We start from the raw sequence: 55,699 nt of genomic DNA on the forward strand, positions 1-55,699 counted from the left end.
ATAGAGTTTCTGAAAAGGGCAGGATAAATACTATCCACGAGAAATGCAGGGATTTGTGGTCCAAGCTAAACAGTGAAGTTTGTCTGCCTAATAGTCAATATTACATTTACAAATTATAGCAAACAAGTGACAACTAAACAATCAGACCCTAATCAAGCTAACCAAATTGGGCCTTACAAAATAAGCCGTAGATGGGATATGTGTGTGTATATATATATATACATTTGTTTTTTGATAAAATAAAGAAACCTGGCCGATCCATAAGAACCTGCTGGTTTTACGGTTTTTCGATTTTTACATGTTCTAATTGGTTTTTAGCGGTTAAACCAATTTTTGGGGTTTTAACATATGATCGGACCAGCCTGGTCACCAGTTCAATAACTATTTTAAATTTAAATTTTTTAAAAAAATTACGGTTAATGAATATAAATTAAGAAAAATGAAATTATCGAAAAACCTCAAAGATCACATCAATTTCAATTTCAAAAACAAAACGTACATAATCAACAAAGACTAATATAAATTTCAAAAACATAATTGTACACAACCGACAAAGAGTGACAAATTTTAAAAACATAAATGTGTACAACCAGCAAAGATCAACATAAATTTGAAAAACATAAGCGTACACATCCAACACACCTATTATAAGCCACGTCTCTTCGTGTTGCAACCATTTTCATATGCCAATGAAGCTTGGTCTTCATCATTCCATTGGTATCTGCTATAATTATATCATAACTTTTTTGCTCAAGTTTTATTTTCTTTGTAATCATCTCGATTGATTTTCGCTTTATCTCAGCTTCCTTCATCGTCAATTTTTCCCTTCGATATTCATGTATTTGTTTCCATTTCACTTGAAGTTCTCTAACATCTGTAACTTTGGGTTTGTTCTTTCTTTTGACCCTTTGTTGCCCTATTGGATGCGAGCTATAACGCTCTGGATTCGACGACTGTCCTCACTTTACCAAAGTTTTTCCAGTGTACTTATGTCTCCACTCACACGTACCCTAGAAAACTTTCTAGGGGGTCACCTATATCAGAATTTCCCCAAGTCAAGCACGTTTAACTTTGGAGTTCTTATGTGATTAGCTACCGAAAAGAAGATGCATCTTCTTGATATGAGTAGTACCTATAAAATCTTTGAAGCCCTTCTCAACTGCACAGTCTCATACCTGAATAGTTTTGGAATCCCTCTCCTTCTGGTGTAAAATCGATTCATTCATGTTTTCTTGGCCTAGAAGCATGCCAGGAGCCGCTTATTGTCTGTGTAACCTCATGGCACCGACGATCCCCCCGTCCTCTTCGTCCCGGGACCTCACATGAGCGGATTTCAAAATCATCATCAGTATCCAATTTTGTTGAATAAATATGTGCCCCTGACTCGAAAGTCTCGACTTGTTGACAACACGAGGACCAAGTACTAGGCTCGCTGTAACGCCCAGATTTGACGATTGTCCTTATTATACCAAGACTAGTCTTTCTAGCATGCTTATGTCTTCACTCTCACGCACCTTAGAAAACTTTCCAGGGGGTCACCCATCCCAAAATTGCCCAAAGTCAAGCATGCTTAGTTTTGGAATTCTTATGTTAGGAGCTACCGAAAAGAAAATGCACCTTCTTGATATGAGTAGTACCTATCAAATCTTTTAAGCCCTCCTCAACTGCACATTTCATACCTGAACAATTTTGGAATCCCTTTCATTTCGGTGTAAGATCAATCCAGTCATGTTCTTTTTGCCTAGAATCCTGTCAGGAGCCGCTTATTGTCCATGCAACCTCATGGCACTCGCGATCACTCGTCCCCCTCTTCGGCCTCGGGCCTTATATGCCCACCAGCTTCTACTTGGTTCGTCACCGAACCACACCGTACTAGGAGAAGTCGGCTCTGATACCAATTGTAACGCCCCATATTCGAAGAATGTCCTCACTGTACCAAGACGATTCTTTCCAGCGTGCTTATGTCTTCATTCACACGCACCTTATGAAATTTTTTAGGGGGTCACCCATTCCAAAATTGCCCTAAGTCAAGCACACTTAACTTTGAAATTTTTATGTTATGAACTACCGAAAAGAAAATGCACTTTCTTAATATGAGTAGTACCTATCAAATCTTTTAATGTCCTCCTGAATTATACAGTCCTATACATGAACATTTTTGGAATTTCTCTTATTCTAGTGTAAGATCATTTCATTCATGTTCCCTTCGCCTAGAAGCTTCTCAGGATTCGCTCATTGTTCGGGCAACCTCATGGAACTGGCGATCACTCCCTCCTTCTTCGGCCCCGGGACTCACACTCGCACTCCATTGCAATCTTCCTCACGTGCTCGTACTTAAACACCTTATTATTGTGTGATGTTTTCCCCATGTCACGTGGATCAACTAAAATATTGTCGTCATTTTTACCACTAGCCCGATTGTTGTACCATCCCAAATAAATTTCAACATCGTACATAACCCGATAGTAATGTGACTTTATCGCCATCCATTTTCTCTCCGCATGACTATTGTCATTATAGTAGGAAACAATATTTTGCCAAAAATGCTTATTATTTTGTGCATCGCCAATTTTTTTGGGTCGTTGTTAGTAGTACCTAAGCTCTTGCAAGAAATTATCCTCCTCGGTTGAACATATCACCTTAAATTTATGACGAGGGACATTCTCATCGTCCTCGAGATTAATGTATTCTATCTCAGGTTGCATCAAGTGTGGTGGAACTTGAGGGCCTAGCCTTGAAATTTGTACCGTCGGCTCTCAATTGGATCCAAATCCTCGAAAACACACATGTTGAAATTCGCTTGACAGAATGTTTCGTGGTGGTTGAACAGAAAATATATGAAAAAGAGACAAGGCCATAAAATGGTCACTCATTAAAGCACAACAATAAGCCAGAATCATGAAAAACGAATGGTTAGGAACAACATTCGAATCAGGGAGAATATTTTTTGGCAAATTGAGCTGCATAAGCAACTTCAGAGGGTTGGTGATCGGGACGAAAATGAGATTGTGAATTTGATAGCTTAAATTTTCTTATGCAGGTGAAGAACCAAAATTTTCTTGAATGAGCATTGAATTTAATAACCATTTAGTTTAAGAAAGTTAAAAATTTTACTTGGGAAATGGTTGAAAAGTTGGAGATATTGCTATTTATAGATAAAAAACTTTTAGTTTATCCGTCATACTATCCGTCACACAATATTATTATTTGTCAAATTTAATTTTTTTTATTTATAAAAAAATTGGGACACGCTACTTTACCGTCCACTATATATAATTTTTTTTGCAAAAAATGATTTTTTAATTAAATAAATGATTCTGAAATTGGCATCTAAAAGTATATGCCAACTTAAACTTCTATTTTCAACGTTGGATCCATCATCCATACCATATTTATAGAGAAAACTTCTATTTCCAACGTTGGATTCATACCATATTTAGAGAGAAAAAAACTTTCAAATTATATGTTAATATTTATATGTTGCACAATACAATTAATTTTGACCTTCCGTCGTCGATTTTTTTTGTGTTCAGTCCCTGGGTACTTTTTTAGTATCACATTTTCATACGAATTATACCATATTTTCACATGAAATGTACTACATTTTGTATGACATAGTACTATAGTTTTGTGGGTAGAGAGTGAAAAAAAAAATATTTTGTGGATTTTTCACTATCTTCCATATTAGATTCCATTTTTAATTTATTTTTAAAAATAATTTAAAAAACTGACGTTGGTGACAACCTGCACGTGGTGTCCTCTGCCCACGCGCATATGCCACACTCACCCGAGTATGGGGTGCGTGTGTCGCACACCCTGTCCGATACAATTTGTTTTTAAAAATATTTTTTAAAATTAAATAAATGAGGTTGGAGCTAGCATCGAATGTTAGCTTCAACCTCTATTTTCATTTCAACGTTGATATATGTTACACCCTTGTACCATTCAAGTCTTTTTCTATTTTATTATTGGACTTAAGTAATTGATAATAGATTAGGTCTGTTATGAGACGATCTGGCGATTTTTTATTTATGAGACGGATCAACCCTACCGATACCCACAATAAAAAATACTACTTTTTCATAGATGACCTAAATAAGAGATCCGTCTCACAAAATATGACACGTGAGACCGTCAAACACACATTTTTGCTTTGATTATTAACTACTGTTCAAATATGATCCATCATTGCCCCATAAAAAAAATTTCATACCAATAGGACTAAAAAGAAAAAAAAACGTTTAATCTCAATTAATATTAATAAATTCATGACTAAAATTACTTCACATTTTTCAATAAAATAGTAATTTTTTTGTTCCGATATCTGAGAAAATAAATCCACAACCGTTTCACATAATTTAAACATTATTGGACGGTCTATTTTTATAATTATCAAATTTATTGTCTAATGAATGCTTATTGACATTTTAATTTCAATAATCAATACTTAACATCAACATATCAATTTCCAAATTAAACACCAGACATCAGTTTCTTTGATATTAAATGTTTTTTTTAAAAATAAAGAGTAGGTCTCTTCTGAGACGGTCTCACGAAACTTTATCCATGAGACGAGTTAACCCTATCGATATTCACAATAAAAGTAATACTCTTAGCATAAAAAATAATAATTTTTCATGTATGACCAAAATAAGAGATCTGTCTTACAAAATACGACCATGATACCGTTTCACACACATTTTTATCTTAAATAAATAAGCATAAGAGCATTACACTCATCAAAATTACAATTGAATTTGAACTTGCGATATGGTCTCAAACTTTCGAAGTCCGATTCAGAAACATTTCATACACTTATATATTTAGAGGATTGAGTTGACATATTTAGATTTAGAATGATAATTATATTAATAATCAAGATTTAGTAGTAGAGTGGCACAAGGTATTCATGTGCAGGCCAGGCCGTCCAGCGCCTCTTTTATCAAGACAAGATTTGCTCAAAGTTGCTTCCTCCACTGGTAAACTGAAAGCCCGCGAGCATTCACGTTTCCCTGCTCCGAGACTTGGGATTTCATGTGTTAGCGTGAGCATTCAAGCATAACGATCAGAAGAAATAGCAGGTTATGCAACGCTTGATTTACAGGGGTTCTTCGCTAATTGAATTGTTGGGTTCTGATTTCAGGAGTCAGAAGTTGGAAGGTGATTGAGGCTTCTGCATGGGTGTTTCTTTGATTTCTCGAGTTTGAGAAGTAATAGGCAAGTGGGTTTTCCGGCTTCTCATTGTTGCCGGCCGGCTTTATCCAATCTAACTGGGACCCTTTCTTGTGTTATTGATTTGGCGCTGAATTGTGGGATATTCAAGCGGAAGATGCGGCGTCGGCCAGCCGACTATCGCCGCCCGATCCGTAGGAGGTTATCGTATTGGATCTGTGCACTTCTCTTGGTATTCTCTTTTGTTGGATTTGTTTTGTTCGTTGTTCAGCATAACCATAATGATGAGGATCATGCGGAACAGCCGGTGATGGTAAGATTGGTTTGACACAGTTATTTTTTGTTGACATTTATGTTTCTTTCTGCTTCTGCTTCTGCTTCTGTTAGTTGGATGGTACAAAATCCCCCTTCTCGTTGGATGCGAGTTTTTTTTTAATCTATATTGAGATGTAGAAATTATTTTCTTCTTCTTTCAAACGACGAATCTGATTCTCATAATTTGGTTTATGATATTTTCCAGTGATGTGGGAAGTTTTGTACCATGTTACTAGAGTTTTCGGTTTGTTGTGCTGCTTCTGATGATCCTTGAGATTGAACTATTAGAATTACCACGTCTTCATAGGATATGAGTATATTACAGTGTTAGATTTAACCTCATAATTTAGAGTTTGGTGTCACCATAATGATGGACAAAGGAAGGGAGCGTTGATCCCACTTGTACCAGATCATTTTAGTTATTGATAGTGAATGGAGCGCCAACTAAGGTTACATTATTTTATTGTAACTTTGCCATTCTAGATAATGGAAGATATATTTGGACGCCTTCTGTCTGATTTATTGGTTTTTAACATGTGTTCCAAAAGTTTAATGGTTGTATAATGTATCTAAATTTACAATTTACTACAAAATGAAGATAATTCTATATAGTTGAGAAAAGTTAGCAGTTTCTATTTATTTGTTTCTTTGACTTATTTCTTTCTTTTCCAGGAGAGAAATGAGTTCAATGACCGGGAATCTCACGAGAATCGAAATTTTACCGAAGATATGTCAAGTGCCAGATCATATGCCAGACAATTAGCAGAGCAGATGACCCTTGCCAAAGCTTATGTTGTTATAGCCAAGGAACATAATAATCTTCATCTTGCTTGGGAGCTTAGTTCAAAAATAAGAAGTTGCCAATTCTTACTCTCCAAGGCTGCAATGAGAGACGAGCCCATAGATCTAGAGGAGGCTGAACCGATAATTAAAAGTTTATCATCCCTGATTTTTAAGGCACAAGATGCCCATTATGATATCGCGACGACAATAATGACAATGAAGTCTCATATTCAAGCTCTGGAAGAACGTGCAAGTGCCGCAAATGTCCAGAGTACTGTATTTGCACAATTGGCTGCTGAATCACTACCCAAGAAGCTTAATTGCATTGACATGAAACTCACTGCCAATTGGCTTCGGAACAAGTCGATCCAGAAGCTTGCAGATGAGAGTCGGAACTCTCCTCGATTAACAGACATTAATCTTTACCACTTTTGTATATTTTCAGATAATATTCTGGCTATTTCAGTTGTTGTTAATTCTACAGTGTCTAATGCCGAACATCCAAAGCAACTTGTATTCCATGTTGTTACAAATGGAGTAAAATATGGGGCAATGCAGGCTTGGTTCCTCAGTAATGATTTCAAAGGTGCTGCTGTAGAAGTCCAAAATATCGAAGAATTTGCGTGGTTGAATGCGTCCTATTCTCCACTGGTAAAACAGCTCCATGATGTTGATTCACAGAAATACTACTTTGGAAGTTTGCCAGATACTACTCTTGAGCCGAAGTTTCGTAATCCCAAGTATCTGTCTATTCTAAATCACCTTCGGTTCTATATCCCCGAGATTTATCCCCAATTGGAAAAGGTAGTTTTTCTCGATGATGACATTGTGGTTCAGAAGGATTTGATTCCTCTCTTTTCCTTGGATTTGCATGGAAATGTAAATGGCGCGGTTGAAACTTGTCTTGAATCTTTCCACCGCTACTACAAGTACCTCAATTTTTCGAACCCACTGATCAGCACGAAATTTGATCCTCAAGCGTGTGGATGGGCATTTGGGATGAATGTTTTTGACTTGATTTCTTGGAGAAAAGCGAATGTGACTGCAAGATATCATCATTGGCAGGAACAAAATGCCGACAAGTCACTTTGGAAGCTGGGCACACTTCCTCCTGGACTTTTAGCTTTCTATGGATTGACGGAGCCACTTGATCGGAGATGGCATGTCTTAGGATTGGGTTATGACATGAATATTGACAGCCGCTTAATCGAGACTGCTGCCGTGATTCACTTCAATGGGAACATGAAACCCTGGCTAGATCTTAGTATAGGCAGGTATAGACCTCTGTGGGAACAGTATGTTCATCAGACTCACCCTTATCTTCAAGAATGCGCGACAAGCTTATAAATGATCTTTCTTAGACGAGGGTAATCAATCCTCGTCTTTCTTATTCTTTTTTAAAGGAATCTGATTGCATAACAGTAGTTTAGTAACAGAAAATTTTGACTTTTATGGAGAAGCCTTTTCTGCTCAAGTGTTTCAAGTAAAATATATGTTGAAAGAGAATTTTTTATCAGTGTAGCTTGGAACCATAAATCTGGTTAAGGTTTATGAGATTTCATTTTTTGGCTGATGGGATTCTTTTAGCTCCCACGTAAATGCCACCGAACTATGGTTTTCTCGAACAAGTTGCAAGATATATTTCCTTGTATCGTCCCTTTTTAGTGAGAAGGCACATTGGGACTCAGTGCCTTATGCAGTCAAGTTGATATGATCCCCATACCGACCTTCAAGAAAACCCGAAAGGTCGAATATGGGAATTGCAATTTAATTGAAAGGAATTAAAGAGAATTTATTGTTATAATTTGGGTATACTTTCTTTGCTTAGCATTTAGTTTCTCCATTGTGTTGGATGAATGTAAAATATTATTGGGTTTAGTATTTAATTTGTTTATTTAGTTCCTATAATTGCTTGGTGGGCTAAGAAGACGTGTTTTGAGAAGATTTTTGGACAGTGTACTACTATTTTTCCCGTGGGCATGACATTTGCCAACAGTTCGTATCTAGGGGAGAAGTGGTAGGTTCTGGTTTTCCGCTCAGAATCAAAGAGAAAGAAAAGGGGATCATTCTTGTTATGGCTTCCCTATCACCCATTCACCGGATTTTAGTCATGGAGGTTGAATGAATGTCATCGCTTTATTGTAATGAAATCTCTTTGTATCAACATGAAGGAATGTGTCTTTTTTGTTGAGCTTCTATAGTATTAAATAACAAATCCGATGCGTTGACATTTTTGTCAGTATTTATCTCGGTAAGTTCGATCCTGGGTGTGGGAGCAGTGTCCACACCCAGGATCAATGGCTGGGATTCAATCTCATAGGGAAATTTTTTTTTTTTTTTTAAAAAATTGAGACAGAAAAAATTCTGACCCTTGGATGTACCCCTGCAGACAGTGCCTACAGGAGTAGGAAGAATAATCCATTTATCTCTTTGTACCAAATTTCTCCCTCAATTCTAAAAAGAGAAATGATAATATTTTGGAATATTTTTTCTAGTGTAATTACTTAAAAACTGAAATTTCATTATGATTAATGCATTTTTAATTAATGACACATTCATATAGGAAACAAACTTAACAAAAAACAATAATAATGTATTATTACTTAGTGGTGTGCAATCGGTCTATTCGGTGACCGACCGAACCGAATAGACCGATAACCGATTTAACTTATTTTATTTCCGAATAAACGAACAGACCGAAATAACCATAGAAACCGAATTAACCGAACCGATTTTTGAATCGGTTATTTCGGTACCGATTTCGGTCGGACCGAAATAACCGATTTTTTTTTAAAAAAAATACGAATTATAACCAAAAAAAAAAAGGAAATAGAAAGCATGAGTGTATGACTATCTTGAATGATACAAACTCGAAGATATTACAATCAAACTTAAAGATATGACGACCAAACATAAACGATACAAACTTGAAGATATTACACTCACCATAACGTAAGCATGAGTCATGAATATCTTGAAGGAAATCAAGTCTCTCATCATAATATTATTGTGCAATAGTTGGAGAGATTTTCTTCTTCAATTTTGATTTTAAGAAAAGAAAACTACTGCTCCATCATGGTTTGAATGGGTGCTGGTCCATGAAAAATTCCTCCAAAAGCATATACTTTTGTGCTTGTCGTGGCGCGACGTTAATTGGATTTTGTTCTTCTCAGGATTTCCCACATAATCTGCACATCCTCGTATCCACAACTTTGAATATCATTATGCAGTTTCAGAAGCCCGGCACCTCAAGAAACCAAAAGTCCAAAACACACGAAAAAGAACATAAGATAAGAGGCGATAAACAAAATTTATCGTAGAAAATGTGTTAGCATCAGCCATGGATGGACATAGAATAATGTTCGAGAAGTAAGAATTCGGAAGATGAAACAAAGAGCATAAATTATGTTGTCAAACAAGCAGCATAAATGATATTCAAGAAAACAAAGTCAATCCCATGAACTTTAATAGATAATTATTTGACTTGCTAAACACATAATTATTTCATGTTAAGACAATACTGAATAAATCAAAGCAAACCTATGAAAAGAACACATACTTTAGTCTTATCAAAAGTCAAAACTTAAAATACTAGGACATATTTATGCAAAATATGTAAATCACCCAGAAAAGCGCAAAGTAAAATTTAAACTTGTTCTAGAATTTAAGCTTGATGTACAATCTTCTCATCATAATAAAATACATGACAAAACGTATCATTTATCATTCTCACTTACGTATTTCATTTATGATTTATCCACGGGTATTGTTGAGGAAGATGAGTCCGACTCAAGTTTTACTATCTCTGAAAAAGAAAGTATAACATGCAAGTAAAATAAATTAGAAGTTTATAGCAATAAAGAAATTATAACTATAATTTTTTATAAAAAAACATGCGATCTTCTAGGTTTTCCATATTCTCCGAAGTCTCTTCAACATTAATTGGTATTGGGCATGAACGAAGCCAATCTTGTGTGCAAATAAGGCTTTCTTCTATCTTAGGAGTCAGTGAAATCCTAAAACAATCAAATACTCGACCACCATTACGAAAAGCAGATTCTGAAGCAACAGTTGATATTTGAATAGCCAACAACTCATCACGAGCAACTTAAGAAAGTACGGGAAATCTATGACAATTTTTCTTCCACCATCCCAAAATATTAAAATATTCAGAATACTTCTCAACCATCTCATTTAGATATCTATCCAATTTTGAAATATTACCATCACCAAAACTATGTGCCTTTTGTTTTTCGTACTTCTCAAGAATTGATTGTCTTTTTAAATCTGTTTGATTTGCACTTTTTTGCTCAACATCACTTACTTGTTGAATATATAACACTTTTGATTTGCTTCCTTGAGGCTCCATCTTCTCCTTGTAATTTTTGTACAAAGAAAGCAAAGTTTCTTTTAATGTCTTTCCTGCTCTTGCACTCATTTCATCTCCATACAATTCTAACAACATGAATTCAACAAAATCCAATTTGTGTCTTGGATCGAGCACCACCGCAACATAGAGTAAATTATTCATTTTCTCGGGATCTCCCAAGTACTTGTCAATTTTTTTTTCATTTTAATTCCCATAGAATATACTCCAAAATCGTCACTTTCTTTCCACTCTTTCATATTGTGTGAATGAAACTAATCTCATGTGCAAAAGTATTGGATGTGACATACAATGAACCTGGAACTTTCAAAGTTAGTTCATAAAATATTTGCAATAAAGCAGCAAAAGTCCTAACATTTTCCCAATCGGCATTAGTAGGCCTCCCATCGAAAGTTCTCATTTCTTTTTTAGGTTTACCATCTGCACCGAATACCACCTCTCCATCATCATTCACAACATCAATCCATTTTCTGACTTGAAGATCCAATTTATAACATGGATCTTGTTCATCAAATCTTTCGAAAGCCCTTTCAAATTTTTGAGCTACATTCAACGTCAAGAAAGTTGAGTTTCATCTTGTTGATACATCAAGACATAAAGAATTCTTGCTTTCAATTTTTTCAATCTTCACACATTCTTTAAACTTGTTTAATCTAGAAAGAGATTGTTTAACATATTTCACGGCATCTCTGACCCTTGTCACTGACTCACTCATATCTTTCAAGCCATCAACAACAATCAAATTGATTATATGAGCTACACACCTCATATGAATGCACTCCTTCTTTAAGATAGTAGAATCCCAATTTGCCATCTTTCTTTTCAAATACTGATTGCGACATCATTTGAACTTGCATTGTCAACCGTAATCGTCGAAACCTTGTCATTCCCCAATCCCTTAAGCATGTCTCAATTGCTAAACTAATGGACTCACCCTTATGACTTGTAATAGGACAAAAATTGATAATATTTTTTTTTGTAAAGCCCAATTTTTATCAATAATGTGAGCTGTCAGACACATATAATTGATCTTTTGAATCGATGTTCATGCATCTGTTGTCAAACAAACTCTTTGTGATGATTTAACCTTTCTCTCTCAACTTCATATAAATCAACAATATCACGTGCAACTGTCTATCTTGAAGGGATTCGAAACTTTGGACATGTTATAGCCATAAACAGTTTAAATCCATCCCCTTCTACAAATTTGAAATGGAGTTCATCAACCACAATCATTATAGTCAAAGCTTTCCTACATATTTCTTGATCAAATTTCCAAGTAGTTGAACACGCCTCACTGTCTTTTGCACCTTGTTGTAGACTTAATTGTGCTTGATTTGTCTCAAGAACATGTGGGTTTTTTCTTCACTAATTCATATGTGCCCTCAAACTCGCTGTTCCATTTTTATATGGATCACAATAAAATTCTTTCTCACAATACTTGCATTTAGCTTTACTTTCATTTTCAGAATTGGCAAAATTTTGTAAAATGCTCCCATACCTCACTTCTTGGTTTCATTGATTTTCGTTTGGTTGCCTTCACTTTAAAATTCACACATGTTTCTATTCCAGTTGAAGGTTTTGGAATGGAACAACTATCATCAATATCCATAATTGCTATATCTTCTTGCCTTGACATCTACAACTAAATCATAAATTTTTTCATCAAAATTACAAATAACATTTGAATGAGCCATTCTTTGTCAATGTTACCGTATGAATATAATATTCTAGCCAAAAGTGAAATTTTTTATTAGCTCATAGGCTGTTATTGGAAAACATGGCAGGATAACTTTCGAAGCCTTAAGATTTAATCCTAAATCTTAAGTTTTGATTAATTTCCATCTCCTGATATAAATCAAAGTTTCGTTCTTCACAATTATTTTTCCCAGAAAAGCAAAATATTTGGTGGGTTAATCATAATTAGACTCTGTCATGGCGAAGCTTGATTCTTTCTTCAGCAAACGCTTGGTAATTCCTCATTTCTACTCATCTGAGCCATAATTTTGTGTATTTTATTGGTGAATTGCGTTTTCATTTCTTTAGGGTTCATAGGCTGAACACCATGTGCAGTGTTTGTACTATAAATGAAAAACTTAAGATTTAATCCTAAAAGAACTATAAAAACACCAACCCAACACAAGTACACAACAATGACAGAAGAATCAATAAAACAGACATTGTCACCTCTGGCTCACCAGCTTGTTTTCGTTGTTGAACAGCCCGCTCAGCACTCGCCTCCCGCACTCATCTGTCAACTTCGAAATATATCTTTGTGACAAGTAGTAGAATAAGGGGTATTGTTCGGTGTGAAATTTCCTTCGCTTAAGATGCCTTCCAAAATGAAAAATTGAAGGCTATCTGAATTCTCACGCAATAAGCAGAATGACAATGATGTTAGATATTAAGTCAAACGAAACTTATAATGAGTTGACAAGTTTGGCCCATATGTGAAAATTGGGCTTCTTTAAAATGAATTTCTAATTACCCATGTACAATTTAAATTAATATAAATGGTAAATCGGTTTTTTCTGTTTAACCAAAATTTTCAAATTAAAATCGAAACCTAACCGAATTAACTGATTTTTTAAATTTTCAAAACCGAACTTCCGAATTAACCAAACCGAGATTTCTAAATAATTTGATTCGGTCAATTAATTCGGTTTAACCGAAATTTTGCACACCCTTATTATTACTTACTCATAGAAATATAATTTTTTGCATAAACTAGTGTGTTATCTTTTTTTTTCGTTTATTTACAAGGTGTTTGCACAAAAAATTTGCAAGAAGTGCCAGACACGTAATCATGCCAAGTTTGTGATTAATCTGACTTAAACGTTGTGTGTCTCAATTCTAACGTTCGTTATAATTCCCTCGGTATGACTTCAAAACTAATAATTTGGTTGATGAATATGATGAAAATTACATAAGGTACTTATTAACAATATCAAATTTAATTATGTTGTTATTAACTTGAGCAACATTTTTAAAAAGAAAATTGGAGATAACACGAGAATGAAGAAATTATGCTAATGAAAATTGAAATAAGCGAACGAATAATCGAGAAAATTGAAATAAGTTTTTTGATGTTGTTTGTTGATGAATTTGTTGGGGAATTTTCCTTCATGACTCTTGTTTGTTTTTGTTCCATTCTTTCGAGTGATTAAGCCATCTTCCACGATCTTCTATCATGGATCGTGGGTCAACTTCCTATTTGTATGCCTTCTTGAACCAAATGCAACTCTAGTGGACTTTGACAACATTTGGGTTTTTACATCTGGTGGACTTTTGTTGTCGATGAAATTTTTTGACATGGGCTTTATTTGAAGGTATTTGTATTTTGACATGTTACATTTATAGAGGAAACTTTGTTCAAATTTTCTCAAAACAGCTAACAAGTACGTTTTCTTGAATATTGAACATAATTTTGACAACAACAAAATTTGCTACAAACCAAGCCATTTAATTTCTCACCAAAACAAGAGTCACCAAATCTTTTTAACAAGACTAATTGATGTTTCAAGGCATGCACAACCAAATCTCACTTTACCACTAATTTGGCCAAAATAACCAACAAATCCACAAATACACTCCCCAATAATACAACAACTACAAAAAAAAGTCCATGAACAACTATTTTTATTTATTCACAAGTGTTCAACTACTATTTACAAGCATGCTTTGTAGGGAATGCCTTATAAATATAACTCCATTCTGTGACATAATTTCTTAATAAACTATTGACTTTATAAACTAAAGATGACAAAATTAATTAAAGTGGTTGTACAACCTACTTCAAACAATATGGGTTAATCATAGAACATCTCATATTTTCTTAATAATTCAACTTCAAAAACTTTCTGGTTTTTGTACTCACACCAACTACTTGGATGGTAATGTTTCAAGTATTTTCCATTAATACACCTTGTGTGTGGCTCGTTACTCAAATTACTCACAACAACCACAATATCAAAACTGTTATCCGGACTATTTAAAGCTATAATTTGGCCAAATTAATCCCTATACAAGAAAAAAACTTAACAACCTATTTTCTAATAGAGTTTCAGTACTCAAGACCAATTTACCTACAAATTAATATAATGCAGTTTACCAAAAATTTCAATTTAATTGGACTAACATCTCTCCAGCATAAATAACACATCAAATCAAAACACGAATACATCATGAGGTAGGTAATAAACCATAGTTTTTGATGTGCTGTCGTTGTGTATCAAACTTAAATTCCTACTTCCAAATACAACTAGTGTATAGGTGAGTAGTCGAATCCATATGGAATGAGGTATTTATTTCTATTGAGGAAAAATAAATAAAAGGGGGGATTTTGGGATAGGAACTAAATAGATCTCTAAGATTAAAATTAGCACGTTGGGAGAAATAATAAATTTAAAACGAGAAATTAATCAATCAAATGAGTGGAATAAAATGAAGAATTCAATATTAATAGATTTTTTTTTTCAATGGGATTCCACTATTCAATTATATAACTGGTCATCGACTACATATTATTTATTCATGCAGTTCCAAACAATTAACTTTAAAATTATAGTGATAACTGCTAAAATCCTTGTGTTTTCCTAATTTAATTGACCAAACTTGACACATATGATGCAAAAGAATTTTTTTTAAACCTAATAGTTTTATCATTTTGTTTATGCACATAATCCATCACAAAGTGTTAACAAATATATGTATAACAATACAAGTTAAAGAAAAATCAACAATGCACGACCAACACATAATCAAAGAAAACAGAACATGAAATAATTATTGTTCATATGCTCAAAGCTCAACAAATAAAAATGACATATGTGCTAAATTCTATACACTTTTCCTTTCAACTCATTATCAAGAGTAACTATCGCTAATGCAATAGTGAGATTGCAAAATCTGTTACACACAAAGAAATTATCATTGTTTCATAGACTTGCAATCAGAAGTATTCACGATTCAAACCAGAGAGGTAAAAATTGAGCATTAGATATTTTTTTGGACCCCAAAAAAATTCACCTCTCTTCTTCTTCTTCTTCTTCTTTTTTCCAGTTTTTTTAAACAAAAATGCAACAAAATTGAAAACTAGAAATTGAAACTAGAAATAAAGCTATATAACCTTTTATATTTAAATAAGACATTGTCCTCAATGTAAGCTAAAATGTAAGAAGGGATTAAAATTTAAAAAATTCAATAAAAATAAAATAAAATAAACTAACCCCCCTCGGGTTGCCTCCCAAGCAGCGTCCTTTTTTTATTGCCGTTGGCTCGACTTCATTCTTTCTTGTTGCTCATTATGGTTCATATATGATCATTTTGTCTACTTTATGTCACTTGAGTATTTTCATAACAAATTTTAGTTTATGCTTGTTATCTTTGAATTTCTTGGAAATCCTATCACTTGAATTTTTCCTCATTTTTCCATCTGTACATGCTTGGGTCGATCTGGAGGAAGTTATCGCTCAATTTTATATTATTGCGAATCAGAGGGAAAAAATTATAATATTAGAAATTTCAACATATCTTTCAACAATTTCCTCTAAATCATTTTTATCAAAAAAATTTGAATTTTCTTGTGAAGCGATAAGTGATTTCAAGAGTATTAATTATATTTTCACAAAGAGGATATTTCCTGATATCATAAATATTAAACTGAGCAATCTCACATCAAATTCCATGACAAGGGTGCCAGTATTAACATCTATGACAGACTTCAAAGTTTTCAAATATTTCCTTGTGTTATTGAGCTTTCCATTTTGTATGAATGGAAATTATATAATAAAATATTAAGTGGATGTTGTAAGTAGGGAATGATGAGTTTGTCCCACACAGGAAAATAAAGTTGTTATATGTGAGCTTATATTGAGTTATAATTTATGAAGGTGTAACATTGATTAGTCAAGAGGCTCTCTATCACACGTGACTGAACATGGATGATGCAAATCAAGGGTCCGATTTGCAGTGGAAAAGTCTGACTTGTATGCAAGCACGACCTGGATGCGTTGATGTTACATTGATCAAGACAAAAATCACCCACCTAGGCTAACCCACATTTTGATAGTTATTTATTTTCCAGTATGGATAAGACCTTCCACATGCTCAGGTCGAACTTTCACGATGAGACCTTTCATCTGGCTGTCTATTGGTGCTTTAGATGACAGATTTTCGGTGCTTAGTCTGGCCAAATTTTGCCCTTTCAGATGCCCATACTATGACTGTCTGCATGGATCTCATGCACCTATAAATAGATATGTCCAGAATCCTCAAAACACACGGTAACAAATCTTTCATTCCTTTTTCTCATTTACTTATGCTATCTCGGCTTTCGTAACAAAGTTCAAGTACTTCTTCAGTTAATAGATGTAGTAAAATCGTGCTAGATTTGTTATAGGATTAGCCGTTGTATAAGGGGAAAAATTTGTCCATCTTGATCCTCGAAGCACCACCGGAGGGAACAAATCTGGTTTAAGAAAACTATACTTGTTACATGCCACTTTTCGGTTTGCAGTTTTTAGTCCGTTTTATCTACTCAAAATTGATATATTATTATTTTTTATTTAATCTTTCTGCATAATAGTCCACATGTTCTTTCGTGTTTACATTTCGTCTAATACGGTTAACTATATAAATAAAAGAAGTATATATTTCGGACTCCCTCACAAGAATTGTTTAATGAAATTAAATTTTATAAGCGGAAGAATTACACATAAGATGATAAATTTATATGTATGGAAGTGTGAAACACTAAAAAATACATTGTTATACAACAAGTTGTACTAACCCATAGCTAATATGGGGAAAATTGTAATTTTAGTTTTGTAAGTTTGATTTGTTTTTGGTTTTACTCTTATAATTTGTTGATGTTTAATTTTCATCCAACAACTTACATGTTTTTTTTGTAACTTGGAATTGCTAAATCCATCGAATATTATTTATTTCGAATTGATACTCTCATACACGACTCATATAACAATAATAAAACCTATATTATGCACATTAAAATCTATTTATGCAAAAATAAATAGAAACACCAAGCTGTGTTCATCTCGTTTGAAATATTGAGTGTCATTTTGCTTTATTTCCCCTCTTTGTTTTTGTTTAGATTTATGTTAGTGTGTTTAATGTGAGTTTATTTCCCTTACAAGAGTTACGTTAGAAGAACATTGATGCCTCCACAAAAGAGAACTCCATACGGAAAATTTTCCCTTAGGGATCCCCTCCCTTCCTGAATTCAATGCTTGACATATTTGTAACTTTTGGCCCAAAAAAAGTGCACGAACCAATATATATCCTGTATAAGTGCTTTAAATTAACGAATTATAAGTTGAGACTTCAGTGTCCATCAGATTGACTCGAATAATTTCAATCCTTAACATTATTTATTGATCAAAATTGTAAGACGTACCAAGTTAAAGAACTAAAATTGCAATTTTCCTGCTAATATTTGGCCACTTGAGTCTGATCGGTCTATTCTTTCATAATCGACCATATGATTAATAAATAAAATGTTGCACTATATATCGAACGATAAAGTACAATAAACTTTAGTAAAAACCAGCGAACTAAATGGTGAAGAAAAAACACTAGAGCAAAGCTTAAAGTAACCAAACTGAGGCATGTACGAAGTACAATGTCTTTAAAACAAATTCGTCCCCTCATGTATTGCTTCGAGGATAGTCTTGGACGTCTGTTTCCCAGGATACAACGGAACAACCAGCGGTGACTTAGCACGAGACACTACTACGAAGAACTAAAAACGTACTTTCATTTTATCACCGAAATTTAACGGATGCCAAATGAAAAGCTAACAATATGACATGCAAGAGAATGCTTGAAAGAGATCTTGAGTGATTGTAAAAGTCAATTTTTTTATATATTTGAAATGAGGAAATGAACACACTATATATAAGCCCCAACATGCATACTAAGAGTCTTGCAAGATTAATTAACTCAATTAATCTTCTCATTAACTCAAGAATATAAAGAACCAAAAGTCTTCAATTAACTCAAAAATTTGGATAATCAAAATTCAATTTCACAATAATGAGCCACAACTAACTCAAGAACATGGAGAGCCAAAAGACATTCCAGCATTCACGAGACATAGTTTTTAGTCAAGCTCTAAATTTGATTCAAATTTCTGACATAAAACACCGAGAACAAACAGAATCAAATGGCTAATATTCATTTATTTCAATTAGCTTGTCATCTTAATCATTGATTGACTTGGATATGGGTCTTAATGATTCCAATGTTTCGTTTTGTCAGCAAAGAGTGATCCTCATTGTGACGAAGGGCTACGGTTCACTTGAAGTATCAACCTCAAACGACTGTCCCGTTGTGAAGATAAGGTTACTGCCACGTGGCACGTCGAGGAGGGTGCAAAACGATAAGGCAGCAATCCTTATAATATATGTGGTCACGAAGGGGAAAAAGGCATCCGACGGCCCAAGTTCGCCTAGACCGAACGTAAGCGAATCCAGACCCTTGGATGACCAAGTAGAAGCCAGGGGGTGCGCGTCATTATAAAGGAACACAACGTTCATTGAATCGTCGAATAACATATTTACAGTAATCGTACAAAGATGGCTTCTTCTATGCTCTCCTCCACCACCACCGTGAGCCGCAACGCTCCGGCGCAAGCCAGCATGGTGGCACCTTTCACCGGGCTCAAGTCCGCAGTCGCTTTCCCCGCCACCCGCAAGTCCTCCGACATCACCACTGTCGCCAACAATGGCGGTAGGACAGTTTCATGCATGAAGGTACACATATATATTACACCATGTATTAGTAAGAAAAGTTGATTCTTGGGCATAAACTAGCTAGCTGAAAAGGTGAAGTTTGTTAATTTGTAGAGCTTGAGAACTACACTTTGTATATACGCATATATATTTTTCAATCTTGCAGGTATGGCCCACGGAAGGATTGAGGAAATTCGAGACTCTTTCCTACCTTCCCCCCCTCACCGAGGAGCAGCTCCTAAAGCAAGTTGAATACCTTCTCAGGCTTAAGCTCATTCCGTGTCTCGAGTTCGAGAAGAAGGTAATTGATTTGGTTCATGAAGATAATCAGTATATATATATATATATATATATATATATATATATATATATATATATATATATATATATATATATATATATATATATATATTTGTGTGGGATTTGAAGTTTGTAATGAAATTTGCAGAGGCCATACATCGAACGTGAGAACAACAGGAGCCCGGGATACTATGACGGGCGATACTGGACAATGTGGAAGCTGCCCATGTTCGGGTGCACTGACCCCGTCCAGGTGATCAAGGAGGTAAAGGAGGTTTCCACCAAACATCCCGACTTCTTCGTGAGGGTCCTCGGGTTCGACTCCTACCGCCAAGTGCAGTGCATTAGTTTCATCGCCTACAAGCCCCCAGGCTCAGACTAAATCCGGCACCAGAAATTTATATATATGATTTCCCTTTGACAGTTGTTTAGAGGGTCATCGATCGTTTCTTGGTTCCAGCTGATGATCACTGCATGATCATTTTCTTTCCTTCAAGTTTCTGTTAATTGTTTTTCTATATTTCGTTCCATCAAACTCATTTTCTGCTATCCTTTATCGATTCTATCTCGATGGGATACATTTGGAATGTAAGAGCATATGTATTACAAATTTATAAAATCAAACTACTTCTTTAAGTTTATAAAATCATCTCTCGCACTTCCTATTATAATTATCGATTCTTTAAGCATTCCTCATTGATTTTTTACTTTCTCGAGGTTTAATTATGCGCCAGTTATCTATGTTTCAGTCAAGAAAACAGTACAAATTAAATTTCTGGCCACACCCAAATGGTTGGAACCAATGGAGTGAGGTAATAGAATAGATAATGTCATGTGGCCGTTAATCAAAAAACACTGAGCGGTGGAGTTTTAGCTGAGTTTATAGAGAAAGAGAACAAAAGATAATCGATCTCGATTTATCTTACCAACAATTTCTAGCTAAAAAAAATTGCTTGATAGCAGCTGTGAGTTCCGGTCAACAAAAAACAGATGAAGCAAAGAAAGTTATCCGTGATAAATGTCTTGAGGAATGGGTGGTGGAGTCTCATCATCATATCCATATCTTATCACATTCACCCACATCGTGTTCGGTCGGTGGCAAGTGGGAAGAACTGTGGAATAAATTTAGTAAACATTTTGTGTTTTGTTGTGAATCATAATCGGAATGCTATAATCATAATATCTGTGTAACACACACACACACACACACACCACACACACACACACACTGGGGAATACATTTCAAAAGTTCTTGTTGATTTGGCCCCAGGCTTATGTTACTACGTCAGAAGCCTGGGGTTCTTGGTCATTTCATTTTTTTTTATTCTTTTGACTGAGTTTGGGCTCTGCCATGGTAGAACCTAATGAACCGAACTTGCTATTTCCCAACTTTTCCTATTATCTCTCAGAACTTATAAACAAGTTGGAGTTTAATATATCTCTTGTTTGACTGAAATCCAAAGATGATGTTAATGTTCCAAAAGAACAAGCTGCTTAGCAGACTAAGGGAGACTTATTGGAAGTAACTATTCGAAGTTGTGTATTGTAAGAGGGCTAACAATAAGTCGAATTTGAAATAGACTCGAGGAGAATAATTCTTTTATTCCGAATTATATTTTGTGTTTTATAAGTGAAAAAAACTTATGAAATGTTTTAATGAAAATTGATAGTTTAAAGTTGAAAGAATAAATATATGAAATAAGATCTTTGCACAAAAGTATGAAAAATATTGGAAGATATATTAGAAAAGAAAGCTCAAAGCTCATTTTATATCATCGCGAGCTTAAAAATTTATAGACTAATGAATAACAAACAAATTAACAATTTGCCTAAGTTGACTTAATAAACTCGACTAACTAAATAAAAATAAAAAAGAATAACATAGAACTTGATGTAACAAACATGAGGTGGCAGCCTTGATGCAAACCACCAACACTCCTCCTTGCATTAAGGGCTGAAAACTCAAAGTCTTTGTCTAAGAAACTCAAATTTTGTTTGTTGGAAGAGGTTTTGTGAATATGTCAGCAAGTTGGTCTTCAGATTTGCAATAAAAAAGGCCCACTTCTCCTTTTTGCACTTCTCTTCAAAAAAACAACTTCATCTTAAAATGTCTGGTTTTTCCATGAAAAACGGGATTATGTGATATTGATATTGTAGCTTGGTTGTCAACAAATACTTCTGTGACTTTTAATTGCTTCAAATGTAAGTCACATTGCAATTTTCTCAACCACAATACTTGGTTTACTATTGTTGTAACAACAACAAATTCTGCCTCTGCAGTGGATTGTGCCACATTTTCTTGCTTCTTGGAACATCAAGAAAATACACCAGATCCTAGATTAAAACAATACCCAGGTGTACTCTTGATATCATCCTTAGATCCACCTCAATCACTATCAGAAAATCCTATCAACTTGAAGTTTTGATATTTCTTGAATTTTACACCACAGTCAACATTCTCTTTCATATATCTAATGACACTTTTTCCTGCTTGAAGGTGTATTTCAGCAGCACAATGCATAAAACGATAGATAATGTTTACAATAAAAACAATATCTGGCCTAGTAGCAATTAGGTACATCAAACATCCAACCGTACTTCTGAATTAGCCTTCTTCAACTTTGTCTGAACCATCTTCCTTACTTAAGCTTTCTTTTTGATTTATTGGTGTAGACATTTCTTTGCATTCCACCATATGAAACTTTTTAAGTATTTCCTTAGCATATTTTCTTTGACAGATGAAAACTTCTCTATCAACTTGCTTGATTTCCATGCCAAAAAAATATGTCATTAGCCCAAGATCTGTCATGTCAAAGACCAGCATCATATCTTGCTTGAATCCATCACTAAGCTTGGTATTGCTACCTGTCACCAACAAATCATCCACATACAAGATACAATAAGAAAATCATTATTTTGTTTCTTAAAATATAGGGTGACTTCCGATAGAATTTTTTCAAAACCCAAGCTCAATAAATGATCATCTATATGACTATACCAAGCTCGTGAAGCTTGTTTTAAGCCTTAGCGTGCCTTTTTTAGTAGGACACTTTGTCTTCATGGATTTATTCAAAGAATCCTTCTGATTGCTCAACAAAGATCTCCTTCTTCAGTAGACCATTGAGGAATGCTGATTTTACATCTAACTAGAATATTTTCCACCCATTTTGAGCTGTTATAGCTAAGACAAACCGTATAGTGTCTAATATGGAAACCAAGGCAAATGTGTCGGGTTAATCGATTCCAAAAATTTGAGCATATCCCTTGACAAACGGCCTAGCTTTGTGCTTATTGATAGACCCATCTGCATTGAACTTTGTCCTAATACCTATTTTACTCCAATTATTTTTCTATCCTTTGTCCTATCAACTAGCACCCAAGTTTTTTTCTTTTTTTACCATCGATAGCTCCTCCTCCATTGTCTTTTTCCACTTTTGTTCTTTAGTGGCTTCTTCATAACATGTAGTTCACAAATGGCTACATTGCATCTTTGATAAATATCATGGTTGATCTTGTTACACGGATTGCGGGATCATTTTCCATTTCCTCTTGCCACTGATGATCCGCTTCAATTTCTGAAGTTTGGATTGGCAAACTTGATTTTATCTTGCTTGTAGATGCATCTTTTGTTTGTTCCCAGTTCCACTTATCTTCCTCAAGGAAGAACACATCTCTACTAACAATTAACTTATCGGTTTGAGGTTGATACACCTTGTAGGCTTTAGAGGCAGAACTATAACCAACAAAGATGCTTGGTTAAGACTTTTTGCCTAGTTTATCCCGCTTGACCTGTGGAACATTAGAGAAACAAATAAAAACCAAATACTCTTAGGAATTTGAGTGAAGGTATATAACCATACCATGCCTCGAATGAAGTTTTATCCTTCAAAGTATTGGAGGGCAATCTGTTTTGCAAAAAAACTGTTGTACATGCTGCTTCAACCAAAACTTATTGGGTAACTCCTTCTCATGAAGCATACATCTAGTCATCTCCATTATATATTGGTTTCTCCTTTCACTAACTCCATTCTATTGCGGAGTATCTGGAGCAGTTAATTGGTGTTCTATGCCGGCTTTCTCGCAGAACAAATTGAATTCTTGTGAAGTGTATTATTTTCCATTATTAGATCTTACCGCTTGAATCCTACAGCCACTCTAATTCTCCACAATTTTCTTGAATTTCCAAATTACTCTAGCAACTTCTGATTTGAATTTTAAGAAGAAAAGCCAGAAAAATCTTCTAAAATCATTTATAAAACTGATGTAATACCGACTACCTGTTAATGATGGTGTTCTTTGAGGCACAAATACATCTGTATGAACAAGTTGATGCTTTGGAGTGGCTTTCCAAGTTGACTTTGGGAATGGTTTTCTTTTGTGTATACCATATTGATGAGTATAACAGTTTAGCAAGTGATCTCCAAAGTTTGGTAAGCCAATTGTTGGTTTTTTTGCCTGTATGAGCTGCATCTTTTCCAAGGGACAATGATCGAGCCTCTTGTGCCATATTGCAGTGTTGCTGATTTCAGTAGAATATGCAACAAGTTCTTCTTTCATGGGATCAAAAGAAAACTATTACCCTTCATTCTAACCTTGAGAGTTTCCCGACTCATGGCATCAAGAATGCGACAAAAACCATCTTCAAAGATTACTTTAAAGCTTTTTCCCATTAATTGACCAACACTTAACAAATTCTGGTCAATTTCTGGCACATTAAGAACATCAAATATTTTCTTTGTACCTGCAGCACTTATTATGACAATTGTTCCTTTTCCTTCGACATAAATGTAATCACCATTTCCAATTTTTACCTTAGTGATATCAGTTGGCTTGAAATCTATGAAAAGTCCCTTGTCATGAGTCATTTGGTTGTTGCATCCGCTGTCAATCAACCAACTTTCAGATGAGCTACTGCTTGCGAGGCAAGATGCCACAAAAAACTGATCCTCATCCTCTTGATGTCCAACTTGTGCTTCAACTTCTTGTGATGAGTTTTTTCTTTGCATATCACTACTTCACGCCCAAGTTGTTTGCACTTAGAACACTTAGCATTAGGTCTCCTCCAGCATCTAAATGAAGGATGATCTTCTTTCCACAATGTTGGCAAACTGGATATGAAATTTTTTTATTTTCATTTTTTCCTTTTGGAAAAACAAATGTACTTGCATCCTTTCGAAATTTTTCTTCTTTTTTTTGTATTTGGCCAAATTTTGATGTTTGGCTGCCAAGGCTCCTTCAGATGTTGTATCCTCCCTCATTAGTCTTCTTTGCTCTTGTGCTTGCAAAACATTCAACAATTCAGCAAGCAAAATTTTTGTCAATTCTTTTTTATTCTCCAAGGTAGTGACAGTTGCCTCATATCCTTCAGGTACAGTAACAAGAATTTTTTCGACAATTCTTGTGTTGGTAAGTTCAGATCCAAGAAGTCTTACTCTGTTTGCAATTTTGAGAAGCTTGTTAGAGTAATCTTTAATTGTCTCTGAGTCTTTCATTCTTTGAAGTTCGAATTCCCTGATCAAGTTTAGAACTTGCATCCCTTTAATTCTTTCATCTCCTGCATATTCTCCCTTTAGATAGTCCCAAATTGCCTTAGCTGTTTTGAGGGACATAATTCTTGTGACAAATCGTCGAAAAAAGCGCTGAAAATAAGCATGCTTCCGCCTTTGATTTTTTTGTCTTTTTCTCCTTTTGTGCCTTGATATGTGACATAGTATGATTAGCTGGAAGAGGTTGAACTTCATAATCCTCTTCCACAGCTTCCCATAAATCCAATGCGTCCAAGTATGTCTCCATATGCACTGTCCACATTTGATAATTTTCTCCATCGAAGACCGATGGAGCCATTGATGAAAAGGGAGATTCACTTTCCATTTCAAACCGTCAAATGAATTCACAGATCCCTTAAGAAAAGAGTTCTAATACAACTTTGATAATTTAAAGTTGAAAGAATAAATATATGAAATAAGATCTTTACCCAAAAGTATGAAAAATATTGGAAGATATATTAGAAAAGAAAGGTGATGACTCATTTTATATTCAACGAAAGCTTTACAATTTATAGATTAATGAATAACAAACAAACTAACAATTTGCCTACAACTTAGGAACAACCAGTTGAATTATTAAACTTGACTAACTAAATAAGAAATAAAAAAGAATAACAAAAACTTGATGTAACAAACATGAGATGACAGCTTTGATGCAAATAACCAACATAAATGTCTTTAAAAAATATGTTCTCTAATTATAGATTTTAAAGAATAATTAATCAGTTTTTGTTATTACTACTGCTATTATTATAAAATGTTATACAATATTATCATTATTTGAAGTTTATAGTAGCAATAAATATGGGCAAAAACTTCTGTGAGACGGTCTCACGGGACGTATTTGTGAGACAGATCTCTTATTTGGGTCATCCAGGAAAAAATATTATTTTTTATTTTAAGAGTATTACCTTTTATTATGGATATGAGTAAGGTTGACCCGTCTCACAGATTATGATCCGTGAGATGGTCTCATGTCATAAACAGGGGGAAAACAACAAAAACTTAAATTTCTATTTCATCAACAAAAACTTAAATTTCTATTTCATTTATAAGCATTGATTCGTAGGAGTTTGAAAATTCGTTTCTATAGAAAAAGAAATGGATGGGAACCCTTTCATTATTTTGGTAAAGAAAAATAGTTTTCGTTTTATGTGTAAAATATACGTTAAATTTATTTATAAATAAAATATAAAATAATAAAATATATATATATATATATATAAATAATTAAATATGTTTTATATTTTTTTGTGGGTGGGTTAAATTGAATTGACACCGTCGTTCGATATTGCCCGTTAACGCTTCCTAAAACCCTATTCGCATTTCCCGGAAGAATGTTCAAGAAGTAAGAGCTAAATTATTTGTATTCGATTGAATCTACTGGGATTTCGTTTTGTTCCACTCGATTGTTTAGAATAAGTAGATCAACGCATTGAGGATCCGATTTTTAGTTGTGTTGTTTAATCTCAAACTCCGGGAGGTTTTCCCTATGATCCTGTATGCACAAATTTTGATTCGTGGGTTGAATGATGTATGTTGTTTCCTTTCTTTCTTTCTGGGGAATTGGGGTGCTGCTGTTAATGGTAATTTTTATTTTTCATCACGTTCTCTACTGAAAGTCTGAAACCAATTAGATTGGATCAAAAACAGAAAGAAAATGGGGGAATATGCCAATTTGATGAAGAAAAAGGATTTAGAATGGCCCTAATTCGCAATTAGGCTACATAAGAAATTGCTATATGAACTTCTGTGGAAATTATTTTATGATGATTCTTAGCTTCAGCTTAAAGGCTGGATATTATATGTTAAATTGCCATTTATTATTTGCTAGCTATTCATGTTTATCAGAAAGTATACTTCTTTACCTGGTCCATTTGTTTTTTATTTTGTTTAATCCATAAAATTGAAGATTTTTTGGTGCAACAATGCCGTCTAAGCAACAACGTCCACTAAAAATGTCATTGGTGGTAAATTATAATCTTGCATGCCTTTAAAATCATACAACTTGACTGAATAAATGCTAAGCACACGTCCTGACTCCTGAAACTTTTCACTGGCCTATCAATTGCAGTAGATGGTGAAGACTTGGCCAAAATCCTCGACTTGTATTTGAGTCGATCCCCGGAAAGCCTTTATAAACTATTTGAGCATAGTTTTCAATGTATTAACGGAGAAGGAAATACCCATCCTATTTCATACTTTTGACTAAAACTTTCTTGATTGTCAATTCTCTCCACAGTCTACCCTCCTTTGTTTTTCTAAGAAGGCTGCCTGTCTAAGCGTTCTTGATTTTCACAGGTCTTTTCTGTCCCATTAGTTTTCATAGGTCTCTGAACTTGCTTAACAGGTGAAAAAGTACTGTATGCCTCTTTTACTCGTTTATTCCACCCTGCCGTTAATTTCTATAGCTGCTGTTAGGAATTTCTATATATTCCTGCCATTAGACACTTTCCATCTTTGTGATATTGTTGATTTAATGCTTTAGTTTTGATTTGAACAGCCTTTGTGATTCTGCTGCCTTATTAGTTTGGGTTCGGTCTTTTTTTCTGGATGATGATACTCTAGCTTTCTTTATGATCCTCGTCTGGTTCATTGACATTGCATCTATATCTGACAAGCTTCTTATTTCCGCTTTTAGGTTTTCATCCGAAGAAGTTTCTGCTCAAAATCAAGTGAAGGCATCTGTGCAAAGAAAAATTCGGCAAAGCGTTGCAGATGAGGTTTGGAATGATTCTGGCTTTTTTAACCTATTGAAGCAACGATTACTTCTGGATTTTATTAAAATATTCAAGTGCTGTACCTAATCTTTTTTTTTTCCAGTACCCAGGACTGGAACCTGTGTTGGATGATTTGCTGCCAAAAAAGTCTCCACTGATTGTTGCAAAATGGTTTTTCTCTTTCTGAAAATTCCTATAGCTTGACACTCCCTAGTTATACTCTGCAGTCTTTAAGTCTGTTTCTGATGTTACAATATCTCCATTTTTCTTTTGTGAAGTCAAAATCATCTGAATTTGGTCCTGGTAAACAATGTGCCTCTATTTTTCAACATTCGTGATGGACCATACATGCCAACTCTAAGACTTCTTCATCAGTGTAAGCAACTTGTTTGTCGCATTGTAATATACTTGAGTTACAGTATAAACACATTATTCTAGCTGCTGCAAAAGTGGCTTCTGTAGTTAAAGGGTGATCTAAATTGATTTGACATCTGTAGCTACAGCACATTTTGACAGTATTAATTACAGCGGATACTTTAGGATGATTATATATTTTAAGGAAGTGACACTGTTCTGTAGAAGATTTAGAGAAACCGACGAAAACAAATTGTCGCAGATAAGATGAACTGTACTGGGAGTAAATAATCAAAGAAAAGAGAAAGAAGAAGAGACACCAGCTTCACGAAATTCAAGTCATCGTGTGGAATCCAAAGTAAAGAAGCTCTTTTCTATCTAAACTGACTTCTTAGCCCATATTGAAGGATATTAGAAATTTTTTAGTGAAATATTGGCACTTCCTATATATCTCCTGATTGGGCAATTAATTGAACTTCAATTTTAGTGTAACCCCACGATGACGATGGAAAAAATTAAACATTAGCCCAAATCTTGAAGATTCAGGGAGTTAGAAAATAGATCTCTAGACTTGTTTTAAAGTTAATCGAAATGATATTGAGGCGGAGCTGAATGATAGAGGTTGTGTTTTTTAAAATTGAAAATCAGACATTTTCTTTGTGTTTCTCTTGTAATCTTGTTCCTTTTACGGTCTGCTTCATTGTATAAGTTTCTGAGAAACATTATTGTGCTTTGTTGTAGTAGAGTTTGCACCAGTTAATTTTGTGTTCCCTCACATTTTCTTGGAGTATATTACTTGTATATCTTCTCGCTTCCTTGCTGTTGCCTCTACTCTCTAGCAGCAAATTTTGAATGTGTTAAAACTAGTGAAATATAATTTTTCTGCTTTAATAGGATTCCAGTTGAACCTAAGATGAAAATCTTACTTTTTCAAAACTAGAGATGGCACAAGAATTGACTATTTACGTTATTCACTGATCTTTGTTGTGTTGTCACAAGAAATCAGATGTGATATCACGTCTAGTGCCAAATTGTTTATTACTTCTAGAAAGATTTCCTATTGGCTAAAATAGTTTCAATATCATGCCAATCAGCTGGTAATAAAATATCATGTACACTTTTTATAAAGGATGATTTATACCCAGATACCTCTTTCTCAGGTGAACATAACAGCATAGTTGTCACATACACCATGAGCTTTTTCCTTTCATCTAATATGCTTATTGGTTTACTAGAGTAAGATAAAGTTTATAAAAAAAAAATCCTTGATGAAACTTTGAGGGAGAGCTGCAAATTTCGTTTTTCATGCAATTCATCGTACAAAATTATTTAGCGTGTCAACTGGATACATGATTTTGAGTTAGTTGCTTGAAATGATTTTTGAGTTACCTCAGCTTTCATATTTGATTAACTGCACGTTTTTCTGCAGACCCAGATATAATGAAGAAGTTGCAAGTTGACAGGGGAGCAATAAAATTTGTACTTTCTGGTGCAAATATAATGTGTCCGGGGCTTACTTCTCCTGGGGGTGCCTTGGATGATAAAGTCGATGCTGAAACTCCGGTGGTTAGTCTTAACATTGAAAAGTGTCATGTCATCGATTTCTTGATGTACATACGTCACACATTTAGATGTGTGTGTGTGTGTGTGTGTGGAAGCTGCTAATTTTTTCCTTAGCTGCTTGTTGCGTGGATATTATAAATTTTTTTTCGCATGCCGTAGTGAGGCTTACTCCATTCACGTTTGAAGTAACAACAATCATCATTTTATTAATTTTGGCATTAGGCTATAATGGCAGAAGGGAAACAACATGCTCTTGCTATTGGATTTACAAAAATGTCAGCCAAAGATATGTAAGTTGATTTTGTCTTGAATGTGCTTAAAAAAAGTTTCTGGTTTACGTATTTTGTGGAAGTTAACTTTAGATCTAATGTCTACTTTTTTATATGTTTTGCCTTAAAATATGTTAAAAATGTTTTATGTTTCACACTTTTACTTATTTTGTGGAAGCAGATTCTTTTATCTATTGTCGACTACATACTTCCAGGAGCTGTGAACACATCATTTTTGTGAATGTGTACTTCTCTTGGGGTAACATAAGAATGTCTGCATTTAATTTCCTCCTTCCCACTTACTAGGGGGTGAGCTATCCATTGTACATGAAAATTAAGGTAGATGACTCCCTTTGGCATTTGGTATATGTTTGTTCCTTGAAGGCATGCTACACCTTTTACTTTCGGTGTACTTATTCCGCTGGTTTAGTTTCTGTTTTATGGATCTCAACCATCATAGTTTCTGTTCTGTCTCGATACAGCTCAACTGAAGTACTGAACTCTTATCTCCCATTTCCCAATTTGTCCACCAATAATGAAATAAAATCTGATCTATCGCATCCGCCTATGAACCATGTTGTGTCCAAGTTTTTTACTTCACCTATTTTTCTGTCAAGCTGGAAGTGAAGTGAATACTCAAAATTAAAGGTGCTGGTTATGAGATGATAGCTTGAACTTACATGTTAGATACTATTTGCGAGTTAGAAAAGTGCAGAAGGCCCGTCATATGGACGGGCTGGCCCTGGGTGAGGTTACTGCTTATTCCTGCTGGGTCAGTTCTGGCCCATGCATGGCGGGCCTCCGGTTATAAAACCTTAACATTTTCATTTACCCAAAAAAACTAAATTATTTGCCGTGTATTATGCACCATGGTTTTCTCTGATGCAGACGAGCAATTAACAAGGGGATTGGTGTGGATAATATGCATTATCTTAATGATGGCCTCTGGAAGGTAGTTCTCACATTGCACTACTATTTTCTAAATGCATTCCGTGGAGCCTTTAGCTTATTTTGTATTTGGCTTATGATAGTTGCATGCTCCATTTTTTGTGGCAAATGTTAGAAATGAGTCCGCACAGGCCGTCTATTACTTATCCTAACTGACCACTCTCGTAACTTTGATTTAGTTAAAGTAATAATCAGTTATACTGGCATTTGGCTGGCTTCAAATTATTTAGAACATCTGACATTTTTTCAAATTGTTTTGGAAAGATTTAAAGAGTGAAGTAGGTGTGATGAAAAGATTTGGAAGCTGATATTTGTTTACTTGAAAACGTGTTCAATTTTTTGAAATTAAGATGATTGGAACTTCACTTAAAAAAGTCTCTGTATTTATTGATTATTTTCAAACAATGAGACAAGTGGAGTTAAAATTTGGAAAAAAATCTCATTCTTTAAGTTTGTACGGGTTCAGTCTTTTTTTTGATAAGAAACAAACTTTTTATTGATAAAATATCTTAGAGTCTATTACAGGAAGTGGACTAGAAATCCACCGAACGAACTAAAATAAGACTTCTACCAATAAATATAAGACCAATCTCTAATTAAATCTGAAATCGCTAATCCCTGGAACTCTTTTACTGATCGAATCCAATTGGCGATGTTGATCTTGATAATCTCCCAACAATCTTCTTTTGTTCCTTGAGTATCTTGAAAGATTCGTCTGTTTCTCTCTAGCCATATGGCCCAACATATTCCATGAACAACCATTCGCCAAAAGATCTTTCCTTTTTTTCCGAGAAGCTGTCCTAGGTCCGTGTCGAACAAATCCTTTGCTGTTTTTGGAATAACCCAAACAAGTCTCAATTCTTCCAGTGCCCTAACCCACAACGCATTACTGAAATTGCAGTGAACAAGCAAATGATCCTGTGTCTCCGCCTCCTTACGACACAACACACACCAATTTGGAGAAAGAGCACAATTAGGCCATCTTTTTTGAATCACCTCGGCTGTAGGTAGTTTTCCAAGAGTAGTTGTCCAAGAGAAAATTTTTGTAGGGATAGGTGTTTTCCAAATAAAATTGAAGAAACTGAAATTCAGTGAATTGTTATTGGATTGGAAGAAAGATTGGAACATGGATTTGACAGAAAACTTCCCCGACGGATTCCCTTCCCATACCCGAAAATCATCAACCCCTTCCACCAATCTTACCCTCTCTAAAATACCTAAAAACGTAGACAATTGGTTTATCTCCTCATCTCGAAGTGATCTACGGAAATGCAGATTCCATGATATAGCAGCCGATGGATTATGGAAAGAAACAAAAAAGGAAATTGGCAAGTTATGACAATTTGAAATGGTATACAATGAAGGAAACATGTCTCGAAAAGATGACTCCCCCCACCAAATGTCCTCCCAAAATCTGATTTTAGTCCCACCCCGAACCTCTAAACGCAACCTTCGGTGATAAGCCGGGTAAGTTCTAGAAATGAATTTCCACGGACATTTAAACGTAACATTTTTCGCCAACCTGTACGGGTTCAGTCTTAAATCCACTATGATTGACTTCTGTATTATTCCTGTCACCACTTAGTCTAATAATGTTGACAATGTTTTCCACTGATAATATAATGTGGGGTCTCTGCATGGACTTTTGCTTTCGAAGTTGCAGCAAAAAAATGTCAGATTCTCATTAAAGAGTTAGATTGTTAGAAATTGCAAAATTGTGAATGTAAATTGAATTTTGTGTGTATATGTTCATGCTGAAATAGCAGTTTATGACATTTATGGGAAAACACGAGTTTGCAGTGTATGTTTATGCTGAAATAGCAGTTTATGAAATTTTATGTGAAAAGACGTGTTTGCAGCGTATGCTTTATGGATTTGTTAGTGAGCACATAAGAATAGAAGCAAGTGTAATTGTGACAAGTCTCTACGTTTTTTAGTTTCCTTGAATGTGAAACTTAATACTTCTAAGCAAATGTATAATGTTGTGCGTTTATGTTTAGATATTTGTTGATAGCAATAATTGCCCAATCCTGTGGTTGTCGACTATAGCTTTTGACACGACCGTGATCCAAAATGATGCTTCAGCGTGACACACACACACACACACACACACACACACACACACATATATATATATATATATATATGTGTGTGTGTGTGTTACTCTGAAGCCTGAAGTGCATGTTTCTACATTTGAGGCACGATGACATCTTTCTCCTAGAGTGAAATATTCTTGGTTTTCTCATTTTACAGATGGAACGCCTGGATTGAGTTTTGCCAAGTTAAGGATGCTGCATCAGGGACGACTGACGAGAAAACTTGAGGGCTATAAATTCCTATTATGTCAAACTTATTAAGTTTTTTCTTCTTCTTCTTCTTGTAATTTGTTTTGTTTTTTGATGAAAATCGGGGCTGTATATTTTCATAGCTGGCAGCTCAAAACCTTGTTTTTCCCAGATACTGGGCTATAAGTTAATGCTGAAAATGCTCTGGCGTTTCTGGTGCATCTAAATTTTTTTAGTCTCATAATTAATCTATTTTATTTTTGTTATTTTAATATACACAACTTGTATATAATGCCCACTTCTATTTAAGAAGGCAGTGCACATTTATATTAACGATTTTTTCATGTACGAAATATGACCTAATTTGTAGTGAAATATGTTATCCTCGATTTTCTTTCGTAGCTCTCAAGTCTCTACCACCTAAACGCATCCAAAACCCAGAAATAAACATTTAGTCCTCTAAAATAAATCTAAATCCAAAATTTTCTACATAGCACAAATTTGGTTTTCTAAAACTCGTTTGCTCAAAAAAAAAAAAAATTCGTATACTATGGCTAATCGTTACATGCATCGCGTGTGTATATATGATTATCATATTTTTAAAATTCTTTTACCATAAAATCCAAATTTCTAGGATATGATTAGCTTTAAATAGATATGCATGAGATGATAGTGAAATTAAGTTAATATCTAGTGATTTGAGAGAAAAATAGATAATTAGGGAATGAAATATGAATTTTGTTAGATAAAATGATAAAATCAAGCAATTTATCATCATAGAATTTTTGTTATGACTTTAATCTAAACACCTAAAAATGCCACTAGCACTTTGTGTCGGGCTCTTGCTTTGTTTATAGCTTTTATTTGAGGTGATTAACAAAGGATATGACTATTAATTTCAATAAATATTCCAGTGTTTACTTACAAAAATAAAAATAAAAAATTATTAAACCCGAAAGCTCGATAAAAATTGGATTTGTGCATGATTTTTAGTTCTTCATTTCAGTAAGAATAAATAATATAAGGTATGTACAAATGAAAAGAAAATGAAAAACTCTTAATATAATCTTCTCCCTCTTCCATTCTATAATAGATGTTTAATCATAGTTCTAATCAATTAAACTAAACATATTATTATTTATCCATAATAACTATTCTGTATCCTATCCATTTTTTTAATAATCACCTTATAAATTAACTCTCACAATCATATCCCAAAAGTAAACACAATATATTGACAAAAGAACCTATCGAAAATTGATGAGCAAACGAATTTTCACTGATTAAAATCTCTGTAAACTATATGTCAATTTAGTTCAACTATGTCAATGCCATATAGTAATCTAGCTAGTATATCACATTTCAAAATTAGAATAGAATATCAATAAGTAACTAAAGAAACTGATTAATATCCTATCGGAACATGATATCTACCAAAAAAAAAAAGGCTTGTTTTAGAAAATAAAATCGACTTATGATCTCCGAAATTACATTTCCAAAAGGCAAAAACACCAAATGTATAAACAAACATGACACCATATGAAAATTTTGTAATATTATATAAACGACGAAATATGAGATAGTTTGAAATATAACCTCGATCGAGAACAGATTAGATTTTAAGATTTATTCAATGAAATGTTGTTCCAGGTTCAGCTAGGAGTCTACCTCCCAAAAGTGCAGGCAGCAGTGTGATTTCTTATGTTGCTGGATCTCTAAGCATGGCTGCCGTTTTCAGTTTATTCAGCATTCTGATTGAGATTTAGTTATCATTCATGATATGTTGGTGGTATCAAGCAGTGTAGTTTTTTTTATTAAACGACTGCAATTTCTTTGATTCGAAACTAAAAAAATTCTTCAACATCTGCTAAAATTGTACAATTGTCTTATGTTCACAGTTCATGTATATTGGAGTGTAACCACTTCATAGTCGAATGACTAATTCAAATTATTATGAGACTCCATTATCTCATTATACATCACCTTTATTCTAATCAAAATACGAAGTTATAATAATAATTTTAATAGTAATAGAATAATTTTGACCAATTTGTTTTTTTTTTAAATATTACAATAGGATCAAAGAGGCGAGGAATCGGATTTATACATAATTTTAAAAATTATCTCATTTTGTTATAGTTCGGATAATTATTTTATTGAAAACCCACGACTTCATCACGTAACCCACCAACAGAAGAACAAAACGACTGCATTTAGATAGAAATATCTAATGTTGGAGAAATTTCTTTTTGAAGAGCAAAAATGTGACTTCAAAACTTCAACTTCGAGTTTTTTTATAAGTTCAAGGAAATAATTATTTCCCATTCTCCTAAACACCCAAGTGTTAAATTATTTTTTAATGCCAAAACGATATTGAAAAAAGTCCAACTTCAGAAATACAAATGACTAATAGTTGGTGACGATCAGCAGAAATAACGGTTTCCTTAGGTTAGAGTAAACAGACTCAAGTATTTAAATTATCTAATCAATACATGAATTCACAAATAAATTAATATGAAAACAAACTACAGTCAGAAACGCATTATTTGTTTTATCGAATAGGTCCATAAAACAACCAATCAATCAAAGATCCGTAGTCCATATTGTTCACAAAACGACTTTTAAAAATTCAAAAGGAACGGATCAAGGGATACAAACCACAAAACTGTTTCATTTACAAGTAAAGAAGAAACGAACTCGAACCAGGAAATACCCCAGACCAAAAGAATGCAAGTAAGAAAAATGAAAGAATTTCAGAGAAACGAATGAATAAATAAATAAATAAACAAACAAACAAAACTCATCCTACCTCAATCACTAGTTATATCTTACAACAAGTGGAGATGCGGTCGCCTGTGCATGGATTGCCTTTAGCAAAGGTACGAAGTTGAGCATAGCATCTTTTGACAACCACTTGAGCTTCCATGTTAAAGGATCAGAAGCTGGCTTTTTGTTCCCAAGCGCGGAGTCCTCAGTTCTGCATGCTTTCTCAGAAGGGTGGAATTCAGATGTGCATTCAGAAAGTAAAATGATAAGCAGATTGTTCATGGTATCAATTACCTGCAAAATATAGCACTTTGTTTCCTAAATTTGATTTTCTTATTGGGAAACAAATCATTTAAAGGAATTAAAACAAGCCAATAAATGGCTGCGAAAGGAGCAGTGGGGTCCACTGAAGTGATTTCTAAGGTCACACAGTAATATCTTGTAAGACCTTATCAGAAGCCATGTTTCTTCTTTTAAAATTAAAACAGTAAACCAAATGACCAATGTTGGCTACATCCTACACGTGAATAAATATACCACAGATGATTTTACAATCGAGGTTGAGCCTAACGTTCAGCATAAATCACAATGGTAGAGCTTCAATTGAACTACAACAAGGAGGCACCATGAATCATGAAATGCAGTAACAGTAAACGTGGTACGAAACATTACCATCTCAGACACATTAGCAATGGTGCCACATGAATCCAAGGAAAAATAGCTGGGGGAGAATGTGCCAAATTGCGAGAGATCTTCAGCACACAAAATCAAACACCCATCAAGTACAAACAGTGATCTTGGTAGCCACATATCATCTGAACAACAGGAGACTATTTGAGAGGCAAAAAGAATCCCACTTCACAAAGTATATTAATCCGAAAGCTGTTAACATAATATTCTACTTTCTGTTCTCAGCCAAAACAGAGAGAAAAGAGCAAAATGTGTGTGTGTGTGCGCGCGCGCGTAGGTGCAATCAAAGTCACACCTGAGCAGCAGGAGCACAGGCTATGAGACTCAAAGTTTTAAAAATGGATTTAGAAATATCACATTGACCCACACATCCTAAAGGCTACGATTAACTATTATTATGATGTCCACATATTCCACTGCTCTCAAATATGACAGTCAAGTAACAAGTTTATCTTGTTCCAGTATACCACCTATTTTATTTTTCTTAAACAGTATTTATAAACCTTCGTATAGGTCCATAATTATTTGTGAAATTAGACTATCAATTGTATTGGATACTGCAACCTAAAAGTCAAATGCATTCTTTTGTGTTCTTTCTTGACTAATGCTAAGGTATATAATAATAACCACTTTCACATCTTATTTATGCTGGATATACAGAACAAAATTCATCACTAACTCAACTTTCCTAGTTTATGTTTCGGCTCCCAATCATGGAACTCTGTACCTAGATTGTGTAGCATCCATATTCCATAGAAGTCTTAAAACATGTTTTTTTTATGCCTTATCCAGACGCTTCAGCTAGCCTGAAATATAGTTTAAGCAAATGACTGCTACATAATTTTCAATAAAACATGATTCCCACCATATTGACTCAAAATAAAATTATATTTCTCGACAACATCTCATTCTAGTTACTATAAAATCATTCATATTTCATCTGGATTTATACTTCATTCCCCTTCACCTCTAAGTGCAATTCTGTTTATGAATGATGTCATGTAATTGGAAAAGTATAAAACTAAATGTGGAAGTAATTCAGACTTCTTTATTCGGAATTTTGTCCTTGGATCTTGGTACAGCCACTCAAAAAATCTTTTTCTTCATGATTTTCTTTAAACATTTAAAGTAAGTGATCGACTGAAATGAGTACACGACTAAAATATAAAAATATTTAACAAATTTATTTTATATTTAATCACACCATGTAAAGTGGTAAAACGTACATGTAAAAAATTTCAAGGAACAACTCCATCACATGCTCTCTAAGTGAACTTTGAATGTTGTTTTCTAACTTTAGCCCCAGGTATCATGAATATATTTTTTAATTCAAGGGTTGAAACATGCCTAGAAATAGTCTCTTAAGTTAGTCTAATTTCATGATTTTCTCTAGGTATAAATTCCAGTAATTATAATCAATAAACTTTCCTAAAAATGTTTTATAAATTGTTGGTTAACTCGTCATCTATTTTGTTTGTCACTATGAGCATCGGACTTTTATATCTGTCTGAAACTTCATGCCGATGTTCGAGTTCTACACATCCTCGTAGTCAAACACGTATTCTCGGAATCCAAGCACTAATTCTGCTTTCTCAACACCATGTAATTTAATAAAAAAGTTATGTGCCATCACTAGCATGGAATGCCAAGAACTAGAATTCTTCCGTAATGTCTAGCAATGCACGCCCAAATATTGATACAAGGACAAGAAGGTTTACTTTGGTGCTATGGTAACTATAAAAAGACATGGTAGTTAATGACCAACAAAAGAGACATTTATACAGTAAAAGCCTATCTTGGAAAGACTAGGGATCACAAGAATAAAATAGTGCTAATGCAAGAAATGCTCCACAGGAACTCAGAAATTTCAGGGTGTGTTAAGTACGGTTTCCAGCTATTTGGAGGTATAAATTGAGTAAACAAATGTATATTGTTTGTCTTGAAGGAAAAAACATTTATTGTAGTCAGTCGAACCAGATAGCTCTCTCATAATTGATTATATAATATAGTATGTGGGCATTTAACAATTCAATCAAACCATAGACTAAGTTACAGTATAAAATAACAATAGGATACTTTCAGAGAGGATGAAAACATGAATTTAAACAAGACAAATAAAAATAAAATAGTAGCGATGTCTTTATTTTAAATAAAAGTATTTTTTAAGAAAAAACCAGACATATCTTTGATAAGTATTTTTTAAGACAAAAACAGACATCCTCAATTTTCTCCCAATTCAAATCTTCTAACAAAATATTGTGGTTAATGAAAGACTACCAGTGTTGTTTTCAAAACTAAAATACCTACCCTTAAGAAACATACGTACACATAATGCATAACTGGCAAGTTCAAGTCAAACCATGCCATACCTTCCAACCTCTCGTGCCAAAAAAAGACAATGGAGTACTGGAATATGTTGATCTCTGAACCTCTGAACACAGACTCCTTAAAAAGATTAATCTGAACCTGCTCTAAGCTGCAATTATAAGTCAAAACACATAGCATCATATAAAATAAAAGTCACCACAAAATAAAAGTCACCACACAAAGCCTGGATAAATATAAACATCAGAAACAGTTTCAGAATTAAAAACATCAGAGGGAAATGCTTTAGATCACCTTGTCAGAGAGCAATGATCCTTGATTCCCAATGAGTCAAGGATATCGAACACACCAAGCAATTCTCTTGATCTCTTCATACAGTTGGTTATGAAAACATATGTAGAATTCCCTTCGAAGTGAACCCTATACATGTCCGACAAGATATACATGCTGTTACAAAATAAGGAGTGGACAAAAAGAGCAAAGAAGCTGCAAGTTACTACCTTACAACTTGAAGTCCTAGTCCAAAAAAAACCTCCCTAACGTCACCAACACCGTGGCAACCAACTATCTCTAGTGATGCATCTCCTACAAGTAGTCATCAAATAGAACCACCAGATAAGCAGAATTCACAGAGTAGAAAAGAAAACAAAATATGATAGAATAAAATGCACTTCTAGCTAAAGCTCATACCACTACAAAGCTAACCTGGCCCTCCACATGCACCTACAACGAGTAAAATATACAGCTTGCGTTCGCTGCTTCGTAGAACAGCTACATCCCTGCATACATGGACCGGAGAGTGGACTCACCATGACCAAATCATTTTATGAGCAACAAGCTAATAGAAGCATTTGGACCACCAACATGCTAATCTAACCAGAGTCTAGTAACAAATGCCCAAAGCTTATATTATCACGCATGTAGAATATCGATCTATAAGCTTACAATATAAAATATAAAGAAAATAAATTTGTGTCACTCCTAAAGATCTAGACGAAAAACCACTTATGCTTAACTATATCATCATTATGTATGAAATCAAATCTAATTATGATATTTCTCATTATAATCCATGCAGATTTCGGTATATCTCAGCTCAAAGGCTTGTATCTTCATCTACAAATTAGAAAAATCAACATCTTTCATCCTCCATATTTTTATATACATAAGATGAAGGCTACTATGGGCACAATAATAATATACTTTCATTGGTGCATACTACCTTTAAACAAACATTTGTTCAAAGTTTCTTCACATGGCTCAGAAGAATCCAATCAAGATTCTATGATAAATAATCCCAATGGTGTCATTGATGGAATGACAGTTTCCAATATTAACAGATCACAATTGGGCAATTAAGTGAGAACACAATTATTTTAATGAATAATGTAAAGTTACTCTTGATGTTAAGGGTCTATATACTCCAGAAATCTAAAAAGACCTATATTTTTGGTAACTATGATACCAAGAGAAACAGAAACAGCATCTCCTTTTATAGGTTATAAGCTAGAAATAATCATGTGTTGCCCACATTTAAACGGATAAGGAACTAGAAATCAGAAAACATTCCCATAGTAAATCAGATCGTAATGATTCAGTGAACAAGAAATAACCTTTCATAATAACTTGATCTCCCAGGAAACAAACAGCAGCATAGAATAAGCTGCATAGAAATTTCACCAACCCCAGAATCAGCTATCTTTGAATTGAAATAGGTCTCAATAAAATTATCTCTCTCTTTACTTGATGTATTTAACCCAGAAAGAACACCCAAGTAACAATTATGCACGATGGGGTCCTTATCGGCACCATTTATCCTAACTGGAATGAATTTCCACATGTCATTAGAGCAAAATAATTCTTTCCCTTCGCTTTCTATATCATTTTTGTAGATTTGCACATGGTCACTGAACTTATTCGATGAGTCAATGTCGCCATGGGCATCATCATCCTCAGGTAAGGAAACCATTCTTCTTCTTGGTTTCCTTCTACATTTATTCTTCTGCAAAAAATCATACTCTCCCTCATGAAAATTAACAATATCATCATCAACCAAAGAATCGGTGATGCTATCACTTGAAGCATGGATGGAAATCTCAAACTCTCTACCTTTGGAACCAGCATACTTTCCTCTAGCAAAAGGACCTAAAATGAGTGTTCCCTTTTGCTTCATAGGTGGATCTGTGTCATGGTCTATGTCACCTGGGTTGGAAACCATAGAGTAATCTTTTGCATTTCCACCATAAATATTATCATCAAAGGACTGATTGACCTGAATTATTTTTGGGTCAAACTCGGCAGAATTATCTTCGCTGCAGCTTGAGTTGCTATCAGAGGATGCCACAGAGAAGGATTCAGCAGATAGCTGCAAAAGTTCCTCTTCTAAGTTCTGGCGTCGATGCAAAATATCTTCTTGGTAATGAGGGGGAGATGTTGGGCAAGCTGACGATGAACGGGATCTCATGATACTATTTATTCCATTTGAAGGGGAAATTAAATTTTCAGTACTCATGTTATCCCCTCCAGAAACAAGTGAATTAAAGCGAGAGTAAACAGCATCAGCAGATTCATCATTTAAAGATCTCAGCTCTTCCAGATTACCAGTTAAATTGTTGGCAACAGAACCATCCCTTCCCTGGTGCATTAAGAACAACTTTGATGTTGTGTCGCTATTTCTATCAAAATGCCGTCGGGAATTGACAACAGGTGATGTGTCTGCAAAGGAGGTTTCAGATTCTAGCATCATCGTGCTACTCTCATCCCCAGAAAGCTGAATAGTGTCAGAGATACATTTTGAGGTCTCACCAAGGTTCTTATCTTTCCACTTGCCATTTGCGTGAATTTCTTTATTATTGCTTAAGATGTTACTCCTAAATTTGCTGCCATCAACATTTCCAGATGTTTGATCCATCCATTCTTTAAATTCCTGCAACCATTGAATGGAATGCTCTTTCTTCCTAAGTTCAATTCTTTTCATCATATGTTCTATTTCAGCTTCATCATCTGAAATTGCATTTTCATCTTTGCTTCGAATCTCATTATCACATGACATGGAATCTGAATCAGAACTCACGCGAATGAACTGTTTTTCACTCCCAATGCTCACAACTCGAGAGATACACTTCTGCAAAGCATTAAAGAACATGCATTCTTAAGAAAACAAAGAAACTAACTATGCAAGATAAAATATGAAGGAAATTTTTTCTTGTGAGTTAAAGGTTTAATAAAAAATGAAAGACGACCAATTGCAATGGTACGGATTCCTACCCGCTTTGCATTAATCCCCTCTGAATTAGCGTCGTCCTTGGCCGGTACGTAAAATCCAAAGCTAGCAGGCTGCTTCATCCTGCTAGTGACTATGATTTGCCTCTTCCAAAACTCGCTTGGGGATATTCTCTTATCATCCAGTTTAAGCTACAAAACATATGCAAATATAACAATACTTCAGTTCAATGTGAGCTCGGATTTATTATTGGCACATATATGCATCACAGAGGATCAGACAGTCAAATCCTTCAAGTGCCAATTACAACAATGGCTAAATCAATAGTGACTTACCTTGTGTGGAAGAGGAAAAAAGCTGAAAACTTGGGCTCGAAACCATCTTGCACAGCAAAGAGGATTTCCTTCTAACCACAAGTTCTGAAGAGATGGAAGGCCAGCAAGAACCTGCACCTCCCAGAAGTTTGAAATAATATTGTAGGAAAGGTCCAGCCCTTCAAGTGACCTCAAATTTTCAATTCCATGCAGCGTGGACAAAGCATTGTTCCGCAAATCAAGTTTAACGATTTGACAAGGTACCTACATGGAACATTTGAAGTGGGTCCAAAACTTATAGCTTAATAGAAATGGAAACCAAATATCTCTCAGTAACTACATCGAACATGAATCAGACATGACTCCTTTTTTCACTTTTCTATTCTTTTCTTCTTCATATTTGCACAATGAACTTTAGAATCGAGGCTTACTTTAAACTGAAGCTTCTTATAGCAATTTAAGCAAGCAGTGAGGAAATATATTATGACTACCTGATAAATAGATAATGACGAAGGCCATTCATGTTAACTTGGGATTCTTTTTCAAGTGAGATCCACCCATGAGATTGTTATATGGCAACTTGTGATATGTTGCAAAAGATATGGCCTACTTGTGCCCTCTATCCGAATTGGTGTGTACTCTGCCAGAAAGAGGAGGAGACTCAAGATCATATACTTATGCATTGTCCATCCACGACTTGTATCTGGTCCAAAGCTACGGAGAATTTGGGTCTGGCGTGGGTTGCTCCAAGATCAGAACATGAATTGTTTGTTTTAGTTATTGGTTGTGATATTGGCAAGAGAGACCGTATTTTTTGGAGTGTGGCAATTCATTGTATATTTTTGGTCAATCTCGCTGGATCGAAATAGTAGGATGTTCGACAATATAGCAAAGTCGGATAAAAAATGTTGAGAAAAAATCGAATTTAGGGCTTCAGTTTGGATTAGGAAACATTCAATATTTAACAATTTCTCTATTTCAGATTTAGATGGGGATTGGAGCTTTATATTGTTGATACAATCAGAGTTTCAATTATCTTTTACGCACCTGCGGGGGATATCTTGTCAGCCTCTTGTAACTATTATCTTTTATAATCCTAACATAATAACATTTCTTATATAAAAAATAAATAAATAAAGTTCTCAACAAAGAAGAAGAAAGAAAGAGAATGCTTATTTCTTTTTAAAAATCTACCAGATAGGATCAAATTTTTGTTCCTGAATGTTTTCAAAGTAAAGTTTCCTGTTCGCCAACTCCTAAAGCCGTAGGGTTGTCTAAGTATCAAGGATTAACCAGCGGTACGTAGCCATTTCATCATCCCAATTTCTATAGGCCATCATTACACCACCATTTTGGCTGATAATTTGTCTCAGGCACCAGCTGTTTTTATCACCATCCCATTAAAATATATATTCAGAGGTTAACTACCATAATTCCCCTCATGTATCTAAACCCAAGCTTTAAATCCTTTCTTCCTCCATAATCCACGAAGAAAAGGCATAAAATTACCCCCTGTTAGTTTATTTCTATGATTCGGCAGTACCCATGGACTTCCCTTGGAGGAAATTTGGTTGCTCCGAATTCTTTGAGAAAAATCACATCAACTGGTGGACACAGATATTAGAGTCTCGATTTGCTTATATGCATCTATCCAGCCTCATACAGTGCCAAAATGACATTTCTTGATTAATTTAACAAGAGACAGTTGAATGGAAGCATATTCCTGAAGCCAAACTCAAATACAAAATCCCAAATCTTATTGCTTGTGAGTAACACTTATAATAGTACACGAGGAAAAGAATTGGATTTAATTGACACAACTGCCATCTCTCTCATTTCTGCACACCTTTCATCGAGTTAATTAGCTTCATTGAATAATTATAACTAAAACTCTGCATTTGAAATATCTATGCATATGCAGCACAATAATGTGAACAATATTACTAAACATAAGAAAAAAGAAAATCATTCAAGTCACCACGTACTAAAAGCATCTATTTTTTCTTTCGAAATTTCGAAAAGTTACCTCACCAAATGATGAAATGCTTCTCAGGTTATTAAATCCCAGATCGAGGTGCTTCAGTTTGCTGCATTTGTAGAGATTATCCACCTTTGAAAATTTGTTCCTACTGAGATCCAGAGTCTCCACGACAGGAAGAAGCTGCAAAGCCTCGTCCATGAGAATCAAGCCATTACACGCACATGACACAAAACACAAGCGATTCCACTCTGGCGAATCCTTCATCTCCACAATTCTAGTGGAGAACACATGCCGCAATGCATCCTAAGCCAGTTGTGATATGGAAAAGGAGAAAAAAAATCAATACCTGCAGCAGGTCAAATCCTTTAACCACGAAAACCTAATCATTTTCATTCTTATAAAAGAAACCATCAACAAAACATTCTGATAATTGTTCTCAAACAGTTGAACAACAAGACATCCTCCATTTTAGAGCATCACAGTTTCAGAATCGGCCCCCGACTCCCAAAACTCAGCTATTCTAATTTCTTTCAAAAAATAAAATATAAAAAGGCACTCACGGCAGAATTATGGCAAATCAGTTTCTCCAACGTGAACCTCAGTTCAAGCAGCCCCTTCGCAGCCGACGTTGACAGATCGCATCCCCGGAGCTCCAAAACCTTAAGACATCCAAACGGTAACAGATAGAGCGGCGTAGGATCCCTGCCCGGTGACGGGAGCACTGAAACAACCTTCAACGAAGGCAACAACCTAAGGATTCTTCGTAACTGCTCAAGCGCGCGGTGATCACCCAAATCAGAAACATACGCCCGCAGATAATCGACTGGAGCTCCAGAAATCAAACTCTCAAGCTCCTCCAACGCTTCTAGCCTGGATTGCACATACCTTAACCCCACGGGATTCAATTTCAAGACGAGAGTGCCTTCGATCAACCTCTCTGCCTGATTTTCAACAAATTTAACGAGCGACTCGAGGTACTGATCGCCGGTGACTATCGCCATGGCATAAAAATTAGGGCTAAGGATGGAGACTGGCGGATTGGGGGGTGGAGAGGAGGGGTTTTGGGGGAGCAGCGAAGGAGAGAAGTTCCATGATAGACGGTGGTATGTGAATGAATGAATTGGTGCAATGATTGCTTTGGAGCTGAGTTGGTCGTCGTAAGTCGATGATTGGACACGTGGCGAAAGCCCGAAGGACACGTGGCGTCATTTAGTCCATAATAACGACAAGTTATCATTTAGATTAGTCGCTCTTTTACAATAATTTTTTATAATTAATTTAAATTTAAAAATATAATTATAAAAAATTTTGTAATTTGATATATGAATTAAAAACATAAATAAAAAAAAAAACTAAAGTAGTAACTGCATCTATAATTTGTTATTTAGAATCAAAAACTATATCCACTCTGTATCTATAATTTGTTATTTAGAATCAAAGACTATATCCACTGAGCTATACGTGACTTATATTAAAATTTTAACATTTTATTAATATATATATAATTATTAAAACAGACCATGACACCAAAAGTTAGTTAATCTAAGTGTCTAAAGCTTAATAATATAATTTAAATTAATATACTATTAAGAAATTTACAATGTTAAAGTTCATGTTTACAATTTTTTTCAACACAAAATCTTATAATATACTTATTATAAATATTAGGGAAAATTAAGTTTTTGGTCATGTAATTTGCACTTTTTCTAATTTTAGTCTTATGAGACAATTTACGTTCTTAGTCCAGTAATTTATAATATTTTCCAATTTTAATCATTTTTCTCCAAAATTGAAATCTTCCATTAGAAAATGCTTCGATGTGTGATTTTGGTTACTGAGAAGATGAATATTTTGACAATCTTTATGTTTTGAAGATGCAAAGCTTCTACAATGTTTAGGAAATCTGCTTCTACCATCACTTTGCTAACTTCCATGTGCTAATATGAAGCTTTTTAGATTTTAGAGCAGCGTTGTAATCTATTTTGTTATTGTCAAGGTGAACATGTGATTAACATATTAAACTATGAATCGATGTATTATTGTTCTATGTATCAGCCTAACATATTAAATTATGAATCAATGCAAACATTTGCCTCATTGACAACCATTCAAAACCATGGTTTTATAATGCATCGACAATGGAATGGCTTTCTTTCAGATTGAGCCAGTTTTCCAATTTCGTTTTTTCCTTCTCATTAGTTTTGTTACCCTCCCAGAAGGAATCATAAAAAATAATCCATGAAAATTAAAAAACTTTCATATGAAATAATCATAACTGAAACTTGTTCATTCAATGTCAATGTTTCATTTCATAATCCATGAAATATACAAAACATGAAATGTGCAAAACATTTGCCAAAAAGCAATCACTAACCAAAACAACCTCCAAATAAATAACACACAAAATGAGTTCAAATTTCCAAAAACCTTGTAATATTCTTCATGGGGCTATAATATAAAAAGTAACCAAAAAGTTCACACTTCATTCGCTTTCACTTATGAGGAGCATTTCCTTTCGTCTTTTTTGCTGTCAGTCCACTTTCATTTTCAGATACCGAATTATTTAGGCTATGCATTGTCATGAATTTCTGCCCTCCTTCAATTGTGGTTGGCTTTGAAAGCACGTGTGAACGATTGATGCATGGTTCGACACTTTGTATGTACGTTCCTCCAACAAATGGTGTAGGTGCCCTTATATTGGCCATATTCGTGGTAATTTTACATTGTTTAAACTACTCATACACAAATAGGTGAGCCACAGACCTCGATGGATAGATTGATGTAGTTTTTTGAGCAATTGATTGAGACATATTGTTGTCTTTCCCCTATGAAAAGTATATTTTTTTAAAATAAAATACAAATTGACAATTTTTTATTATATATGATATTTGAAATACTAAACACAAAATAAAACATTAGCTTACAATATTATTGCCATGATAGATATTTGATTTCTTTGCCACATTTCCTCTGAGGTATTGTCATCAGACGTCACATTACTCCTCATCTGAAACCACATTAATGAGAAAAATTATTGTAGAAAAATAATAATTGACACACATACCGGTAACTTGGATGATGGTTGACTTATAAGTTCTTCAGTTAATTGGCTTAAAGGATGTTCTTGTGATTGTTTGATTTGTTCGGATTCCACTGGCCTTATTGGTTCAGTTCGAGTACAACTCTTTTTATTGCAACCCTCAATACCACAGATGCTACATGTCACTGTTCGTTGCTGCCTCCTAATTTCATGATCATTTCTTATTGTCTTTACTTTGCTATTTCGTTTTTTATTCATTGTTTTAGTAGCTTCATCTCTTTCCATTCTTCTTGCTCGTTTGGGCCTTCCAACAGGTCTCCCAAAATTTGGTGGAAGTGCTGGAATAATTCCTATTGGTTTTCATTTGCTCCTACCACTTAGTGGCATCACTGTATGAGCATATACTTGTTTGTATGTGGCTAAACTATAACATTTATGCACATAATCTAAATAATTCAATCGTTGAGCTAAAATAGCAGATAAAGCATGGTTGCATGGAATTCCAATCAAATCCCGTTTCCTACAACCACATGTCCATTCTTTTAAGTCTACACTGTACTTACTCCCATCATAGCATGAAACTTGGTAATGAAAGTTATCTGCTTTAATTGGCATGCAATCCCCAGTCTTTTTCAAATTATTCTCGATTAGTTTTTTTTATTCTAGGACAAAACAATCCTTCCCACTTTTCTTCAGCCTTATCCCTGTTAACTTGCATTTTTGTCATGAAGTATTCAACAAGACATTCAAGTATTGACAATATGACATTATCCCTCACATCCAAAATACTGCTGTTGAAGGGTTCACAACAATTATTCAATAAAAAGTCACATATAAAGTTGGTTGTGAAGTGTGACCTACTCCAATACATTGCTGACTTGTCATTGAACCAATTAGCAGCGCTTGAATCAACATATGTCATTTCTCCCATTTTTCTGCTGAAATCATTCACCGTTGTAGATGTGGCACATTTCCATAATGCATTTTTAAATGCTTCACCTCTAAAACAAGCCATTTTAAAATTCTCATGCAAGTGCCTAAGACAAAACCTATGGTTAACCCCTGGGTATACTTCACTGAATGCTTGGATCAACCTTTTTTGCTTGTCAGACATGAATGTCCATTCGTAATCATTTCAATATTCAAATCTAATTTCAACAAACTCTAAAACCAACCCCATGTCTCACATGACTCATTGTTCACAATAGCAAGAGGAATTGGGAAATTATTATTATTTGGATCAATTCCTACAGCCGATAGCAGCACCCCGCCATGCGGTCCTTTCAAATGACACTCATCGACCCCAATAAAACGCCTACATCCTGACAAAAATCCAACTTTCAATGCATACAAACACATATAAAGCCTGTCAAACCTATTTTCGTCAGTCTCATTGTTAGTGCCAATCACAACAGTGGACCCAGGGTTCAATGTCTTCACCTCATTTGCAAAATCCCAAATCAGTGCATACTGCTCACAGGCTTGTCTTTCAACAAGATGAGTTGCTTTTGCTTTTGCCCTATAAATTTGAGACTTTGATACGATGCATCTAATGTCCTCCATAACATCAGTTCTAAAGCCTTTCATATTTCTTTTCGGGTCTGATCTGATTTTGCTCATGTACTTTGTAGACAACCAAGTTGATTTCAGATTTTTCACATACATATTCATCACACATGTGTGTTTTAGCCACATAATACCTGATTTGAAAAGTGCATTCCCCACTAATCTTCAATGCATGAAGCTTCCACTCACACCCCTCAGCTGCACAATTAGCATATACTCCGATCTTGTCGTTTTTTGTAATGTTAATGCTTCTTCTATTTTTTTAGCATGTGAGTGTATTGCATCTCTCAATTCCTTCTTATTGCTAAACATCATTCCCAACTCAAAATTTGGATCATACTGTTGTACACAATTAAAAGAAGGAAACTCATTTGCATCATTTTCTATTTCTGATCCATCTCCACTTTTACTAAATTCATCTTCACTGTCAGTTAAATTCTCCTCAGTTGAATCTTCGGTCATATATATTTTCAGAGCATCTTCTGAGCCATTATTTTCCTTGCACCATCACTGTCAAAATCCACATTACCAATGAATAAATTATCGTGACATTCGCCATCAGTTTCAATTAAAAGTTCATTGTACTCATCATTATCATCATCTATGATCTCATCACTTCCATCTTCATTCCCTAAACTAATGTTATCCTCCACTGCATTGTCATTTCTTCACTTGAGTCCTCGTGCCTTCCAACTTCATTAGGTGAATATGAACAAAAATTTAGTATATATATTATTGTACCATACTTAGCAAACATGAAGAATATAAATACACAAAAAATAATAAAAAAAATTTGTTGTCGAAGGACAAACGTAGCATTTAAAATGCAGAGACCCACAAAGATTATAATTGCAATACACATGGACCACAAAAAAATGCATATTCAAAATAGAACAAGAAATCAAACCATATTCTGGTGGGGGAAGTTTCACTGCATTTGAGAGGTGAATCTTCATTTCAAAGCAATGACATTCTGGATTCACAATGGTCGAAGACTGAAATTCTCTGTAATTTATTCGAGCAAGAGGACTTCTGAGTTGCATCGATTTCTTTGGATTTGGAAATGCGTCGCGATTTGGAGAAAAAAATTAAAAATTGTTTTGGGTTTAATCTTTTATGCTGTCGTGGCTTTTTTTTTTTTTGAGAATATGCTTGTTTTTTTAAAAGATTTTTCATTTTTTGGAATATGTTTGTGGATTTATTTTTAAAGTGATGTGAATTTAGTTTTATTTTTTCTATTACATTATTTAGTTATGTGGATTTTGAAAAAGCCAATAAAAATCAAAACTCCCAATTCAAATTATACCTCAGCATTATGGCCGCCAGCTAGGCATTTTTCGGTGGAAGATTTTAGTTTTGGAGAAAAAGGACTGAAATTGGAAAATATTATAAATTACTGGACTAAGAACGTATATTGTCTCATAACATGACTAAAATTAGAAAAAGTGCAAATTACAGGACCAAAAACGTAATTTTCCCTAAATATTATCGTATGATATATATGTGAATTGTTTATTAATAGAATCTTCTAGTTTCACAAATGTGAAAGAAAACCAACGTAAATCACTTTTTTCATAATAGAGGTGAACCTTATGTTTGGAAACAGGGATTTTGAGGGGTTTGTGGGGATTTAGATTTGTAATCCTGGTTTTAATCATTTGGTTAGTTGAATTTTCAAAGTGAAAACCAACATAAATCACCTTTTCATAATAGATGCAAAACTAACCTTATGTTTGGAAACAAGGATTTTGAGGGGTTTGTGGGGTTTTAGATTTGTAAATACTGGTTTTAATCATTTGGTTAGTTGGATTTTAAAAATAGAAATGAATTTTAAGATATTTGACATGATTTCGTCGTATATAAAAAAATATTCTCAAAACTGGTCAGATTTTTAATGGAATTTAATTTGAATAAACCTAGAAAATATCAATAAAAAATTTATTATTATTATTCTATAATCTTTATATGTAATGGTTAGATGAAATGACAAATTTATTTATTTTTTATTTGGTTATTGATATCTATTCTTATAGTTGTCATGAATATTGAATAATTCTTTATCCAATAATTTTTTTTTATTTATAAAATTAGGATGTAGTTGAATATTAATTTTGAAATAATTTATATCGTAAAATTTAAATTGAATATTTAGATGTTATGTTTGATTATTTTATTTTAATGATTCATTTTGTGTTTGTTAAGATTGATTAATTAATTATATAAGAATTTATTTAGTTTGTGTAAACAAATATATAATTGAAATGATATAGAGAAATATATTATAAAATTAATTTTAATTTTTCAGTTTTTTAATAATGTGAATAATATGTTTTTAAATATAGATTTTTGTAAAAAATAATTAAGCTTATTTTAGTAAAATTTTAAAATTTCAAATTCAAATATTTTGTTTTTCCAAACAAGAAATGAATTCTAAATATAATTTTTAGATTTCAAACCAAACACAAGATGAAATTCTAAATCGAATTCTACTTTCAAATTCCAATCCAAAATTTTAAGCTCAAACACTGTGGGGACCCGGACGCTAATCATTTTCTTAATCATCATTGGGATATAATTATCAGTTCTGATAAACAGGGTCTAAAAATTTTTCTTTTTAAAATGCATCTGCGGAAGGTAATGAAATCTAAATAATATACATCTCTGTATAAAAAATACATTTCAGTATAAAAATACAATATTGTACAAACTAGATCTAAGGTTCAGTTACTAAATTCAAGTAAGAAAACCAAGTCTACAGTAAGTCCGGAATCACCACGCTAACTCGTCTTCTCTCATCATCTTCTTGACCCCGATCCAGCCCCACCTGTTGTCATGCACACATACAAAACAAGACAACAGTCGGATAACTCCGGTGAGAATAAATCCCAGTATAAAACATGGTAAACATGTATATACACAATATAGTTCATGAAACATGCGGTCATGAACGAAATCAATGGAGTTCATAATCTATGAAATCACATCAAATAAGCATGTAACTCATGTCATATAAACATGCAATTTAAATCAAATCATATAAACATGCTATCATAACTGAAAGCACTAACAATGGGCTCCATAATCTATGAATCCCATTCATCTACGCATGTAGTTCTAATCAAATCATGTCATGACTCGACTCAATGCTGACTCTAGGGATCCCGGTGTGAATAAGACGTCACTGTCTGTTACCTACTCTCCCAATCGGGGTAACGTACGTCTTATTCCTAGACTTCGGTCATATCTGTATCGAATAATCTACAATCGGAGGGTGTCTGCTCCTATGTAACGATACACCAAACGTCTAGAGGTATGACTGTCTGTCAAGACTCTCCTATATGAAATGCAATGCATATAAATCTATAAACAAAGCACAATCATATCAAAACATAAACATTAATCTAGTATGTGATTTTATTGGGAAACTCAAATGAGATCTGATTTGAGTTATGTCTTCCCGAATATCACATGAATTATACCTTTGTCGTCCCTGTCTGACGAAGACGATGACCTGTATTCAAATCTGTCCATCTCGAATCTGAAATGACAATATCGAATACGCTGTATCAGTGAATAACTCAATATACAATCTGTTCTGATCAATACTCAATTCAGTACACAATCTGATCAATGTCTGAACAAGATACAATTCAATTCATGTCATCGATATCACAATATAATTGAAATCATATCTGAATCTGATCTATCTAAATCAACTGATGTTTCGACGGCATAACAATACAATCTGAATAACCCCGTCAGTTCTGAACATCACAAATATAATACTGGAACTCATAATCTGTGTCAATACAATTCATAATCTGAATACTAACACAATTCTGGTATAGAATCTCAGTCAATATCTTTCGAAAATCATAACAATTACAGAAACAATCCGTTGTTTAATCTGACTTCAATTATACAATGTTTACTGTATCAGAAACACCATATATGAATCTCATTCAATTCTGACAATACCATAAATTCAAATCATATCTAAACGTAACAAAACTTACGTCCAATTGTAGCCTACATCGATAGGAACTCGGTACTGTACTTGGATTCAAAATCTGATAACCGAATCTTTCAAAATCCCAATTATACGATCAAAATGAAATTTAAGATTCTCAGAGCATTTCTCGATTTTTCTTTCGGAAAAATGAAGGAAATGAATATATATATATATATATATATATATATATATATATATATATATATATATATATATCTCAATTTTTTGCCCAATTCTTTCAAAATTACGAAAATGCCATTGCCATCAAATAATTACGAAAATGCCATTGCCATCCAATAATTTAAATCAAGTATTTTATTTTCAGGGTCTCACAAAATGATAACATCTCGGGCCTTACAATTTACGGTGCACATGCGCGAGGACTTCTCCTTACATCTCATATCAAATCTTCTTGCGGCTTTCCCGGTCCAATGTGTTCCGTCTATAATCATATCGATTATCACCAATAGATTATAATAATCATCGTCAAATCATTTCGGATTACATGATAAATTTCTCGGGACTTACAAACACACTGTAAGGATACAAAGCAACTGCCAAGAACTGACTCGTCGCCATTGATTTTCTTGGTCATATGGTAAGTCGTGCTTGATTTATACAGGTAAAGTAGCTATTAATATCTATTGACAGTCACAGATTCTGCAGCATCATGAAGAATTTGCACAAACTTGTTATGCATAAAAAGTTATTGGTTATTTTCAAGGCTGTTTTTCCAAATTTATCATGACCAGCCATGCGTCTCCTCTTCCTCAACATGTTCGATCAATGCTTGTATCTCTGCTTTTGTTAAGCTTTCCAACCTTTTCTGTTAAATGGAAGAAAAAAAATTAAAATTTAGTGAGATTTTCATGTGAGCCATGTCCAAATTAAGACGAATTGATAATGAGCCTACATTAATATGATGAGCTTAACAAATGGTGTTAAGGAGCGAGAGGTCGCTGAATACAGAAAGTATATTTGATTGGTTTTTCTATATATTATATAGAAGTGTAAATAGGCAATAACGACATATTACAGGATCTAAAACTTCTTGATGGTCCATCTCTTTGCCCAAAATTTGTAAGATATAGCTTTTGTCTAGACCATATTGTTTTTGGTTTCTATGAACTACTTGCATTTCTGGTATAAAGATTAGATCTAAAAATCTTATTTTTTCTGCCTTTGTAACTTACTTCCAATTATTGTTGGAAGATCATTTGATTTACAACAAAAAAGAGTAAGTTCATTAATACCCATTAATCGTTTGTAATTATTTTGTAATACTATCATATGACACGATTCTGCCAATTTTCTTTTGAGAAAAGAGACCCTCCGTGCCAAAGTATCTAGATTGTCAGAGACATATTTCCTAATTAGCAGTACTCTTTAAGGACTTGATTTTTTGATGAAGAAGAGTTGTGTTGGAACATTTCATGTTCGCAATCTTGATTTTGATGTTAACAAAACTTGTTATTGTATTTCTAATATATTTACTCATGTGTGAAATTGCAAAGATAATAAGCAAACTGAAACCGAATTCTGCACAAACTGAATTTATGGCAAGCTTCGGTGTTTTGATGATATCTCTCAACTGGATTATCCAAATTACAATCCGCCAAATTGGCTGATCAGAAAACTCAATTGGGAACAAGTCGTATTTCACGTCAGTTGGGCAAAATCGGATGCTATCATAGTTTAACTGATTGCTGAATTAAATTATTATTGATGATTCAGACAATCATATATACAAAAAAAACTGATGGTTGAATTACCGAACTGATCACACGAAAACAACAATCAGTTGGTTTGGCAGTTGCGGTATTTTGGTCATATCTCTCAGCTCGTTATCGAAATGAAGCGATTCAGTATGCATTGGAAAAATAAGATGAAAATATACAAATCATCTTTAGAAGTCAAAGTCTGAATCGAAACTTAAGATGCTGATAAATGACGATGAAGCTATTGGTGTTGCATAAACTGAAATCAGTTAGGCTGATTTCATCACACCAACTGAAACTAAATCAGACCAACTGAACTGAACCAACTACTGACCAACTAAACCAGACCAGCTGAACTAAAACAGCTGCTAATCAACTGAACCAGACCAATTGAACCAGCTGAACTGAACCGAACCAGCAGCTGACCAATTGAACTGAACTGAACCACCTGCTGACCAGTTGAACTAAATGACCAGTTGAGTTGACCAGTCGAGAAAATGCCCAACAAGACGAATTTGACCGTTGCAATTTAATAAACAGTACATAAACTTTTCAAACGGTCATATTCTTGTGTCTAACATATATATCATTGTTGTGGCTTATAAATACAATATCTTGAAGATCAAACAAGAGCTTTTGAAGAGGATTCAATGCATGAGAATTTAGCATGAA

General features: G+C 34.2%; 5 protein-coding genes across 9 annotated transcripts; 3 read left to right on the plus strand and 2 right to left on the minus strand.

Annotated features, from left to right (window-relative positions):
- The first annotated feature begins 4,785 nt into the window (after window positions 1-4,785).
- On the plus strand, window positions 4,786-8,479 carry LOC140805731 (hexosyltransferase GAUT11-like). 2 transcript variants are annotated; one of them, XM_073162012.1, is made up of 3 exons: window positions 4,786-5,044; window positions 5,144-5,485; window positions 6,160-8,479. In XM_073162012.1, the coding sequence occupies exons 2-3, from the start codon at window positions 5,330-5,332 to the stop codon at window positions 7,615-7,617; spliced, it is 1,614 nt and encodes a 537-aa protein (XP_073018113.1). In that variant the 5' UTR covers window positions 4,786-5,044; window positions 5,144-5,329; the 3' UTR covers window positions 7,618-8,479. The 2 variants fall into 2 exon arrangements, with proteins under 2 accessions (XP_073018113.1, XP_073018112.1); XM_073162011.1 differs by having other exon boundaries at window positions 4,786-4,979.
- A 10,698-nt stretch (window positions 8,480-19,177) lies between these two features.
- LOC140805732 (ribulose bisphosphate carboxylase small subunit, chloroplastic-like) lies at window positions 19,178-20,341 on the plus strand. Its single transcript, XM_073162013.1, has 3 exons — window positions 19,178-19,428; window positions 19,574-19,708; window positions 19,856-20,341. The coding sequence occupies exons 1-3, from the start codon at window positions 19,252-19,254 to the stop codon at window positions 20,087-20,089; spliced, it is 546 nt and encodes a 181-aa protein (XP_073018114.1). The 5' UTR covers window positions 19,178-19,251; the 3' UTR covers window positions 20,090-20,341.
- Window positions 20,342-24,776: 4,435 nt separating this feature from the next.
- Window positions 24,777-25,316, minus strand: LOC140805599 (uncharacterized). Its single transcript, XM_073161861.1, has one exon. It carries the CDS (start codon window positions 25,314-25,316, stop codon window positions 24,777-24,779), a length of 540 nt encoding a protein of 179 aa, XP_073017962.1.
- Window positions 25,317-26,494: 1,178 nt separating this feature from the next.
- LOC140805733 (uncharacterized) lies at window positions 26,495-33,611 on the plus strand. 2 transcript variants are annotated; one of them, XM_073162014.1, is made up of 8 exons: window positions 26,495-26,601; window positions 27,895-27,976; window positions 28,077-28,144; window positions 28,252-28,349; window positions 29,757-29,893; window positions 30,113-30,180; window positions 31,048-31,111; window positions 33,361-33,611. In XM_073162014.1, the coding sequence occupies exons 1-8, from the start codon at window positions 26,591-26,593 to the stop codon at window positions 33,376-33,378; spliced, it is 546 nt and encodes a 181-aa protein (XP_073018115.1). In that variant the 5' UTR covers window positions 26,495-26,590; the 3' UTR covers window positions 33,379-33,611. The 2 variants fall into 2 exon arrangements, with proteins under 2 accessions (XP_073018115.1, XP_073018116.1); XM_073162015.1 differs by lacking the exon at window positions 26,495-26,601 and adding an exon at window positions 26,616-26,753.
- Window positions 33,612-35,907: 2,296 nt separating this feature from the next.
- Window positions 35,908-45,804, minus strand: LOC140805734 (uncharacterized). 3 transcript variants are annotated; one of them, XM_073162016.1, is made up of 11 exons: window positions 45,252-45,804; window positions 44,737-44,994; window positions 42,732-42,974; window positions 42,441-42,587; window positions 40,787-42,297; window positions 39,879-39,952; window positions 39,674-39,758; window positions 39,468-39,593; window positions 39,218-39,324; window positions 36,831-36,973; window positions 35,908-36,452 (listed from the first exon to the last, which is right to left on the minus strand). In XM_073162016.1, exons 1-11 carry the CDS (start codon window positions 45,690-45,692, stop codon window positions 36,210-36,212), a joined length of 3,378 nt encoding a protein of 1,125 aa, XP_073018117.1. In that variant the 5' UTR covers window positions 45,693-45,804; the 3' UTR covers window positions 35,908-36,209. The 3 variants fall into 3 exon arrangements, with proteins under 3 accessions (XP_073018117.1, XP_073018119.1, XP_073018118.1); XM_073162018.1 differs by having other exon boundaries at window positions 44,737-45,037; window positions 45,252-45,388; XM_073162017.1 differs by lacking the exons at window positions 35,908-36,452; window positions 36,831-36,973 and adding an exon at window positions 36,980-37,654.
- Window positions 45,805-55,699: the final 9,895 nt, after the last annotated feature.

This window comes from Primulina eburnea, chromosome 11, assembly GCF_022965805.1.
Source record: "Primulina eburnea isolate SZY01 chromosome 11, ASM2296580v1, whole genome shotgun sequence".
Taxonomy (NCBI): Eukaryota; Viridiplantae; Streptophyta; class Magnoliopsida; order Lamiales; family Gesneriaceae; genus Primulina; species Primulina eburnea.

Bases quoted from the DNA above. Each gene is read 5' to 3' on its own strand.
- LOC140805731 (XM_073162012.1), top strand. From the start codon at position 5,330: ATGCGGCGTCGGCCAGCCGACTATCGCCGCCCGATCCGTAGGAGGTTA. The intron at 5,486-6,159 runs GTAAGATTGGTT...TTTCTTTTCCAG, and splicing joins ATGCGGAACAGCCGGTGATG to GAGAGAAATGAGTTCAATGA.
- LOC140805732 (XM_073162013.1), top strand. From the start codon at position 19,252: ATGGCTTCTTCTATGCTCTCCTCCACCACCACCGTGAGCCGCAACGCT. The intron at 19,429-19,573 runs GTACACATATAT...TCAATCTTGCAG, and splicing joins GGACAGTTTCATGCATGAAG to GTATGGCCCACGGAAGGATT. The intron at 19,709-19,855 runs GTAATTGATTTG...TGAAATTTGCAG, and splicing joins GTCTCGAGTTCGAGAAGAAG to AGGCCATACATCGAACGTGA.
- LOC140805599 (XM_073161861.1), bottom strand. From the start codon at position 25,316: ATGTCCCTCAAAACAGCTAAGGCAATTTGGGACTATCTAAAGGGAGAA.
- LOC140805733 (XM_073162014.1), top strand. The intron at 29,894-30,112 runs GTTAGTCTTAAC...TTTTGGCATTAG, and splicing joins TCGATGCTGAAACTCCGGTG to GCTATAATGGCAGAAGGGAA. The intron at 30,181-31,047 runs GTAAGTTGATTT...TCTCTGATGCAG, and splicing joins AAAATGTCAGCCAAAGATAT to ACGAGCAATTAACAAGGGGA.
- LOC140805734 (XM_073162016.1), bottom strand. From the start codon at position 45,692: ATGGCGATAGTCACCGGCGATCAGTACCTCGAGTCGCTCGTTAAATTT. The intron at 42,298-42,440 runs GTAGGAATCCGT...AATGCTTTGCAG, and splicing joins AGGGGATTAATGCAAAGCGG to AAGTGTATCTCTCGAGTTGT. The intron at 36,974-39,217 runs GTATGGCATGGT...CCTGTTGTTCAG, and splicing joins TTGGCACGAGAGGTTGGAAG to ATGATATGTGGCTACCAAGA.